A 72,089-nucleotide genomic window follows, 5' to 3' on the forward strand; every position below is an offset into this window, starting at 1 on the left:
AGGGCTTCATTCTTATTAGATAGATAGATTTCTCAAGTGTCCGGATACTTTTGACCGGTAGTGTGCGACAGTTTATAAGGCATATTCTATGTTTGAGACATTAAAACAGAATAATCGAAAAGATAAAAATTGATGTTAGATCCAGGTTTTGTTGCTGAGCTTTGGTCCAGCAGATTTCCAGTGGACGTATCAATCACAATTTGCGATAACCGAATTAATGGTATTCAACGTCAACGCGTTCGAGGATGAAGTTACAAACGAGACAACGTGCCGAGCAACAATTTTGCAACAGCGTCGTAGTTCTGTAATTCGGTGTGCAATATCTGCGCCGTTGTTGCTTAATTTCGAGACACGTGAACGTGCTATCACAGAGCGATGGCTCCGAATACCATTAGAAGTTTCATTCGTCCCTGGCTACTCTATTACGTCTATATCGTGGCCCGACGCATTGGGAATAGAGGTGCAATACACATTCCGGAATGTTACATCCTCTCCTCGAACACTGTCACGAATACCCGCTGTCTTATAAGGCCGCGCTCAATGTTATCTTGTCTTGTTTCGACTGCTTGCGGAAACTCGCGGTACTGAATCGAAGCGAAAAGTTTCCGACGTAGAAAGCTCCCTTAAGGGTGCAGCCAAAATTCAATGAACTTAATATGTATATTGCTTTGTTTAGGAATATTTACCACATTTGCGATCAGCAGTTGTTATACGTTTTTAATATCGAATACTGACGAAAATAATAAAATTCTGAAGCTAGACATCGGAAATTGGTATCGTTAGGGCCAAAATGGAAATTACAAAATATGTTTTGAAATATCAATGTCGTAAATATATAGTGTATACATTAAACAGGTTTTCATAATTTTGTCATAACCAGGAATAGAATTTAAAGTGACGTGAATTAACGTCAGCGGCCGCAAATGTGTTAAAAGGAACCAAGAAACAGGTAAACTGTAGAAACGGTTCTTTTCAATGGACGATGATTTAAGACAGAAATTTTTCCTTTTACCAAAATGGCAGTGGTTCAACTTAGAAGTCTCATTTTTCGACTCTCAAAATAATCGTCTTTCCTTGACAAAATAGCAAATTTCCGTCTAAACAAAAATTCTTTTGTCCACACAGCAGATGTTGAATCCTTAAAAAATTCGTGAGTTATAAATTCCTAACGCTCCACGATTATTAACGTAGAATTTCGTTAACACCTACGTAAGATAACGTAACGTAACGAACGACAAAAGCGTGTAAAGTCTGATACCACAAATACCAAGCGTAACTAATTCCATTCTCGAAGACTCGTCCTGTTTATCGTAGAACCACGATACCATTGGAATCTGGCGCAGCATGCGCTCGCCAGATCTGCACGCCTAATAAAACGCCGTGTACGATGACTGCACCGGTATATCGACAATCCATTTCTTAAATCTACGTGATTTGTTCCACGAAAGAATACAACCTAATAGCGAGAGCATTTATCGAAGAATGCGGCTCGTTCCAAGGATCTCGTCTCCGTTTCTATCCGCCCTATTCACATCCCCTGCTCTCGAGTCCTTTGTAGCCGTCCTTGTCACCCAACCCCTGCGTAATGCGGTCGTAGTACGTGCTGGTAAGTGTTCCTGGGAGAAAAATGTAACCCACATTCTGGCCGGAATGTTATTTCAAAGACGCTCGATAACGACTGCTGCGAACGAAGATGATTCTGAATTCGACCATTCCGAGTGGAATAACAAGAATGCGACGAGATAACTTCGATAGGAAAGAGCAAATATTGAAGTAGGCAACTCAAGAGTAACACCCATCCCGAGAAGAATATAATTATACCGAATACATTGATTACTTTGAATATTTATTATGGAAGAATACGCTGCCAGCCCTAATTAGTAGAACTTTAAATGAGTATCGAGAATCGGTCACGGAGCCTTGAGAGAAAATTTAATTAAGGGAGAGTATTCATGTAAAAATCAACTGCCAGGGGTTTTGTACATAAAGTTTCGAAAATGCGTACTTTCGTTTGTGAAAGTTAACGTTGTGCTGAAGTTAACGATGCAGAAATAATCTTTGACGAACTTCTTCGGGGATTATGTAAAAAAATGCTGAGACAAATTCGTAGCCCTGGGTATTTTACCTAGCTAGAGTATAACCGCTGCGACGCAACTCCTTTAAAAGTACCTCGATATTTTGTAAAGGTGGCACTTAACCCGAACGATAAAAACCTCTAATGTTGCTCCAATCGTAACAATTGCGCTCTCGAGTGGTACCGTTAACCTCGATTACTGGATACATATGTACGTGAATGTTTCTGAAATCACGGGCACCCCAAAACTATCGTTTCTGGTAACTAGAAAGGAACTATCAATCTTCCGACGTTATTTATTCCGATATACCAATTATTTTACACCGAAAGAAACTAAAATCCACCGCTGCGAGCAAATTTCTTACGGTTAAAAATAGTTGCCAGGCTCGCGAATCGTTTCATCGCCGCTTTCGACCAACGTCTACATACCTATCCGCGCGTACCATTTGGAATTAAATTTTCATAAGAAGATTGCAGTAAGATTGCGAAGCGCGGTACAAGGTGTAAATCTCGCGAGGTAAGGAAAAAGGAACGGCGAGAGGTGCCGTCTTCTACCTCTTGTTGCTCCATAAATATACACATTTCGTTAGACTGGAGTGTCCTTCTACGGGGCTCGTGGATGTCCCTTCGCCGTAATATCTTTTTTCTCCCTCCGTTCTGCGCTCTTCCGCTTCTACGTGTCCCCGCGCGCGGAAAGGGGGTGGCCGTAGAAGCCGTTGGAGTTTGTAATTAATTTTCACGGCCCGGCAACGTAATATCAACCCTTCTCGGTAGAGTGTTCTCTGTTAATCTCCCGACGAGAGAGAAATTTTGACCTTCATCGTTATCATGCCAGTCCGCGTTCCGCTGGTCTTTGTTCGCCGTTCTTCATTACCGGAAACTTACGTACTCGCCGCAAGACTTTTCCAGCTACTCGTGGGATTTACGAGGCGTCATCGAGACCCCTCTGATTCCCTGATTCACGGGAGATTAGTTCAAGTAGAACGGCTCCTTAAACGCCTATTCACGATGACTTTTAATAAGCGGGCCACGAGGCTCACTCGTGCGACAGGAACACTTTACTTGCTCCAACTGTTAACCTTCCGATGTAATAAATTAAGCGATACGTTTTGGGAAAGCTCTGTGCGGATTATGAAAAGTTACTTGCACTTCCATTTCGTTCGTTTCTGAATAAATCGCGAAGAATAGCAAAGCATGTGTGCCTCTGCGATCAAAAAAAAGTTCAATTAATTCCAGTGTTTACTCGAAGTGTACAAAAATAAAATACACGATCCCCTTATCGAATGCGTCATGCTCACGCGAGCAAAAATAAGAAAAGAACTGTGTACATAACTATGTTAACGTTATGAAGTTTTTTCGTCGTCGCGTGAACTCCGCATTGATAACAAACAGGAGTGAATAATTATAATAGCGCGTGCACGCCACATAGCGACAATCAACGAAAGAGTTTCCAGATTGGAAAGACGTATGATGATTCGAGCGATGCGAATAATTTATCGAACCATTTTGGTCGACGTTTCCGCCGATCGATTGTCTTCGATCGAAAATGGTTGTAAGTTTAAATTCAATGAAACGGAGATACAGAATAGATTCCTTTATCGGCGACGTCCCCTCGAAATAATGAATGGAATCGAGATTTAAAGAAGACGGGGTAGGAAACGGGGGTGTGGGTGGGGGGAGAGAGAAGGAAGGAGGACGAGCAGCAAATAGAAATCCTATGGTAATCTCAGCATGTTCTAGCACACTGACGTTATCTGGCCGAATCGCTATTTCGCGCCTCGCAGTCGGATAATTTATTATTGCAGCGCCGTTGCATGTGTTATCGATCGGTGGTGGTACTTTTAACGTTTGGTCGAAGGAGTGCGATTCTGGCAAGCTTGTTTCCTCGATTTCGAGACCGTCCCCATCCCTACGACGTACATCCTTTCAATGTCTCCTGTTTCCTTCAAAATCCTTTCTTCTCTTTTATAGAGCAAGGAAATTACAAGAGTATGGAGCAGATACCTTGTTCAATTATAATGAATCATTGCTTGGATCTCCATATTTTTTCGAATTAATCTATACATTTTATCATTATTTATTTCTTATTGTAAAAATATCTATTTCTTGTAGAAGGAATAAGGAATATTTCTCCAAACAATTGCTGCACTATCGATTATGGAATCCACATCTTCAGTTCGTTAAATTGTAAACGTTCCTTTATTATTTCTTTATTGCTGAACCTTTCCTGGGATACCTAAAGTAATCGACCCCCGTCCGAGTACCACCCTTATCTTCATATTTTTACGTTTTACGTCTCCTTCGCGAAGGAATTCAGTCGGCCAAATTAAGAAGAATATCCTGTTGCAAATTACACCGAGGCTATGTCCCCGCTATTAAATAAATTAATATCGCTAATCATTTGCCTTCTTCTCAAACAATTCTCTCGCGATGCCGCGACCGGCAGCGGGTTGAACCAGAAATGTTTTTCTTCGGTTTTGTTTGTTTCCGTTAACTGTTACAGGTTGTTCTGTATACGGACGAAACTCTTTCTGGTCTATTCACTGTTTAGAATTCGTTCTTTTTGTGCAACGGTACATCATCAATATTCTTCAGTCGATCTTTCATGTCGCTGAGCTTCAAAGAATTTGATACGAATAGGAGCTCTTTATGCGACGGGCTACATTGTTACGAACGACACAGACATATTACGTATCCATGGGGGTCCATTTTCATGACACACACCGGGGTTAATCTCGCGGCTAAACTTTACGCTCTAAATGTATCGTGGCCGAAAGAGGTCGGTACATTTTATTGTTCGAAGCTGTGAATCATTGGCTCACCGTCTAATAGATTTCCCGAGCCCAAGAGACGAATGAGTCGGTTGCTCGAATAATCAGATAATAATGTTCTTCGGGATGCTCCTTCTCGGAAGCAGTACGTCGTGTTGTCAGAACTGGCACGGAAATCTTGACACCTGGAAAAATTGAACAAGGGAAATAGAAGACACTAGAGAACGATGATTTTGAGATTGAAGACTGAAAGAAAGACTCGAAGCATTCATAAATGATAATTAATCGATTGTGAAATTATCATGTGATAATGGCAAGCAACATAATCTCTCATTCAACATTTAAAAGAAGCGGCAAATTCTTCTTGGACAACTCGCAAATTAATATTATTATTCTAAATCACGGGGACAGTTTCGCAGGTAATTACGAGCCCAATCATCGATTTAAACATAACGACTGTACAGCTGAAATAAATTCGATAAAGTTCCTTTACACCCGCTGGCAGAAATTGATGGTTTTCAGATATTTTATACAAAAGCGCGCTCACTTTCCACCATTGTGCCATTATGCTCATTGTTCGAAAGCCTTGAATTTTGACACTTCTGTCGTTATATCCGGCGCAGACGGGACTCGTGGAAGTACCGTGTCGAAGCTTAACAATAGTACTTATCCTTTCGCGCGATTGGAAGGGTTGCGTGTTCGATTTTGTTCTAATCGACAAGCCCCTCCGGGCGTCGTTCTCATCTTACGCTGCAGACGACAGTGATTTCTGTATTGTTAGCCAAGCACAATTCCGCGCTGAAAATAAACGAAACCGAAAACTAGAGTGTTGTTTGGTACGAATTCGTACTTAATGTCCGACGAACCCTCTTCGAGACAGTCCGTGGAAGGAGTTGACAACCCCTTCGTGGAACCCTACATCTTCTCCTCTGCGTACTTCTCCGTCACCTTTTGTAAAGGCATTGCGTTTGATAGAGATTTTTTCAACGGGAGTGCATCTCGTATTTCCGGGTTAATCTTGAAAATTGAGGAGGCTTGCCAGCAGGGTAGGTGAATGGAAAATGTTGGAGGGATTTCTTTGAAGAGGTGCAAATAATAAGAATTATCCAAATGTCATACTAAATGTAAATTCCATCTCTCTTTTAAATTTTATCTTAATGCTTCGAATTAAATTTTTTTAGTGATTTTTTCGAACGGTATTGTAAAACTACTTTCACTTTTTTTTTTAATTACTTTACTTAAGGTCACAACAACTACAGGGACCACGTCAATATCTACAATTCAATTACAATTTATTTATTATTTTAAATTTCGTTAATATATCTACTAGTTTGAGAAGTTCGTTTCTATTGTTGAGGATTGTCTGCATATTATTTAAAAGTTTGAACTCTACTCGATCGTGTCGCACTCCTTGACATTCTTCAATTAAGTGTTTAAATGTGGGATGTTCGTCATAAAAGGTACTTCCACCTTGAATTATAAATACCTGATCTAATAACAGAAATTAATTCATCGAAATATTCCGAGTCCGAGTCTGAGTCCGAGTTCCCAAAGCTCGAACGATTTTTTTTCCACGTTTACCATATTTGAATTTGCACCATGTTTCACCATTTTACCGGTTGCCAGTCAATCCGATACAATGGCGATTTAATCTGTAAACTTATTTAACCCCATTCTGCGGAATAACGATGCTCGTAACCGTTCGTTCACATTTACATTCTCATCCAGAATTCAGCGTTCAATAAATACGTTAATATTTGTTCGTTAATAAATTAACAATATTCGTTGTTTTTTTTTCTCCGTTTACGAAGTAGGTCGAATAGCTTTTTCCCAGATTTCACCTATTATAAATTCGACTTCAGTTTCGCACCGAGCACAAGTGCAGTCGATATTTTTATTCGGAGCGATTTCGAGCTCTCCGATCGAGAACAACGATGAGTTGCTAACAGGAGGCGTAAATCTCGGCTGGCGCGAAGCGAAACGAACTGGTGCTCGCGAGAATTTCGAGTGTTGCGAAATGAAGTGAAACGCTGTCGATAATTTTTCATGGACGCGATTTTCGCGCGGAACGAATATTCACGATTCTTTGAAAATCTATGGTTAAGGTTGCGTACATTTCACCTGTTAACTATAATTCTAACAGAACGTATTGAAAACAGATTTATTGATTATAAAGAAACACCAACTTATTTAAGAAATGGATCCTCTGAACCTGAATTATTGAGCATGTTAAATGACGAGTAAAATAGAATTAATAAACAAAGTTGCTACGAACAAAAATAATTTCCAAATCAAAAAAATTCGATCTGAACAATCATCTTTCATGAATTTTTTCTACTTCTCCCTGCATATTACACAGAAATCAATCAGCTCATTCTCAAAAAACACATCAAACATCACTTACAATATACACAAGTCTACATTACTATGATCGTTTCGTGGAACTTTTTTCTCCTCCAGAGTCAAAGCCTGAAAAAGAACGCTGTAGGAACGCGTGTAAAAAGGAACGAATCCGGGATACAACTAGATTCTTTAATCTCGTCGGTCGTTCGACGCGTATCTGTGACGGATGTTCGCACAGATACCTGTGCGCGTCTATCGAGTTTCGGTTTCGTGCTTTTTAACTTTATAGCCGCGGGACTGAAAGAGCTGTCGATGTTTTTTTCCCACCACTCTCAGGGCTGGGTTCTTTCTCTTTCTTTTTTTTCGAAATGCAAAAATAAGCGTACAAGGGGTGGGGAAAGGGACGGGCAGAGGAGTGAACGGTTCCGCGCGCAGAGAAGCCGAATTCATTAAAATGTTCGTGCGAAAGTACTCTGGGCGTTCGTGAGCTCCGATTGCGACGAAATAGAACAGCGAAATGATTTAACGCTTTCGCGTACATTGTGGAGTAACTATGTAGGAAATGAAGGGTAGAGGGAAGCAAAAGTGCTTCGCGATCGTAATGGAAAAGAACGAATCTCGTTCGTTGGGAAACCGCGGCACCTCGTTTCCTGAAAATTGTAGGACGACGGAAGTCTTGTGGATTGCACGAATTGGCCGTGTTAACTCGTTAGGGATTGTTGTTAATGAGATGGAGCTGGGAATTGAGCAGCTTTTATTTTTATTATTACACAGGGCATTTGAGAACTCCAAACACAAATTTGAGTCGTTAATAAATGTAGAGTTAATTACGGTGGGTGTAGAAAGTATTCGTACACCGATCAATTTCCAAAAGAACTGTGTAAAATTGTAATTTATTAACTTATTTTTTATAAACAATGACATTCTACATGTTCTAGGAAATGTCTAGAATAGATAGATTACAAAAAAAAATAGCTATTTATTAAGTTGCGAAATTAACAAGAAAAAAACAATTAATCGATAGAAATATTGAAGCAATAAGTATTCGCACAACTGTTTAAAAGTACTTTCCTGGAAATTTGATGTTTTCTAATTCGCACGGAGCAATAAACTAATATGTTTACGTTACAAACTCTGCTGTAAATGGTTCGTCATAAGAATCGTACAAATACTTATTGCTTCTATACTTTTACCCACTTTTCGCATTTTTTTGTTAATTTCACAAATTATATTAACTAGTAAATATTGTTTGGACTATATTTATCTTAGAGACTTCCGAGAATATGTAAAATATCATTGATTATAAAAAATGAAGTTAAGAAACTACAATTTCACACAAAATTTTTTTGGGAAATTAATCGGTGTACGAATACATTCTACACTCACTGTATATACCACTCTAGAATTGGTACGAGGTACGAGTTGATATGTGGTTCCATTTAGGTGTAATATATTTTGTATATTAAATAAGAATTTTATTTTTAATTATAAAATAGCTTATCGTTTGAATTAATGTTCGATTTACCGTGTCGAATGTTATCCATATGGAATATATGTAATATATGCAATAGGATAAACTAAACATTAATTCATACGGTTCGCTATTTTACGATTAAAGATAAAAGGAACGACGAAACCTCGCTTTGGCTTTTCAAGTTCAGTCGAAATAAAATACACAAACACGTACTCGTGTCGCGCAGATAAATAAACCATAAGGTTGACACGAGCGATTAGAGAATAACGACTCGATAGAAAGATTTTACTGGGAACACTGCTAATGCTGAGAAGCATACTTCACACATGAGTAACAATTCGAAGTACCTTGTGCCACTGGCCACTTCACTTTTTATCGTCTCGAAAATTCCTCCCGAAAAGAGATTTACCTCAAGTGTAAGCCCACCAAACGATTCGTTTCGAGATTACGGAATCATTAAAACTCCATTCATGAAGCACTGAATACCGGTAATGAATCATGAATACCAGTGGAACGAAACTGGGACAGAAATTGATCAGCAACCGTGATAATGGACCAACAAATATTTTAAACATTTTAAACCGACAAAACTCAGAATTTAGTAACATTGTATGATGATGGCGCGAATACAATCATGAGATTACTCGCTATTGTAATGGGAGGAGGGGGGGGGAGGATTATATACAAGCAGTACATTGATTAATCTTTATAAAAAGAATATTATTCGAAGAACGTACAAATAGTTTTTATTTAAGAACAACAGCTGAAAATTACGATAGATTTCAAGAGGGTGGAAATGAAACTAGTGGTGCCTTATGGTGGCAGGAAGCTCAAGTACCTACCCAGCAACTCATACATTACCGATTTATAATTAGAACTTGATTTCATTTCGACTTCCAAGTAACACTGGAACTGTTTGAATATTCTGCACACATTTAAAACCTGCTGAATTAAAATATTGAACTAAAATATTATTATTCGAGTAATATAATTGTGGGATATTCGAATATTATTATTCGAGTAATATAATTGTGGGGTACTCGAATATTACTATTCAATTACCCGAGTGTTCGAGTATTACATGATGATTATTATTACTCAAATATTACCATCGAATTACCATCCACTTACCGCGAGATCCAGTTTCCTTGTCGGTAAAGACGGACAGCTGACTGTGTGACCTGAAAAGATCAATGAAAATGATAAAATTTCGAATCGTTTCGAACATTATTTAATACTTAAAGGTCATTTAAGTCTAGAAAATCATAAATATCATCGTCATGACGAGATTGTTTCCCGAATTAAGAAAGCGTTACAAAGAATTTATTCTCGCAAGTTTCTTATCTCTTTCAGCATCATTTGAATGGCGAGAGAAATATTATAAATCTATAAAAACTGTTTTATACTATTCGTACGCGTAGAGTTTGCTTCTAAAGATAAACATCTGTCCTATTGGTTGAAGATTAATCTTCTCATGCACGAATAAGATGGATGCCTGTCTTTGGGGCACAGTATTCATGCAATAGTTATATAATCATTGTATTAGCTAAATACAATTTATTGGAATAAAAATTGTCCATACGTAGCATGATGACATCAGTACTAGCTGTGGAGATAAACTACCACAAACACATTTTCATATCTACTTTTATAGTTGACGTTACAATTTCTTATGCATAATAAAAAACGAAGCCTTAGATTCTGAAGTAGTAAAGAACTTTATCATTTTTCATAGCATGTTGAATTGACGTATCTCGCAAAGGAAGTACATACAACATAACTAATCTTTACAGGAGATAATCAATACTCCTAGCATAAAGTAAAAGTTTTGAAATATGTTGCGGAAAAGTGAATCGTTTCAGTTTCTCGAGTGCGTTGTGTAAACTATGATAGTGTTTCTTTTAAATCTCAAATACCGTCGGTTTACCTATTTTTATCAACCTGTGCGCTAATAAAAAAACAGCTGCTATAAATCGCCTGAATCTTCCCTGTAGACGTATAATCGAGTTTAGTGAACGTATTCCGTCGTATAGCCGTCAGATGGCCATTCACGTTCCCTGTGGTTCCCTCGTTCCCTGTTGCATACGTCAGTGAATGAGTGACCATACGCGTGGCGTTTGCTCAGCGTTATCAGTCTAAGATGAACCATATATTTGTAATCTGTCGCTCACTTCTTTAGATTACATTATGAACTGTGACTTAAGCCTGTAATTAAAGACCATCTGAATGAAATAAAGTGAAAGTCCAAGAGTCTAATGCCTGTAACATCTAAGAATGATGAACTTAAAACATGACATTGCCTGTTGCATTTCAGTTTTATTTATTTTAAGTCTTGCTAATGCTGACTACCAAACTTATCTGAACCTTCAGGTAAATAAAAACCTTATATTAATAGCTTTGAAATAAATAAATATAAGAGTGATTTATGTGTGCGCAACTTGGAGAAGAAATCTGTGGGAACATTGGAATAAATAATGTAATCATTATTACAGCATAGACCATTGCATTTGCCTGATAAGAAATTTGGATTCAATGAGTACTCTGAAGATGTTGAAAACGACGAGAAAGATAAAGCGGATTTACAAGTAGTGTCACAATGGGATTCGATGCCTGCATCGTACGACAATGAGCGTATATCAAAAACTGCAACAGATTTTGAGGTACATTCTTTGGATGTGCTTGATAAAAGTGAGTATAAGTTCTAGATTTTGTAAATAGTATGGATTACATACAGCTTATCCTGATTGATATACATGTGTTTGATGTACAGATATAGAATGGGATTCTCATTGGGCTAACAATTTGAAGTTCTGTCAGATATCTGCAGTGTCTATAGATCCAAATGGCGACATTGGAATATTTCACAGAGGATCACGAATCTGGGGCCTTAGTACATTTGATATGAATAACAGATTCAATCAAAGCAATGGCCCAATTAGAGAAAATACTATTATTCTTTTGAATAAGTCGGGTAAGAAACTATTTGAATGGGGTGCAAACATGTTCTACCTGCCACACGGTTTAACAATTGACTCGTATGGAAATTATTGGATTACCGATGTTGCCTTACATCAGGTATTTAAATTTGATGCTGAAGACATAGCAATAATGAGAAACAAGGCAAAATTGAAGAAAAGAGAGTATAATCAGGAATCAATCCATTTTGATAATCACAATATTAAGCGTTTGGTACAAAGTTATACTCCTAAACCAACACTTGTTCTTGGAAAAGCTTTTGAACCTGGCAATAGTGATAGGCGATTTTGCAAACCAACAGCAGTGGCTGTACAGAATAATGGTGACTTTTTTGTCAGCGATGGATATTGCAACTCTAGAATCATTAAGTTTAATGCGAAAGGAGAAAGGATTCTCCAATGGGGCCGACATTGGGGAGGAGAAGGTAAGCTTGTAATGATAAGTTGTTAATAACACAAATTACTTTACAATACTATGAATACATTTCTGATTGTAGCAAACATGTATGTACAAACTCCTCCGGTAAATGCATTCTTAGTACCACATGCTTTAGCTCTGGCTAGTGAATATAACTTAATTTTTGTCGCTGATAGAGAAAATGGTAGAGTTTTATCTTTCTCTGCAAAGGATGGAACATTTCAGAAAGAATATAAGCATCCTGCAATTGGCACAAAGATCTACAGTGTAGCATATGCTAAAGAAAAGCTATATTTAATTAATGGACCTGATGCAAATTATAATATCCATATACGAGGATTCATTCTTGATATAAATTCAGGAAATATATTATCTCAGTTTGGGCCTGAACATTATATGGACAGGCCACACGATATAGCCGTGACGAAAAATGGATCAGAAATATATGTAGTGGAATTAGATAATCACACTGTGTACAGATTTTTGCAAGGTAAAATTGTTCATTTTTTAATTAAATTATTGATTAAATATTCGTGTTTAAATATTTGTATTTTTGTTTTGCAGATACAAATGCTTCCATGCAAACTGGAAATGTAGCAATGAACACGAATGCTCATCGTGAACCTGCATCTTTAACGGACAGTAACTCTAACAATCCTTCCACTGGAGGTACTACAACAGCAACATTAGTCTTTTACCTTGTTACAGCAGCAGTCACTTTTATTGCCTTGTGTGTAACAATTGCTGCAATTGTAGCAAGATGTCAAAAAAGAGGTAGATTGTTTCAGTATGATGAATCTGCTGTCGAATTCGCAAAACTAGTCGAATAAGAGTATTCGTTTGACTAATTTTTGATTGTTGAATAATAGCTGTGCACGCATGTCGAATAGTTTAGTAAAAATCCAGCGTTTGGTAGTGACTTTGTCAAATGTAGTTACTAATCTTACGAATCTATCACATGCTATTTAACCGAGCGTGATTTCCTAAATGTCTACTAAAGGATGGAAGAACCAGTGAGATTTATAGAGTTCAAAATTTAGAAACCAGCTATTTTTTTTATATAATTTCTTTAAAAATTATTGATCTTTATGCTGCAAAAAATTTGACAAGCTTTTGTACTGGCTTTGCACGTGTTTGATGCACCTTAATGCTGTTCTATCATTTAATGAGTGAGATCTGAATGTACATATAAATAAAATATTTATATAACTGTGTTTATTTTTGAAGCAAGTAATTAATTTTAACGAAGTCTTTACGAAAAATATTTTTAGAATGGGGCCAGTACAAGAGGATTGTATATAAATATGTATCAGATGTGGTTAAACGGTTGAGTGCTATTTTAACCATTATTTTTATTCCAATCACTGAATACTGAAATTAATATTTAATCTTCCTATTTTACATAGAAGGATGGTTCAAGTTTTTATATTCTATCATGTGAGTTAATTAGATAACTTGCTCGTAAAATATGACTATAAACTTAAATACCACATTAATCAACATTCCATCTACTTCGCTTGATGTCCATTTAAATAGTAGAATATTTAATAATTTATGTACTTATTGTGTAAATATTATTTACAATTTTCTGTGATCGCACAAGTGTAAAATATATTTTATTTATATTCTTATTATTGATCTTGATACTGCATTCAGAACTTATGTGCTTCGTTATGAAACTCGAATTCTTCTTAAGAATTTTTACAGTATTTTTCGTGTGTACTTAGCTTGAAACATTGCATTTCTTTTGTTCTACCTCTTGTATGATAATGGTTCATTTATTTATTTTACATGTCCATACCTTGTAAACAAAAATATACGTGTTTTCATTTCAACTGTGTTTTTGGTTATTGCCCTGCATATTATCCTATTTATCTGTCAGCAAGTTAACGTAAGTATTGCATAGTATTGTAGTGCACGACGCTTACAGTTGTATAGCAGCTACATTTCATGCTACATATGCTGTTTTTGCAATGCATTCTTTTATACTAACGAATACACTATCTTGTATTTTGGTAAAGAATTAAATTTTAAATATTATAGACTAAAATCCATAAATTAGTAATGTATTTAGAGAGGTATATAATTTTAAGCATTCAGTTACATGTAGAATTCTAATTAGTGAGGTATTCGTCATTCGAATACTCTTCTGAGAAGTCATTTTGCCTATCACTGTTTGAAATTCGATATCTCTTGAAAAGATTGTCTAATGCCAAATTATTTTTACAAACAGGCTGTTTATTATTAATGCGAAAAAGAATGCGGTGGGAAGCAGAGAGGCGAGAGAACTTTAGACTGTCCAGTCTTTTAGAAGGCAGAAGAGGCAAAAGCTTCAAAATAATGGAGAAACGACCAAATCCGCGCGACTTTAGCAAATTGAATACGGAACCAGAAACCTCGGAAGACGAGCATCCAGAGAATAGTCTTTCGAGGATCGTTTAATAGGAATTCTCCATTCTCGATTATCAAGCGTACAAATTAAGAAGTCATACTTCAAATTCTTACAAAATATCCGTTTCCCCGTTCAATTTGACGCCTTTTGCTTGCGAATTTAAATCAGGGATGCCTTCATGCTTGACTTCACAACTGCTGTTTCAAATTGCGAGGTACGTCGACCAACTTTTCACGACTGTTGCCTTCTGACATCAGAATACTTAACCACCACTCGTTTAACTAAGTACGCGCAAATTTAATACGTTTACTGCGGTCGCCTTTTTCCTCGATTTTGCATATTCGACGATTCATATCTTTTTATATCTTAATTGATTGAATATTCGAAGTATCGCGAGCATACGTAACGAATAAAATTTCAACTTACATCAATGTTACGTTTTGATTAAATATGAATAACATCTATTTCTGTTAGTTATCAACTTAATTTTGTCCCGTGTCGCAGTGAACGTATTAATTAATTCAATTTTGCATAAGATACTACTAATGTATGTTTTAAATGATTCCTAAAACCGGAGAAGTATTAAAATGTTTTCCCTGTTGTTGAGAAACGAGATATACTCGATTACAATATACGACATATGTGTATATTTAAAGATAACAATTGTGATCGATACGCGTCTGCGATTATTCGATCAATCGAATATTGAATTTACAACATATGTGTGCGCTTTTCAATATTTTCAGAAAAAAGAAATGTTTCAATTCGTATGTCCCAAGATTAGAAACATTATTTTGAAAATCGATGTTAAGTTCCACAGTCAATTACAGAACTAGAAGTTAAACTGTTTTTTAGAAAATATTAATATCTTTTAACCCTTTATACAATTATTTCTTATTTTAGTAATTTAGTTTATAAAATTATTTATTCTCCATTGATGATCAATATAAACTACTAACCGATACATGAAACAAATAAAAAAAGACAGAAAATATCTTGTTATTTGAAAACGTTGAGTAAGATGATAATATCGATATACCTAGTATATGTTTAAAATTTAAAAGAGTTAACTCTAAGGATAGTTGTTTCAGAATATTATAACTTACCTGATAACAATGGCCTTGCAAATGATACTTGGAAAGTGACCAAACTTGTGCTATATATACTATCTGTCAATATCTGTTTACAAATTATATAATGTAATTATGTATTGTAAATCATTGACATATCCCTTTAATGATACAAGGAAAACAACTACAAAATCTATATTTCGTCTCGAATATAATCATACTCTTATCGTTATACACTCGATGCTCTTTACTTCAAGCTTTAAAGATAAACATTCCTACGCGTGTGTTCGATGGAAACAGTATTTTAATAGTACCTGATGTTGAATTTTTGTAAGTTCGAATGCATTTACGTATTCGTTGTACATATCCGTTTCTACTCACGTTCGCTCTTCCATAGATCCTTGCGTTTCGATTTCACATTCAAACGACGTTAGTCCATAAGTTACAGTACTTAATTCGTTTGCGTTCGAAATACTCTGCTGATATTTATTATGTGTATTGCCATAAACATGGTATATGTACCCGTGAACATGGAAATGTATATTTTCAAATAAAAATGCGTGTTTGTACTACCGTAACCATTCAAACGAAGCATTTCATGCATTCTCGCGTTTTGGTGAATCTATGAGGGCTTGTGACTTTTTGATAATGATTTATTTTACACACTTAGTTGTCCTCTATACACAACTATACAACGATAAAAATTAAAATTTTTCTATTTATCACTAATTAAGGTCATCGACGATAATGATCCGTGGTAAAGATGCGATAAAGTCAGTCCATTCTTTCGTGATACATTCTATCAAGTCTGCTTTTCGTTCGATCGCAATTAGAGTTATGCGAATGGGAGCTGATCAGAGATGGGCGAAATTCCTGTCTGAATACAAAATTTCAGGAAACGAATAAACGATAGCGTAACTTTTAATCCAATATTCGTTCCACAGAAATTGTTGTTCACGTTATACAACGAAATTATGTTTTATTTACGTTGAACGATCAAGAGCAAGCGTTCCAAATAAATGTCTACGCCGTATCTGTTATTCGAATAAAATCTTGCCCATCTCTGGGGCTGTCTCGTGATTCAATTCGATCGTTAGCAAGCGCGACACCTTCGCGAGAGAATCGATCCGTAAAATGATTTTTATACGATAAATAAATAATTATTATCTTTCGCGCATCTCGACGGGAAGCGATGACGCAATTTCGAGGGACGCCTGTGTCGTCGTGTTTACAGTAGCTTATTTAAATATGTATAAAAATGTGCAAGTCAGTAGCGTAGAAAATATGTATCGGGGGGTTGGTGAACGACAGAAAGGGGAGAAAGAACTGTTGAGCGTTGAGTTGTTGATCGAATGTAGGGTCGATCGACGCTCGTGGATAATATATTAAATTCGTTAGTATATTATTCTGCCACAATGTAATGTCACAGAATCGCATTGAAATTGTGTCACGCGTCGTTTAAAATCGCGAATGGTTGTATGAACTGGTTTATTCGATACTATAGACTGTGTAAGACGGTTGAAATTGTATATAATTGTGAACGGTTGATCAGTTGTAACGTGACTGACTTTTGGTGTTGGTTAGGGGTTAATGATGTTTCCTGCGATGGTTTTGGACGCACCAAGAACGAAGGGCAAACCAAGAGGGAACGTGGAGTCAGAGTCAGTTCGAGTACAAATCATGTTTCATCCCGAACACAAATCGCATCAGCGGGATGAAATATTCCGGGTAAACACATCGTCACCTCGCGGCTATATTATTATTTTTTTTTTGTACATTAAAAATCGTATACGTTTCGTAGTAATACACTGACAACTGCATATCGTTAATTTCATATTTTATCACTAACTTTTACCTAATGCTACCGTAAATTCGTAACTAGAATAATCGATCATCGTCGTGTACCATCGCGAACCGTTATCTGGTACCGCCACTTGAGTTTTCTTGCAATATCGTGCTCCGTCGCTGTTTAAGGGAGGAGAAAAGAACACGGGAACAGAGTGTGGGGCAAAAATATCACAATGTCCAAGTATACTCGCGTTCGACCGTAATTAGGGGGGGGGGAGGATGTTCGCTTACAATATTAAATTATTATTAATATTAGACGTATACTCTATTTACAAAACTTACGCCTCGGTGTACAACAACAGAACAATCTCTATATTTATAGTGTTCTAGAGGAGGTTATTTACGAATGTAATATACGGAGCTGCTAACTTGCCTTTTAATTACACAAAGTACTGTTCCTTTCATGCAAGACGCGACGGTACGTAGACTGGAGAACTGCGGTGAATACCCCTGGATGGAATTCAAATTTAACGAGAGCAGAATTTTTAAAAACGGTTAGTCTCACCTATCGTTACTTGTCGAATGAAAATTAATCGTAAAGTAAAATATTTCAGAAGAAACAAACGAACATTTAACAGTCGATTTTTTTCAAAATTTTGTCCTAGTACGCACCTTGGCTGTCTTCAGGGTTCGCTCGATTTCGTCGTCCTATCCAATCCGCGCCTGAAGTACGAAGCCAAACTAAGAAAGACTAGCTTCTGTTCGCTATATAACTTATACGACTTGTTGTCCACGCTTATTAAAGCCCAATGCAATCGTTGAACAGTGGTCAATTCGCTTGAACAAAAATCAACAAGATTCGAAACAAATATCGCGGGAAAGGTCGCGAAAACGCGCTTTCCTTTCGTTTTATACACATAAAAGAGCCACGAACGAAACTGAATCGAGGTTTCTTTTTCCAGAAGCGAGTGATTACGAATCGCGTACGCAACGTCACCGATTAGCCGAGCAACAGCGCGCGACCGCCTCGTCGTATGCAAAACTTAATAGTATCGATCCGTAATCTATAATATTTGTCACGCCAATTTTTTCCTATATTTACAATGCCATACATAATACTATATTAACTTGTCGTATACTTTTCGTTACACCGTGCCGCGACGTGTAGATTCGTCATCTAAACGCTAAGCGTGCGCTCGAATCGTTCGTTTAGACTTCGGTTAAATAAAGCTCGCAGCTGTCGTCTGTCGTTACAGAGGAAAATTATATATAATACAAAACGTTAACAGGTAATTATACATGCGTATTATGTACGATTAATACACCAGACTGTGGACGAAATAAGGGCGATGTTCCGCGCGAAAAGAACTCGTTCATGCTAGCATGCGTGCGCGAGAAAAGTGTCATAAGCCCATGCAACGAGCCATGGCACTTCTTTCTCGCGCGTACAATACAACGAAGGGTACGTTCTCAATTATTCATCGGTGGAATTCGGTTCATCAATCGCAATATAGCAATTAGAAATCGGAACGTGCGTTCAATTGCGTCTTTGGTGTCACGAACAAGTTTTTTTCGATCGGGTGTACAAGTAGGGGAATTAAATTAAATTAATCGTTTCGCATTATCGGTGAAGCAATCGTGCTGGTACAAATTTTGGAATCTTTGTTATTATATGGTAAAGTCAGTCCAAGCATCTTACAGTTTCACCCATTTTATTCTGGTCCTCTTTAGGGAATGAACAAAAGTATCTACACTTTTCTGTACATTCCTCTTTACTCGTTGTTAAGTGCTGTTTTACTGCTTGCAAGGAGGACCAGAATAAAGTAGTTGCAACGTTACAACTCCTGGGAACGACTTCACCTCGGAATAATTTATTTACACCAAGCAGTAATTAAAATTTTCGTTTTCAATCCTTAATTGAAATATTACGAATACGGGGACCATAGCAAATCGTCCGACGAATATCGGTGATAGAGTTGGTATATTTACTGTCGACGCGCGAGAAGAATGCCATAGATTCCGTCCCTTGGAAAGCGCTGAATAGGATTCGGCAACTCCAGAAGCAGAGTAGCATTCTTTTCGTGCGCTGATAATATGCGCATATCAAGCAACCATCGCGTCTTCTCAGCGTTGCACAGCTTTGATGTGACACGGATCCTCTCAAAGATGTCGTTACACGTTGTATGTTCTCGTAACGAAGCAACTGTTTCGTTCGTAATACGGAAGCTTCCTTACTTCAACGTGTTTTCAATCGAAAACTTTATAGTAGCGATCTTGTTACTTGGACTTCGCCATCGCACTTGTTGTCGAAGGAAGAAACGTACTTCCAGTCCACTAACCCCATCGATAAAACGTTATCTCTTTAATCGTAGCGGAGAACCACTTAAGACGAGTCACGAATCAGTCCAGCGCCAAGAGAACGTGCCTTCCCATTATGATTACAGAAATCGACAAAAATTCGTTGTTGCTGTGAGTCCTATGTTCTGATGTCATCTCGACAGAGACCACGGGTTCTCGCGTCTCCGTCGTTCGATTGCTTCGACCCCTTATCTTTTCCTCGAACATGGTACCCCGAAGCCTTCTTTCTTACTCTCGGACCACGCCTGACTTCAGCACCTCGATGGAAACACCTCGGCGGTAAGAAGACCGTATCACGACGCTGTCGATAGTTGAAATCGCTGAAAACGAATGCCTACACCTGGTGTCGCGAACGTGAAAGCTCCTCGAGCGACTACCCCTGGCAGAGGAGAAATCCTCGTCATACGAACAACGTCTTCCGTCCCGCCACGCGTTACTTCGACCCGCTACCCTGCACATTGACCGCTCGGAACGCGCTGTCCACAAAGAGGGCAACTCTGTTTGAACTGTTTCCTCGACAGAACTTATCGTAGAGTCGATACCTGGCGTAAATCCGAAGCACCTCAGTAAACGGAATTATACTGCATGTTGTCGGCGTATTGCGGCTGTCCAGCTGGCGGCGGCGGTTGTGGACTGTACTGCTGCGACGTGTCCGAGGCGCGACGCCTGAGCGCCGCGATGCTGTGGGCGCCTCTCCAATCCGACGTCTCGTTCGCGTTCACATCTGCTGCCACGCAGGAAACACCGCCGCCGCCGCCGCCGCCGCCCCCGCTGCCGGAAGTCGTCCCTGGCGAGCCCTGGCCGCAGTTCAAGGCCGAGCCCAGCCCGCCTCCCTGACCCACGCTGGATCCACCCGGAGAGGAGCCCCGGGACGCTGTCACATGCACACCCCCTGCAAGTCAGAAAATACGTGCCCTTCAAACCTTTTCATTGGCGAGGAAAACCTGTATGCTCAGAGGTTGTTTCTCAGATTGCTCAGATTTATTTCGGAATTCATTCAGAAGAATGAATAGAATATAGATACTCATGGGTAGAAATTAAATAAAGATGGGGAAGGCTTAAGGAAGAGTTTACGAGAGCTAGAAAGTTTATATGGTTTGTGTTCTTTTTAACTCGGGTATCTAGGGCAGTTTTGTTACTGTAACAAGAGAAGAAGTGTCGTTGATCCTGCGTCCTGAGGAAATTACAAGCAAAGGAAATCATAATTCCTTATAGTTGTAGATAATTAACACATTGTTAACCGACAATTTTACGCAGAATCGATTTCATATCACAGGCTATTAATTCGTAATTTTTTTACTACTGTATTACTGAGTGATATAAACTTAAATAGCTTTTGCAAAATTCTATATCGCCCTGGGTTTCATAAATTGAAATAGATAATGCAAGTGCAAACACGAGTTTACTCGTGACCGGTCAACAATCTGTTGATATACGTTTACCATATTGCGTTATAAAACCGAGCAAAACGCGAGGCATTACTTTCTCAAAAAGTTGGAATACGAGCAGAAGTGGCGTGAAAATGCCATCATGAAGGAACCGAAGGTGAAACTGAATCCACGGGGACTAAGGGTAAAGGCTGGACCAGCGTTCTCCCATAGGATCATTTCTAAGTTGTCGAGCTATACATACGCGCCACAGTCTTCCATACTAATGACTCTCTCCGTTATGTTCCTAAACATTGCATCTCCGACAGTCACCAGAATCCCCTGGGAGCCCAACCCTCTCGACCGACCACCTAAACATAGCTTAGCTCGTGAAAATTGAATGCAGTTCAAAAACCTCGACTACCTATATATCCTTTTCCTAAATATATTTTTTTATAAACGCATCTATCAAAGGATAGAGAAAAATCACAACTCCTGGCGGACGAAGGTACGGGTTTATTTGCGGACGATTTAATTCGCAGAGGTTACGGTCGATGCAACATTGTTCTTAGCGGCTCGTCGAATAGTCAGGCACGAGAACCCTTAGCCAGGTAGCGTAATTTACAGGTGCGATACCGCAGGTGCAGCGATGGAACGTTTCCCTTTCTTCGCTGGAGATATTAATACGGTAGGCTCACAAAGTGCGTGGGGTGTGCTACCGGGTGTCGTAAAGTCGTTTCCGCCTCTTCCTGCGCCACGTTGGTGGCCTCGTCGAGAGACAACGGGGAAAAGGGATCTTTTTATGGCGGTATCGCGGAGAGGAGCACGAGTTTGCGGAGGACTATGGTGCCGCCCCTTTTAGCGACCTCTAAGACAAGAATGGTATAACTAATGGCACCGGCGAGCGTCATTTTACGACGATTAAAATTTTTCTAGAAAGCTCTGTCACTGCTTCTACATTTCTTCAATTTTTTACACAGTCTCCATCAATGGTATATATTATATTAATTATCAAAAAGAGACTTGCAATTTGCTTTTACACGTCTTACTTTTACACCACGCTACACTTTCTAATTCTGCAAGCAATAATCAACTTTATTCCACACGCGATTCATCGTTATACAGTTGGGATATATTTATCTAATTATTGAAGATCATCTAAATTTATTCAATTCGAGGATGACCATTCAATTGCGGATCGAAAACGACAATAATAAGTGGCTCGTTAGGAGTACATATTGAAACATCCATGAATTTAATATTGCAAGCTTTATTCCCAATAATTTTAATCACAACGTGGCACGATATACGCGACGTTGCCCAGACTACAAGGTATTAATAATTCGCACGTTTCTATTGTTACCCCACATTTATTGCACGATAGCATTCTTTTCATTTAATTCTAGCGATTCTATATTCTCGATCATTTAAACATATTATTTCTCATTCTTTTAATTTTCTTCAGTGATTCCGATAGTTCTTTCCCCTTTCTTTTAATAATTCAAGTATTATTTCAGAAAATACTTCTATTTTCCGGAGATCCCGGTGGTTTTAATAAATTCTCACGGGAAACTTTTTGAATCCTTCATAACTTTGACGTCATTGGCTACTCGGTTTTTTGAACCGCGTGACGAGGAAAAATTCATGAACACATTACGTAAGTCGAGCGTGAGCCGACCTAATTAGTAAAAATAATAACGATTACGCGCGAATAAAGCAATCACTTCCCAAATTAAACCAATTCAGACCAGAGTATCATCCTATAAGACGCTTCCTGCTCATCCAAGGTCCTCGAGTTACCAATCCGTCTACCCTATCGTCTCGCGAGCCAAAGGATGATTTAATAAGTAAACCTAGTTCGCGAAACAAGCTTCTCCGCGTATCTCGAATCCCGATTTCAAAATCGTCCAGTAGATTCGCGTGCTCGACTCGAAAATCGGGCATTTTCGGACACTGTTAATTCACACCTCATAGAGGCCTCTTTGGTGGACGGGGATAAACAAAATGAAGCCTCGTAATCCGCTCGAAGACCGTCGGTGCCACGTTCGCGCTACCGTTCGATGCTAATCATCATCGAGAACCGATAAATAAGACGTTTCTCTAAAAGGTGTTTGCCCTAGGCATTACCAACGAGTAAAAGCGGATAACCGAGCGCGGTTAGGCATCGTGGTATCGGTGAGACCATCTTAAACCGAGTCCACACGAACCATCGCGGATGGGTAAATCGCGGCTGCGGAACGGCGACTTTTTTTTCCTCTCGGTTGACGCTACCTGCCCCGCGGCGATAATACGTGATAATTGACACCTTGTACGTGTTACGTGTGTACACAGGTACGTGTTCGCGTTTCAGCCACGCTCACGTCGGCGGGCACATTGTGAAACTGTGCTACAACTAAAGCCAGTTTCGCCACCACGGCTCGGATACCCCCTCGCCTTTCGCGCGAGTTGGACAACGTTCGATTCGATTCGAGGTCGAAGTCCGATGGAATCTTTTTTTGTAAGTTTAATTGATAGATGGAACGTTATGAATAATTAAACCTAACCCAGACCTTGGCTTTCGATCCGAGATCGAAGTATGGACCGTTCGGAGTCTAACCCAGACCTAAACCAGAGTTTAAAATAGAAATAAAATAAGTACAAATACCCAATTGAAATTACAATACATAATTAAATATAGAATTGACGATATCAATGCAACCTCTAAATTGACCTATACATTCCATATAACGAACATCGGCCAAAATTAATCACAATGCAGTTCTAGAACTCTGCTTCATCCGCGGAAAAGAAATAGATTTATGGCACAATTGTACTTTTCAGCCATACTTTATTCCATTCGAGTTGAAGCAAGTTTCGCGTACAAAGTCTTCGCAGTTTCCAATCGCCTGTCGAACCGATCGTCCCCGCACGTAAAAATCAATAGAAACAAAGTCTCCTCCGTGGCATCGCGTCGCGCACACTTGATATTTTTCCAGCAAAATAATCGCATCCCGTTTCGAACCTTTTTTTTTACCCCCCTCGCGGCGACCTGTCGACATCTATTTGCGATCCACCACGGTCCGTTACAGATATGGCTTTCCAATTATCCGTCGGACGCTCAAGAAACTCCATTATAAATAAGCACTTCCGACGAAATTCGCAGGCGAACGGAATTCGATTCGCTCGTCCCCCGAAAATTGATATCGCAAAAACTCATCTTAGGAGTTGTTGACCTCGGGAAACGATGGCGGCCGGTATATATGTATACTCCGAAATTTAATTCATTTAAACGTGTCAATATGAATTTCGCTAGCGCAGCATACGACACGATGTTTTTAAATATGAAGCGTCGAAACGGATATAGAGATGGTTTTAAGTGAGAAAGATGAATCAGAAAAATAGTCAGAAAAATTTCTTTAACCGACTTATCGACATTCTCGTTATCCTCTCCTTGAGATTGGCTCTTCCTTCGAGACCTTAAAAGCAGCGACGTGTCTCTAACGAAGTTCGACGAATTTTTAGACGAACGTCAAAACAGATTTCAATGGAAGGAATTGGACGTTTCCCTGTACTTGTATACGATCGTGAAACTTGAACTTTAAAATTAGCGAGTAGAAATATTAATATTCGCTTTACTATAACAATTACAGTAAAGGCAATTAACTCTTTTGGTTTCAAATGATCTCCCTAAGAGCGACCTCAGACATCGTCCCAGGGTTAATAAACCTAACTGTCCATGCGAATGTGTTTTCTCCATTTATCTTGTTTTAGTTTTTCAGCAGTGTTCCTTCAAAAGGTTTCGGTGGTGTAGCTCGACGACCAGAAATTTCGTGAGACAAAGAATTTCACACACGTCTCATCCTCGGGCACCTATGAAGGTACAAGGTCCCTGGATAAGGTGAAGCGTAACTCAACCAAGACAGGTTGCATCGGGATGTTATGGTAAACATACAGCGAAAGATCTCGCACCTAGGTGCGAGACCAGGCTCGAAGTTTGCCTGCGTAAACAGACGAGAGGACGGAGTTTATGTTTCTGTCTCAAATTCCTTACATGCAGGCGCATAACCCCTTCGAGCGATAATGCACCGTAACGTTTAACGACTTCGTCAAAGAGGTACCGGGTTCCTCGATACTGTTTGCACGTTCGTCTTTCCTTTTTTTTTTTAGAGGGGCCACGGTCGAAAAGTTTGGCAAGACGATTATCGAACCGCCCATAAGCGTCTGCGTTTGTACGCCAAGTTAATATTCGCCTCTTTCTAGATAGAAAATATTCCTCTCCTAAAGATCCGTTTTGCAGCCGATACGACGCCCGTCCAAATCGCGCTTTAAAGGCTAACACATAAAACTTTATTATCCTAGGAACGTGGCTCTTAACGACACCTCCGTGAAATCACTCTGTTACAAAGCAGTCGTACTTTCAAACTGCATAAACATCATCGATTTCTTCCTTTGCAGCTCGGGATCTCTGTGACATTTACTTCGGTACTTTGTAGGGGTTGAGAATCCCGAAGAAGTTCTCGTAAAAAATGTGTCACGCTCGATAGAAACAAACCAGAGGTGGACAAAACTTTAATTGAAAAATACAACTAATCTAAAGCAGATAAATTTGCTGTAAATATTTTTTAGCTCGATCTTTCGCCCATTTCTGGAGCAGAGTACGCCCGTTTGAACTCGTTTGCAGGTCGAGGTCCACGCGCAGGATTAACTTACCAAGGGAATTTAGTCCGTAACTGGCTTGATAGACGGTCTGCGACGGACTGCTGATCGGGAGGCCAGAATTACCAAGACCCAAGCTCGGGCCGAGGCACTTCGTGCTTTGCTGGCCAAGTTGCCCTAAACTTTGTCCGAAACCACCCATTTCCATGCCTCCCTGCCCCAATTGCCCGAAACCTGTAAAACAAGCGGTTTCAATTAAACAAGCGGCTCGGTTGCCTCATCCCAAAAGGACGACCAAGGATAACGATGAGACCGATCCAATGAGCTACTTATTAATACAGATTAGAGTGTCCGCGCAAATTCAAGTTGTACTCGGCAAACGAAGATATTATTAGGTTGTCCCAAAAGTTTCTTTCGTTTTATTAATAATTAATACATACACAATATTTGATGTTTTATATTACATTACAAAATTGTGTACAATTCATTTCGCTCCATTACTGTTACAGCATAAATGTCTAAGAAATTAGATTGTCTATTTATATAAACACTGCCATAAAAAATAATTGAATGCAACTCACGAAAGAAAGTTTTGGGACAACCTAATACCTTTCTTAGACATCGTATTAAACTATCAATCAGGGATCAAAATAGAATGTCATTGAAATTAAAATATATTACATCTAAGTCTCGACAATATTTCTTACGATTTCTATATAAAAATCAGCGTATCATTAAAGGTATGATTACACCCTTATCTCTGTGTACTTAATTTCTACAACACTTCAGATTTCTATAATTTCATCGATTTGCTTGTCAACCCCCAACCCCGACCAGGGGTTCGTCGATCAAGTGACCACGACAGGGGTAAAAAGAAAACGTATCGCGGAGCTGATAATACGCGTGGATAATTGAAGCTGTCCCTCGGTCAGTGGACGCACGAAATTAAATTAGAGGTATCCCGATATCGAAGCCTGGTCTACGTATTCAAGACATCCTGCTACCGTAATCGCTCTTGTAATAAGATTACGTGTGCTCGAAATGACGCGAGAAATTGAATATAATTAATGTAAAAATCGAGCAAATCCTCCGTTTCGTTCCTCCGATGTTTTACGAAGTTTAATTAATAGGATACACTTTCTATCGCGACCTTAACGTCTTCCAGGCCACAATGAAACCCGACAAAGCCTGGTCGCGGGTTTCCTGACGGCGGACAGGATTCCTTTTTTCAGGGAATTCGGCTCATTGACATATGCAAATGGTTTGGAATCGTTGACTGCCTGACCTGTTCCCATTCCCCATCGTTCAGCTGGTCCATGGAACATCCCAGCGCCGCAGAAGTCAGAGCTCATCGGGCCGAACGGAGGCAGACCGTGAGAAGGCAGCAACGTACCAGGTGTACGGAACACTGGCGTGGACTTCTTCCGTTTCTTCCACTTCGCTCGACGATTTTGAAACCACACCTGCAAAAGGTTCGATCGCTCAGTTTCGATTTCGTGGGACCGTGGGGCAGAATCTCGAGAAACTGGCAAACGTTCGCAAGAATTGTCAGATTCGCAGTGAAACGAATCTGTAACCATGATTTCTTTTTTTGGTCTAGATGAAAGCACACACGATTTCGATTAAATCTGAAAGATTAGATCAATCCTTTATTTATTTGTTAAATTATGATAAACGTTAGCAAGAAATGTCAGATTCGCAGCGAAACGACTCTATAACTACGAGTTATTTTTGTATTCTAAATGAAAGCACACACGATAGCGATTAAATCTGAAAGACGATGACCAACCCCTTATATTTGTTAAATAATGATAAAAGGTAACACTTGTTCTACGTATTCAATTTAATCATTCCGCTCCAACCACCGCACACTATCGAACAAATAAAATCCAGCAGACTGTCGGTGTTCTCATCGGAGGCGATTTTTTTCAGGATCGCGTGATAGCAAATTCGGAAGACGTTAAGATGTCCCTGGGCGTTACGACAATATCTTCGACCCCACGGCGAGTAGCTATTAGCCGACGTTATGAGCTGTTGATTCTGGCCACGTAGTGGCCCCCTAAGCTGCCCGGGTCCCGGGGACTTGATTTATTGATATCGCATGCAAAGCCCACCCCTGTGTTCTCCGATATATACCCTCGTCCTACATCCCCCCCACCATTACCCGCCGCCCTGCCGGCTACCAGGCTACAGTCCCTTTCCTGGCGCGGTAAAGCGCGCTATAGCCATCTCATATGTGCCCATAAATTAGTACTTTAGCATTAGAGCACGATGCGGCGCTTGCGCCTCCGACGAGCGCGTACCACGCGAGAGCAACACCGACCGCGAGCTGCCTTCCGGCCAAGAGGGAACGAGACCAACGTGCCAGCCGACGGGGGTGGAGACACCCTCTGCTAACATGCAGGGATTATACGAATCTAATTGGATATATGGGATTTACAGGCTCCGGTGTACTCCAGGTATTGCCGGAAAGCGATCGTCGAGTCGGATTTCTACGGCGAAGGCGGTTTATTATGAGCTACTAAGTTTCGAGAGAATGGAAAACTGGCTGCCGTTAGCCATGATGGAGTCGTCTGCCGTCGCTTCGGGGGTCGTTCGCCCGACGAGGAGGAGAATCGACTTCGAAATGAATCGTAAACCGCGTTATTCTATGATCCACAAGAGCCCAACACCGAATGGAACTTCAGAGATGTGCTAGAAGAAAAAATGGAGAGATCGAATCGATTTGATTTCGAGGTGATATAATCTTATTAAATTGGGGTGTCTAGGGTAAATTATATTTGTCACGTTTAATGAAGTACGATTGTGGCTCCTGAAGGAGTCCAATCTTAAAGTAATTTAGTAATTAAATCAAGTATGAATGAGTAATGTAGTCTTTAGTAAATCGTTCTGGAAAGTCACTTGTAGAAAAGCATGATAATTCGTAATTCAGTAGATGATTGTCGTTCTCATTTTTGGGGTGTCTAGTGTCGTTTGGAGAAGCTTAGGAACATCTGTTTCGTTTGAGCCTCTCAAGGATGGCCACTCATGGCGAGAGAATGGCATTAGAGTTGGTGCAGTGAGATCCAATTTATGTAATAGATCATTTTTAATACATTGAGCTAACCAATTATAACATTCGAAAAAGTAATTTCGTCTATGTACACGATAATACCGAATTTATTCTGTTCTTCCACGTTTTGACCATCGAGTCAACTCTCTTCTTCTTCTCTTCTATACAGGGTGTCCCAAAAGTCGGAGAGGAGCCGGAAATGGGGGGTAGCTGAGACGATTCTGAACAACAATTTCCTTTGCAAAAATGTCGGATGGGGCTTCGTTAAGGAGATATTAAGAGAAAACCTCGACCAATCAGAGCGCGCGTAGACCGTTGGAGTGGCCGCGGTAGCGAAGGCTACGCGCTAGGCGGCAGCGTCAATGTTCTTCGATGCACGTCGAGTCACTTGTTCGCGTACAAGCGCGGCCGCCAGCGCGTAGCCTTCGCTACCGCGGCCGCTCCAACGGTCTACGCGCGCTCTGATTGGTCGGGATTTTCGCTTAATATCTCCTTAACGAAGCCCCATCCGACATTTTTGCAAAGGAAATTGTTGTTCAGAATCGTCTCAGTTACCCCCCATTTCCGACTCCTTCCCGACTTTTGAGACACCCTGTATACTACCTATTACTTGTAATAATTAAACTATTTCTTCCTTGAATTTTACTCAACTCGCTGCACTTCTTATTCTGCGTTTCATTCAGATATTTCATCCATTAAAAGTGTTTCAACTGATGAAAACCAATGAGAACGAGGATGAGCGAAGGAATCGTCGATCCGTCGCGCGGCTCATGGTATCACAGTCGACGAAAGCTCGCGTTTTGCGTTCAGTTATTTCGTAACAGAAGTCATTAGCATTCACCTGCGTTAATTAACGGAAGTTCTGCCGTAGGTGTATGCGAGCTGCATCAGAGAGGGAGGGGCGTGCACGTGATAATGCGCGATATATGCCTCGACAGTCCCTTGGTGCTTTTTCCCTCTTCTGGCTTGCATCGTCGATGCTCACGCTGCGTGTAACAGCAAATTATCCACGGGCTTTTAGCCGTAGCTCTGCCGTAGTTGTACCGTGAAATCGACGCAACCACACCCACGAACGCCGCAAGAAACATTCGCAAAGACGAAAGGGATCGAACTGGGGGAGGACAGATTTTGCATATTCCACGTGTCGCGCTTGCTGACTCGGGGAGATGCGAACGTGGAATCGTTTCGTTGCGGAGATTTATTCGATTCCACTAGAAACCAAGACAGCATCGTTGATAAATAGCTGTAGTTTGAACGAATATTAATTGAAAAGGCTAGAAATCGGAATAATTGAAGCATCGCGAGAAAGAAAGATTCGTTAAGGCTTTGAAATGTAAAACTAAGTTTTAGTAGGTGCTTTGTTGATTTTAGATAGATTTGAGTTTCCGAGTTTAACGGTATTGATTTCTGAGATATTGCGTCATTTGTTGGAAAATGTTGCTTCAAGAAAATAATAAAGAATTTATAGAGAGATCGTTTCAAAGTCTCGTGATTGCCAATTTTTCCAATTTTGCCTCTATATTTATAGAATACAGCTTTCAAGACTTGAATCTTTAAGAGAATCTAGGGACATCGATTTTTGTTTATCTCTAGACAAATATTCGACAGACCTCTTGCGGCAGTGTTCTGGTCTAGACGGTTATTTTCGTGGCTTTTGCAAATTAAACAAAAATAACCAAACCTCTTCCTAACGATCTATTGAACCGGTTGATTCAAATACTTCCGAAAATATAGGACCGGCTACAGTTAAAACTGGAATAAATAAACGTCACAATAAACGTATCAAGATTGTCCTGAGTGATTCAAAAGCTTTACATCTTTATTACAACACGATACAAATTAATTCCTGTGGCCATTATTATTTAATAATTCGACGGTTAGCGCCAATTCGAATTTTCAAGCGTAAATCCACAAAGATGATCGCTATTCTGATGGAAATATCAGCGATCTTTGCTCGTGTTTTATTCAAGCCGATAAAATAGTATCGCGGTTTCGTTATTAACGATCGTCGAATCGTTCTACGTCCGTGTATAGCACCTACACAACGACGACCGTCGATGATCGTAGATACCTATGAAATTGTGTTAATTTAAAGTTAATTACAAATATGACGATACAGCTCGCGCTATGACGGAAATGGAACTATCGTCCCCTATGATGACATGCGGACAAAGATGATTCGTTCGAAATGTTCCAGCGCTAATTGCATGCCTGGCGTGCTCGACGAATTACCGGTCATTAAACGTATACCTTAAAAATCACTATTGTCATCAAAAGACGGCAAATTGATGGTCACGCTCGATATCGTTATAGACGTGATTATCGAATGGCTCTAACTTGACATGACAATGCAAGACAGAATAGTGCCACGCGTGAGAAATGCATTAACCCAGTATCAGTGTCCTAGTTAGAGGACGCTTAGAACATATTTTTAGTGGTATTACAATTTGAATTAAAATATATTATTGATATAAGGAAATATCAAGTTGATTTTTCTAGATTGGAGTATACCCAGATCTTAGCTAACAAAATTATTTTAGAAGCAGTCACAATGTTACCTTCGATCAACTCTTTGCACTTCAAACAGAATGATTCCTTACTTCATTCATTTTCTACATTTAAAATTGAACTGTTGTTTTGATGTTTTAACAAATCTAAGCACTATCCAATTATGCTACGAGGCTTGAAGTTAGCCATTTAGAATCATCCGGGGAGAAAGGGTTGAAGGAAACGTTTATCGAGACTATTACCGTCTCGACGATGAACTGTTAACAAACGGATTGAAGGGTATTCGAAAGGCAAAGGGTCTCAGAGCCAACCGGCTGGATCGAACGCCATAGAACACACCTTTCGATGACTAAGGTGGCTCTATGCCTTTCGTGGATATAATACCTCAGTTCGAGACGGGTCGGCCAGTCAATTAGGAACATTGCTTTTTAAAAATTGATCAATCACTGCACGCCTGCGGAGGCGCGTGCGCTGCTCGGGCAGCTGTTCCCAGGAAGCACCTGGAATCACGGCGAGGGTGGAAGCGAACACAAATGCTCTCGAATAATCAGCATCAGTCGCGATGATCACCGATCGGAATCTACGATCGAATATTCTATCTGAAAATACTGCTTCGTGTTCCTGCATACGCGAGAGAATTTCTGCCACTGACTAGAAAGACTCCTAATAAAATGTGAACATGATTTCAAGGGGTTGAATTCAGCACATAAGAGTGATAAAGAAAAGTAAGTCTCGGGTAATTAATTTCTCGGGTAATTAACTTCTTGAATTTCATTTAGTTCAATAGAATTCTTAAAAAATATTACCCAATGAATTTTGTACAGCCTTGCGGATCATCTGGAAGCTCGAATTTATTTTATGTATAAATCGATTTAAGCCTGCGTGGACTTGTATAAACTTATACAAACTGTACGAGCTAATATATATTCATGTGAACTTTTAAAACTTGTACACATCCCTTAAAATCGTCCCTACGCGTTATGAAAGTTTCAATTAATTTTTGCAACTTCTCTCAACGCACCGTGCAACGAAACATTTTCATATTTAAACAGTAAAATTTCCGCCAATTAAGAAACGACAGTAATACGATTTAAATTTTACCGCAAGGTGTGCTTAATGCAAACGATAATTAAAAACTAATTCTCGCAGGAGCGACGTCGGTTTGGCGCTCTATAAAATTTTATCGTGTGATCGATCGTGTACAACAAAGCAAATGGAAAATCATAGGTAAATAAAGAGACGTCGAAACGTCAGTAACGGACAACTCTGCGCGTGTACACGATTCTTGAATTAATAACTTGCGAGCGTATTACCGCTCGATAGCGGTAATAATGAAGCGTTAAATTCACGGTAAATCAATTCTTATGGCTTCTTCTCTCATCTCGTGGATTTGCGTTCGGCGATACAGGCGCGAAGATAATCGTTTATGCAAATTTAATGTCAACTGCGTAGGTGGAGACATACTGTCGGATAAACCCACTTCTTGCATCACCGACGAAAACATAAATCTCATTTGTAGGATATTCCTGCAATAAAGATCCGTGGAGTTGTTTATTATGTATCACATTTAATGCTAAGGTAAGAAGACGTATTGATACTTTTTAGTGTTTTGTTAAAGTACGGAGTCTAAAAGACACATTTTTATAGTCTCATATTGAATTCGAAAAACTGTCCCATAGCAAAAGTATCCCCGTGTCCCGAAACTGTACACAGAATTTTAAAGCCATTTTTGTTAAACGACATTTTTCAAACTCTTTGACGCAATATCTTGCGAGCAAATATTGACTTGGAATTTTGCACACGTAAGTAACGGTCTAAACTCCATTCGATATTTGTGAAGATTTCTTTCGCAGATGGAAAGGTCTTGGCTCCAAAATTGGATGATATTTGAGACTTTAACGCGTTCAAATAATGGTTACTCGTGCATAAAGGAGACATAAAGTAACGATACATGTGAGCAGCCGGGCAAGAGTTCGTTTTTGTTCGATCGATAAATGTAATCTCGACTTTCACTTCATTAATATAAACGTCTAGTATGCTTTGAAGAAGAGGTGAAGAATATATGCTCTAAAAGGAAACCCCTGACTTTACATCTCATTGATTACTCGGACATGAGAATTGTTAAGATAATCAAAAGTGTACAAGAATTTTAAGACACATCTGTTACACATTTCCTAGATTTCACTCGTATTCTTTTACTACTGTAAAAACCATCAGTTTGAACTTTTAACCCTTTGTACTCTCCGCCATTTTGTTGCAAAATGTGTGAACAGGAATCGCGTTACATTAAATAGTCTAACTTTAGAAACGTGTCTTTTTTGGTATTATTAGACTTTATTATAAATTTTTATAGCTTTCACGAAGCGTTGACACCACTGCAAACTTAAAGGATCTTTCAAAAGAGACTTCAGAATTTTGTTTTTTAATCTATTCAATATATTCTATGATGTATTATATAGTATATTGTAATATATATTGAATAAGTTCAATTGATATATTTTGAATGAAGTACACATGATTCTAATTAAACATAATTAAATATTTCTCTCTAAATCTCTGCGTATACAGCATATTTTGGTTTGCCTTCTCGTGCTATTTCAATAAGCAAACTTCAAGGAAACATGCATTTTTTTCAAATTTTTCCTAGCATCAATTTATTCTATCACTAACAAAATTTGCTAGACTTATGATGTCCCATCATACGGGACATCCGAGACCAAAGGGTTAGAAATTCCCAATTTTCAGACCCAAAAATTAGACAGTGTAAACATCATTGCTTAGATTTGTCAAGAAGTGTCTACCCCTACATCTCATTCCGCGATATTCCGAATACGAGACCATCCAGTTTGTCAGGAATGACGAGGGCGTGCGATAAGGGATAGAAATCCGAGAACTGCGTCTAACTTTCCATTTCTCCGCTCCAATCGCGAATAGCTTGGTTTAACTCGAGGAAAGAGTTTCCGAGCTTCGGGAGAGCCTCGAAGGTGGCAGGAGGGAAGGTTTGGGCAGTCGAGACTGGGGTGGCCTAAAGGTTAGGGCGAGGTTTAGGAGGTGAAAGAGGCGGGCGAGACCTCGTAAAGGGGGTTTCAACGGGCGCTGATATAAATTGAGCTTGCCATCAAGGCAAGCGGCGGGATCTGCCCGAGACCCCAAGATATATAGAAGTAGCTTTCAGCACGCCATTGAAGGATAGTTCGACTCGCCTCGCCGAAAAATGCTCAGGAATCGCCGCAAAGCGGGATAACGTTTTTCTTTCGTAGACTTTCCACGAGCCAGGGGAGTGGCAGAAACGTTTCCACGGATGAAAACTTAATTCGTCCTCGTTCTTCTATCCCTCAAGGATGGATTCTCGCCTCGAGCCGCGCGTCTGCGAAAGTAGAATGGGACGGCCATGAGTCAGACGAGTCTCCAGGAGTGGAATTTTAAATAAGAGAGCCGCCCGTGTTCTGGAAAATGCATTACTTTTTCAACGTCTCGAGCTGGTGACTGATTCTTTTCAGAAACAGATGTTTTATTAGTTGAACCTCGTGAAAAAAACAAATTAGATGTTAATTAGATAAAAGTATGAAGATTACAGAGTGACTTGCGCCTCGTGTACTTCGGAATACTTCGAAATTGGCGATGTTCGGTGTATGGCGGAAAGGGAGAAAAATCCGATTCGATGGCGTTAGCGGCTAATATTTAATGAAAATAAATACTACATAAGTTCGGCGCGATGCGACCTTGATTGATGACGGTGGTTGGGCTCCTGTCCGAGGGTGGCAAGACGCATTACCCGGACCGCCTACTGTTTCACGCTGGGTTGCGTCGTCGGAAGGGACGCTTTCGTTGGGCCATTAGTGGGTCGTCGTGATCTAACGTCACGCGGAATTAAAATTCGAGAATCACCCTCGAAACTCCGTTTTCGAAATTAACTTTTCACTCGACATCCCCGGATGCATTTACAAAATTTGCATAAATCTTGTTCAGCCGTACCTCATAAATCACAGTTACTATTTTCATATTTCGATCAAAATTCACAGCGTGTAAAAGATACTTTTCCCTTCTTAGCAGTTGTGAGCTCGGTTTGATTAGTTTATCATAGAGCATCCCTTAAATTTGTTCAACTTTCTCCTGCTATTTCCAACATATTTTTTCAATTTCTTAAGTTTATTCTGTATTTTTATGCAAACATCACTTTCATATGAAATACTGTGAGTTTTGTATATTCTATAATTGGTTTTGCATTGAAAAACAATCTTGGAAGAAATAGTACGTGTTAAAATTGCTTCGTAAAATGTCACGTTGCAATGAATGACGTAACAGTCTTCCGAACAGCTCTCAAAGTGTTTAAAGCTTCCACCAACGAAGTTGCGAAAAAAAAAGTTCTTCTCTGTAGCGCGAAGAACTTCATAAATGTCGCGAAACAGCCGATAAAATGCAGGTATGCAACTCCCGCGTGCACCGCGAGCTGTGAACTTGATCCATTTATACTTTATTATGGTTTCACGGACGCAATATCGTTGGCTCGGGATGCCTGTCGTCAAATTAGCCGGAATCGGTCGTGGAGCCGGATTTATCTTCTCGAGTAAGTGCGATCGCAAAAATCTCTATGGCGCCGTGCGCTCACCGTGGAACGATCAATCGTATGCTTCACTTTCTTGAAAGCCAGATACTCGTACTAAAACATGTCGACGTAATTTCATCATCTACTTCTTCTAGAGGTCTTTTCTTTATATTTTAAATTCCCAAACAAGTATCTGTAGCTATAAAGTGTCTACATCGAAATGTAATTATTACTTTTAAATTATACTTATGTAATGCTCAATTCATGTGCCAAGATAATATTCTCGGAAAATCTTTGACGATTTATTTCACGGTTCAATGAAAATTTCACTCCATTAAAAAAAAATCATTCTTTAACACGTTGGCTGCCAAGCTAAAACTCGTAAAAATTTTTATAAAGTTAAAATTTTGTCGCGAAACTATTGAAGATTAGATAATTTAACATCTACCAAATTCGCGAATCCCATACAGATTTCTATTCGTTATTGTCTCACCTTTGAAATTAATTCTTTTAGCTCCTTAATGGAAAGTCCTGTCACTAATTATTTTCTTTCTAAAAATAAGTCAGTCCACATATATTTGACAATAACGAAAACAGTTTCTCTTCTGCAAAAAACAAACAAAAATGTACGTCCCAAGTTCACCAGAATTTTGTGATTTCGAGATGCTAATGGACCCGAACGCAACTGCAGAAACCACCTAGCGTGAAAATCGAGCCTCAAAGTCGAACGAGGAACGACGGCGATCGGTTTCACCCCAACGGTCGTGTATTTTCGCGGGTGTGAAATTATTCAGGGCTGGTAGACGTCATAACAAAATGGGCGTTAGATGATGCTCCCTAGGGTGATAGCGGCGACATAGTTTATCCATTGAGAACCCCACATTCTCTCCTCCATACCTAGTCGGGTGTACACGGGGATGCTTTTCTCTCGTCGTGTGTTCGAGACGGGCGTTGGTGTGCGTGCGCGGTAGCCAGCGTGATATTTTTCGTCCACGACACGTAAGAGCTAATATCGCGGTCTATGCATATTTATACGGCATTAAAAATCACCCCTCCCTTAAAATGCATAGGCTGCTGCATAGCAGACGCGCTGAATCTTCGTCGAGCTGCGTAGGCTGAAGCGTTTGTCACGTTGGGGGTTGGCTAGCAGACGGCCGCCTCGTTCCCTCGCAACTTTTACCGTTTCATTGAGACATTTCCTCGAATTCCCACTTCTCTGGGAAAATTTGTGACGGGACATTACTATTTTAATATAATTAACCACGAAATTCACGCTTCTAGCCAATTAGGATTTATTATCTAGCTGGATGGGGGCTCTCCTTTCAGAGTTGAAGTGGAAATTTATTCCTTGTGAGGGTAGAATGAACCAGTGTAAGAAATATAATTTACCCTACTCGGGTAGAAATAAACATTTACTTTGTATGATACATACTTGACTTATCTTCAATTATAAATTAAGTATTATTATTGCAATCACACTCTAAAGTTGATTTTTAACACCACATGTAACAATTCTATTTTATAGGCACATCTCTTATCTTGTTAACAATATTCAATAACCCCCCAGATGAAGCCAGTGAAATATTCTCCATCCATGAAAATAGCACTTGCATAATGAGACAGTTCTACAGTCCTAATGAGACAAGTCTATAGTTCTCGACTAGTAAATGTATTCGTGAATTTCTAGGATTCCTTCCCAATCGCGTATAAATAGGAATAATCGTATGTATTATAGCTATATCCGGCATAAAACTTTTATAGCACGATATGCATAAATGATACACACTCCCAACCTAGAAAAATGCTGAGATCTGAAATCGATACATCATCGTCGTGCTTGCATTTGTTTTCCTATTTATCCCACAATTTATTAACGCACGAAAAGCCTCTGGGTTCCACTGATGGTCTAATATTAGAATAATGGCCGTTGCGTTCGTGTATTCTTATTCTCGTAGCGAAACGAAACGTGGATTTATTTTTTGTACGTGTCACCTCGCGTCGCCAGGTGTGTTCGATATTCGTTCGATGGCGTTCATACGTTACCTGGGCAGGAACGATGTGGAAGTGATTTAATACGAGACAGAACAGTGATCGAGAGTGATTCGCGTTTGGCGACGAAACTTGACGCGCGCATGTTTGATGCGCCATCGTAAAACACTCGATTGCCGCGTACACGTGTCTGGTTATACGCTCTGGACGCATCCAGGTAAATGATCAGTGATAGTTTACGGGCGGAAATTTTGCAAATGGAAATTGCATATCGATCATACCCCGCGGCCATCGATACTTGATTCAACGCCCGGAGACCATAATTCCATATTAGCCTACTGCGTTTCCACTTTTTATCACTGTTCTCCCTCTTTTTTTTTTCATTGTTTACTGCACGGCGTTAAGTGAGATCAATCGAACGAGTTTTTTTTTCGTCGGTCCAGTTACCATGGAAAAAGCGGGTAATTAAAAATTCTATTCGTGTAAGAGTAATTGGTCGTGCAGAGCAATACGTTCAGATTAAACTTTGTTTTTTAGTATTTAATCTCGATACCACGGACCAGTGGCTCTTGCCATCCTGCGAGAGAACATTCCTAGACGATGAAAGAACAATGCGGATGTAGACCACGATGTCATGTCTGTGATATTATGACGTGGTTTTGGGTAATTGGGGATTGAATGGTAAACGCCCGTGAAATGGACTGATTTAATACATAGATGTACATACACAAAGTTAAATGAAATTTCTGTAATGGACTAATTTATTTTTGGAGGGTGGGAGTTTTATAATAAATTCTTTGCATTGAATTCCGATATCTTAATACAGAAAATTGTGTTTGCTACGATGGGATTAAGTTCTTTGCTTATCAATTCTTTAACTCTATTATTCTCTCTATTAAAATTCTAGTATCTGTTGCAAAAATTAAGATCACTTAATTTGAATTCTATCCAGAAATTCCTCGAGGTCATCAGTACAGAGACAAGTTTACAAATGGTTGGAAAGGTTTGGTTCGAATTGGGCTCTCCAACTTCCCGAGCGAAACAGTGAAACCATTTCCCATTTCTCAGGACAACGCAATAACGAACTACGTTTACCCCCGGTCCAGTCACTTGTTTGTCCCAGAGGATGGTCGAATGACACCGCCATTCGTCCAGCTCCCGTGGGATACTTTGAAAGCAATACCCAACATTCGCCACCGTGGACCGTCTCCCAGGGCGGCATATGTGACTTTTAGCAGTCGAAATGCGCCGTTGCTGGCGCAGACACAGATTTCGGCTTCGATCGAACCCCTCCCCATCCCCCTGTGCAAATGAATCGGGACAATGAGCTTCTGGATAAACTTCCTCGCGTCTCCGATATCCGAGGTTACTTCTTCGTATAATGAAACGAGCCGATGAACTTTGGCAAATAAGCCCCATTCGATTAGCACAATCTTCAATGTATAAAATGGATAAAATTATGTGGCGATGGTTTAGTCTTCCTGATTTTAATGTGAAAGTAAAGTATAGTGTAGTATTTTGATGATCAAGTGTTTTCGACCTTAATGTAGTGCTGAAGTAATGTTCATTAATGGGAATGAAATATGATATAATTTAAAAATAATGGGACGTTTTCAATCTTATTCTTAATAACATTTGAAGTTTATAAAATCAGAGCACAGTATACATTTAGATTATACGTGTTGGAATGCTTCACCTTTTCAAAATACTTCTAATGATCGATGTTCTAATAATGATAGACAAATATCTTTCATTAGAATTCGTACAAAATTTAGCGAAACATATAAATCTACATACATAGTGTAATTTAATAGTATGTACACCATTAAATACCATAGGGTGACTCGTTAAAAAATAAATTGCACATCAAACTATCCTTCAGTAGATGCAATTAACCTTTTTCCTGAAACCTGAAGAAACTCCATTTATCTAAAGCGATCTACTTTATCGCCAATGATCACGCATTACGACCAACGATAACCTTTCCAAACCTCGAGTAAACATTTTACCAGCGTGCACGCACCCGTTCTCAAAGTTTCTCCGTAAAACCCGGAAGCACTCTCCGCGTATTTGCAGATGGAAGAGTTTGAAGCGTCGTGGCAATCTCTCAGCAAAGTGTATCCGAGGCCACAATCTTATCACTTCTCCAATTGAATCGTAAAACTAGTAAAACCGTGGGTTCGTAAACCGTCGCTTCTCTTTTCATTCGAGGCGGTGAATCCATTAGCAGTATTAATTCACGCTTCGGAAAGATCACGACAGGATAACGGGGAACGAAAGAGCCGCGAAACGGGCGCGGAATGGAATAGGGCAGTTCGAAGACAACGTTTTCGCTCGACGGCGAAAGCCCCTCCCAGACCTCACGGTGGATATTTCTCTCTCTCTTTTTTTTTTTCATCCCTCGTTGAGCTTTTGGCGCAGGTCTGGGCCATCGACGGAAGGTCGTACTCCATAAAATTTCCGAGCAGTAGTAATCGAAAGGACCCTTCAGCCTAGAAACGACCGGTTACCTGAGGCAGTTAAGTTAAATGCCTGTTAGCAGACGTTAACTGCCCCTGGCCGCTATGGGTTCTATTCCGTGGACGATTGCAATTTTAATCGCGCTCTTCATTATAATTAAATTTAAATCGGCTGTGTGCTGGTCTAATAAAGCTCGTTTCCAACGGCCGCGCCGGTGGCTGCGACCGGCTACCGCTGGAAAACAAAAAATGTCTCCGGGGCGGATTAAAATACGCGTAATTAAAACCGTAAAGCGCCAATACGTGTCCCCCGAAAATAGACTGTCGGCTTTGCGATAAATGTCCGGCTGAAAAAAGCTTTTGTCTGCCAACGCCTCGCGCGGTGACCCCCGCGGATGATTGAGCTTTATTCGAAGCATCGAGAGCGGTTAATTAATATTCTAGAAATGATTGACGGTAAGGAACTACGTGCCGTTCGTTTCTAAAATCGTACATCGAGCGAATAAAAGCGAGCGCGCGCGCGTAAAAAGCCATTGACCTCCGCTCACCATTGGGGGTGGAGAAAAAAAAAGAGACCACTGGACGCGCATCGCGCGCCGATAGCATTTTTTCCCGACGCTTCCACCAACACGTGAAATTATTTATGACCGTCGAATCGCCGTTTTACCGGTCGAATAATTTTCGAATATCGTTGGATTTTGCACGGGGATGCCACATTTTCATCCCGCCTCCCGCTGACCCCCTCCGGCGTGGCGCAGACGATTTTATTATTTCGAGTAATGTTCGTCGGTTGGAGGGTATATCCAGTCGTTACTGGAAATTTTTGGCTACGCTTTATTGCAGTATTTTGCGAATCGTAAAATAGTTTGATGTCGTCGTAACAACGTACCTACGATAAATCCCATCGTGGCGCCAACAGGTAAATCTATTTCGTCTGATATCTTGGAAACTGTTAGGCTCGAGGGAAGAATGTTTCTCGTAAAAGCGGTGGTACTAATGAAATTGTTGAATCTTTGACTCGGTGAATAGATAAATTGACCTATAATCATGTCTCAGTAACTAGAAAAGTTCCTGTACCGTCACTTTATCTCAGGTACATAATAATCAATATCAGAAAGGTGAGCATTCTGTTATTCGAAAATTTCGTCAATCCAAACACCATGTCTCTCTATTACTTCCGCTAATGGAGGTTCCGCTATAGTTCCAGCCCTCCTTTATCCCCCATCCCTCCAGTCTTTTCTTCATCGTGTTACTCTTCCTTGTACCTAGGAGTACTTTACTCTCTACTCCAAGTCCAGAATAAAATATAAATAAAGTGTATTTACTAGTAATTAAACCAAGTGGAAGAACGGAGTGATGGCCATACAAACTTTTCAAACGATAAAGTTGGCGCCATTTGATTATTTTATTTCGACTAATTAAAGAGACTTGAGGGGGAGGTTGTTAAATCGAAGGCACGCAGTTCGTTACGTTTCGGATAATCGCAATTGAGGTAAAAAAAAAAGTTGCAACGACTCAGACGACGACCTTGGTCGAGCGTGGCCACTCGAAACGAGTGCCAACCAATTGAAAACGTTATTACGTTAGAGCGTAATTAAATGCCTCGCATAATTTCGGAATCGGGCAACGCGATGCTCAACGTTCGTAGTAATTTGTTGATTGTAAAGCAGTCCCGGCGATGCGTTATCGCGCAAGCAATGTAATAGTTGTTAATTAACAGCAATTAGAGAGGGAACGGCAATTACACCTCTTTTCGAGTAATAATAAATTGCAAGAGATCGATAAATCGTAATATTTCATTATGCCTGGCCCCGAGTATTTTCCTGGTAATTAGAAACTCCCCCCACCTCATCTCGTACGTCCCTCTTCCTCTAACTAACGCTATCATCCCATTAAAACAGCCGTTTGTTAATTTTTACGCTCCATACTTTCTCTCTCTCTCTCTCTCTCTCTCTCTCTCTCTCTCTCTCTCTCTCTCTCTCTCTCTCTCTCTCTCTCTCTTCCCTATCTTTCTATATGCCCAGCTGGCTGATCCATTTGGAAAAGCCCGCAGCGCTTCCGTTTCCGACTATTTCGCTCGATTAAAACGTTCCTGATTGTTCGCGTGTTAGAAAAATTTCCGCGGACTTTATAATCGCGGAAACTCGTTCTTTCGACGATCCTTGGTATCGCCAATTACCCCGTATAGGGAACATAATTTAATCGCGCAAGCCAGTTACTCGATTTTCGCTCGAATCGTTTGATTATTTTCCTAACTGGCTACAGTCCGCGTTCGCGGAACCGTGGCTCTCTTCGTTAAGCGAAATATGTATTTTCTGCGCATCGTTTCGCATCGCCTCGTTATCGTTGCGAGCGCAAGCGTTCAATGTTTCGATCTCATACTCTATGGAATCAAATTTCACCTCTGGGCGTTGATTAGACCCTTTTTTACGCGATATGTTAAAGTAAACGATTTTCGGATGGGGTAGTGGATCTAGAAGAGCTCGAAAAGCGAGAGTAACAAATGAAATCATTAATAGATTCGAAAATTTAAGAGATCGGAGAATCCCAGTCCCTAGAAATAATAAAAATGGAGTAGGAACATTTTTGTAAATGTACAATTTTTTTCACGCAACAAAGGTACGATTTGGTGTATGATTAATAAATTTCTTTTGTCAATTGTGTAACCTCAAACTCGGACAATTTTTATTAGCAGCTAGAGTTTACCTTTGAATCATCTTCAGAACAGAAAATATTACAATAGAACGTAATATATCACTAAATACTGGCAAATGAAGAGTAAATGGCACCAAAATCTAGCCATAGAGCAATAGTCAAGCCGTGATAGAAAACGCACGTTTCAAAGAACCAATGCATACCGATCACCTGCACCCTGGGCAACCTTTGAGCACAGGGTGCATTCGCGACGCGGTCGAGCCACGTGTGCATCGGTTGAAACATGCGTGGGTGGTTCCAATCCTCCTGAAAATATTCGGCAACGGTAGTCCACCATGGCGAGTCAAGAAATCTTTGATAGCGACGCTCGATAGTACAGCGACGCTGGGCGCCGGCGCCTTTCCCTAGCAGCCCCATTGGTGCCTGAGTCCCTCTCCACGCGAGAGCCCGCCGCCAGGTTTCCTTGGAAACGCTTCGTTCGCTCTGATGTCTACCCTCGCCCACGGAAAACCTCTTTCAATTAGGCAGCCAGCCACCCCGAGCACCGACCGAACAGGAATCTGTCTTTCTCCTTTCTCAGAGTTGCCTACTCGAAACGCAAGCTTTACCTGCGTCGAAGGGACTGGCTTTGCTCGACTCCCTTCTCGCCTCGACGATCTCTTTCCACCCCACGCCCCCGATAAACGGTTCCCTTTGTTTCTTAATAATTGCGTCTGTGGAAGCAGCAGAACTGGAGTACTGGAAATTTTGTTTTACCATCGTCATAGATTCGAAGGTGGGCGATGTTACACGAAGTCTTTATTGTATGGAAAAAATATGATAGATTCGGGGGAATTTCATTAGAAATCGATTAGATAGTTTGTCAGAATTACGTAGAATTTCGGTAGAAAATGATTAAACTGGCAGAGAAGTTTATTACGATTAAATAGAATTTTTCCCATGATTAACCCCTTAAGCTACAACCACGTGGGAGACTCGTGGTCGGATATTCGGGCCAAAACTGATTACCACGAGCCTGGCCCGTGATGCATTGCTCGGACCAAATGTAAACATCACATTTTGGTCCCAGGCTGTTGGAGCTTAAATCGTTGCTTAAGGGGTTAAAATATTGGCAAGCTTCGGCAGTGTTCCTTACCACATTCGCGATCCGCAGGTATTTTACTTTATTAATATCGAGTACTGGCGAAAATAATAAAATTCTGAAGCTAGACATCGCAAATTTGTATCGTCAGAGCGAAGATAAAAGTTACAGAATATGTTGTGAAATATCAATGTTGTAAATATGTAGTTTATTAAATATAAAGGTTTTTATAATTTTGTCATAACCTAGAATAGAATTTGATGTGACGTGAATTCACGCCCGCGAATGTGTTTGAAATACTCAACAATTATCGAATAAGAACTGTGTTGTACACGCAATAAATATATTTCCTTTCAAATTGTCAATTTCCTTTCAGCAGCTTTAAACCTGTGGCTCGATCTAGCCCCAAGAGAACAGTTTTAAATAACGTAAACTTAAACAGCGTCCTGCCACTTCCACGATTGCGATTTCTTATAACGACGAGAAATATTTACACGTAGGAAACGCCCACGGCGCTGGAATTTTTCCCAGGCGCGTCGTTCTATAAAAGTCGCGTTTTATAAAAGCTTACAGGTGTTCTCCGATTCAGAGACGATCAAAAACATCGGCGAGGCACCGTCGAGGAAATAATTCATGCGACGGAATAGACCCAAACGAGAGACATGAAACTTTAATTGTCCGAGAAGCGTGAAAACTTAATCATGGAAGCAAAAATTCCCGGGACGGATTTGGATGCTATTTGTCTGGGGATTTAATAAAGAGAATTGCGACGGGGCTACTTTTGCGAAGCGGATGTTCAATGAGTCCATGGAATATATAGAGTGCTTTATAATGCCTCGTACGATCATGAACGAAACGGTTTTACGTGAAAAATAAATGGAAAATGTGGAATAATTTTATTTTTTTAAAATATAGAAAGTACGAAATATTCTTTAATAATATTTCTCAAATAAATAACTGACAAGTATAGCCGCAACGTAAAAATTCAAATACGTTTTGAAGTATGTAATAATGTTCTTTCGACCGAATTACGAGGTGATGAATATCGATGATCGACGTACGTGGAAAAAGTCGGTGAATTCTCGCATAATTAGCACATGGAACAAGAAGTAGATAAATTTTCCGTACCCAGCTCGACGCATATGGCGTTTGCACGTGTCGACACGGGAAAGAAGACGAGCCAAACTGTTTGATATGCAACGCGACGCCTGGCTTGACTGACGCTTTCAAGTTGCGAATAAAATTTTCATGAATTTCTATTAGCTTCGTTTTTCTAGACGTGCCCCGGAGACTTAAAAAAGCTCCGCTGACGGCTGAGGGGAACACGTGAACTACCCCGTCGGCTAAGACCGAGTATCGGCTTTATCAATTTCCACTTTAAAGCGCGGTCAACTTTTCTTCTTAAACTTCAAACGCCACTCACTCAGGAATTCTACGCATCCTGGTGTGGTTCGCCATCCTTTTTCATAGTTATGCGATTTGAAAATCGACAAATTTGTGTTGTCAGATTTTTAATTAAACTTTAATATGTGCATTGTATGTCCTTATATTATTTGTCTAATAGACATTCAATTTTAGTCATTTTTCAAGATCAATGCTCTCAAAAGTCTAATAATAGTCGTGTACTTTTGAAAATTTTTTTATAAAAAGTGACTTACTGACTGATTTTTTAATTTATTTCGACCCTTCAATTAACGAGCATGACCTTCACTTTTCTATTCTCTCTGCCCCTATTGCTTTCATCTCTAAAAGGTCTAATGTGTTGCTCGTGAAAAAAGCAAAGGAACTAATATAAATAACCGCTGATGGTACTTAATTTTATCAATCGACTTTGTTAATAAATTTGTACATCAGAACCACTATTATTTCCCTTTTAACTCGACTCCGAAACCTTCTGACATGGAACAGCAGTTTTTACTATGTGTAGGGGAATATTAAATGCAGCTGAAATAAATTATTCAATTGGCTAAATTGGTATTTACATTGGACGAAAGGTCGAGGAACTTTGCGAAATATATTCGTGCTGTGTTGTCTGGCTATTCTTGATTACCGGCATCAAATTTTTATGCGGGGATTAATTTTAATGCATTGCGGTGGAGAAAGTACAACAGTTCGGAAACTTAATTCCTCGCGTGATTTTCGTTACTCGACCCTAACATTGTTAATAAAAATATTAACAATATACAAAGCGTAAACGTGACTTTATATATTATCCATTCCATTCATCTAATCCTTCGAGTTTGCGTTAATATTTAGTTAACGCAATTAAGATCGTCGTTGGGATCTTAGAAGTTAAATTCTACAAATTCTTGCGACTATTGCCGCAAATTGAGCAAGATTCCACGGTCATCTGACGGGCGATCTTTGAATATGGGATGCAGAGGTGGGGAAAGATTCCAGAAAGTTTTGCGGTTACCCCATACCAAGCCTCGAGTCCACCAAAATTCGAGACCTCCGTAGGGTGACGGCTTAACGCTACTCCAAGTTTCGCTTTAATCCGAAAAGCCACGGTAGGCCGACGAAATTGATTTCGAGACACTCGCGGTGGCATCTAGTTACGTCTATTAAACGTGTCTCTTCTTGTCCAAAAAGTGACGCGAGTTCAAACAAGTGTGGATCAATTTTTACACAGGTACAAAATTCTAGATACAAAAGGAAATCGAATTGTCTTCCCCCGTTACAGAGTGCACAATTAGAAATTCAGATAATCAAACGAATAAACATCAGAATTACATGTTTATATGCTACTTTCGCTCATTTTCATTTGCGTGCTTCCACGCACGTCCAATATCGATATCAATTACATGTATTTAACATTCAATGAACACTTCCAGGTCCAAATTTCAAATCCTAAATTCTGTTTCGACAGTTCCGTAGCTGCAAAGATTTTTTCATCGGAGAATGAGAATTATGTTTTCGACACTTACCTGGACTCGACTCTCTGTTAGCCCGATTTTCACGGCTATCTCCTCCCTGAGGAAGATGTCAGGATAGTGAGTTCTATTGAAACACCTCTCGAGCTCGTTCAGCTGACCTGGCGTGAACCTTGTCCGATGTCGCTTCTGCTTCGCAGGCTTGTCGTCGCCTGGCCCGAGAGCCACCGCGTTTCCTACAACGTGATTGGTGAATATTTGAAAAAGGAAGACACATTGTAGCTTATAAGTGCTCTCCGACCAATATAAAATACATGTATGACCCAATCAATATTTCTACACGAAGAAATTTATAATACATCTAATATTGAAATGCATGAATCAAGATGAACCTAATATAAATACACCTGTTCTTAACACATTCGCGACCGGCAGTTGTTTTACGTTTCTAATACCGAGCACTGACGAACATAATAAAATTGTAAGGCTAGACATCGCAAAGGGTCTAGCAGAATAAGGGTAGCCAATCGGTCGCCAATTTTCATTGCTATTATGTGTCGTGCAATGCTTTTGACCTAAAACATCATCTCACAAAATTTCAGGTCGTTATTCCCCCCCCCCCCCCCATTTAAGAGTAATATGACTTAATTTTATTATTATTTTTCTCGGTTACTATTTCAGATATTTAAATTCTGCAAAAACGAAAATATTCGTACTTATAAATTGCATCTTATATATTTTTTCAGGGTATTTTGTTTAATTATTAAGGGTAGAAAATGAATAATTTATTTTTTGCCGGTGGTAATTGCAAAAACTCCTGTGAGTAACACCTACCTAAAAAATCAAGAATGATGATCGGTTATTTAACTGACACATGTAAAAGTTTTAGAACGGTCGAAGTCCTGGAGCATGGTTAAATAATTAAACAAAAACAAAAATCCTATGCCTTACGCCCCGTGAAGCGGGCTAAAGGAGAATGAGATAATGGTCAGACACGCTACGCGTATAGTTATCTCTACGTTCCTCAAAACGTATGAATTTCATGTAAGAATGTCCGTTACAAATCGCACACAGATGACTTTTCGTAGACTGTTAATTATGTTCTCGAGCAATGCGTCAAACGTTATGAAGTTACACGCGTCGAAACGATAATAGCTTATAAAAAAATCAATCCATCGAGGTTCAATATGTTGACCTTCACGTGACATATAGTTAGTTCATATTGCCTGTTTTGTTCCGTTTTAATTATTTATTAGCATTCAAACACAGCGCGTGTTTGTAAACAATGTCTAGATACCGTTTAAGAAATGATAAACAGAATACTTTTAAGGAAAATTTTATGATATCAGTTACAAAATTGTTGAAACTGGTTGCCTCCCTGTCGTATGCATAGTTTTAACGATACACGTAACGTGTCTAACCATTGTCTCATTCTACTTCAGCCCATTGCACGGAGCGTAACGTATGGGATTTTTATTTCTTTTTATTTATTTAACGATGTTCCAGGACTCCGACTGTTCTGAAACTTTTACATGTTTTCAAATATCAATGTTGTAAATATGTGATGTATGAAATAAAAAGATTTTCATAATTTTGTCATAACCTGGCATAGAATTTGGTCACTCCAGCATCAAATACCAAAATTATCGAAATAATTATTACATTTCTGGTGTTCCCTTTCAAGCCTAACAGTGTGCAGTGACAATTTCGAATATACGAATAGATGATTATTGCAACCATGAAAAAGAGTGACGTATGAATAGGGTTCTTACCCGCGCCAGGCATGGTCATGATTATATCCTGATGAATCGTGAGGCCAACGCCAACGCCGGCGGACAACCCGGACCCCAAATCCACTCCCAGCACGCCGTCCAACTTCTCGTGCCTCTTCAGGTCTTGCGCAAGAAGATCCTTCGCTCCTGCGAACCCCAAACAACCGGAAAAACAGCTGCCATTACAGTTTCCTCTTTTTTTTTTATATATATATATAAACTCTATCTCTGGTTCTAAATATGGAATCAGACGTGAAACTAGTAAATTTAACTCTATCTCTGGTTCTAAATATGGAATCAGACGTGAAACTAATAAATGAAAATAGAACTGTCTAGAGATACATCCATACAACCATCGCTCGATCAAACCCATAGAATTGGTACGTCCAATTATTGAATGTACAGGTAACCAAATATATCGAATTTTACTGGATTTCTGTCTTCGCAACGAGACAAATCCAGAGTACATTCATCCAATATTCACGGACTAAATAAATCCACAAAACCTTGATCGCGTTTACCTTTACGTAGAAGCCTCGATATCATCATAAGCTACTTTGCTTCCTCGCAGTTACTTATTTTTTGTATTTTATTCTTCTCATTCTTATCTAAATTACGACTGAAAACGTACACACATAAATTCATGCAGTCAACGATTACGAAACAACCCTCTTGCAAGACCTACGACACGTTCCCTCTGAAACATCCTCAAACAAGAACTGAACACGGAAACGATAGAAAATTTAATAAATTCAAGACACTGTCTCAAAACACAGTCGAGTACGATGTATCAACGAACCAACAATTGAATCCCAGTCTACAGTAATTCCGCTTTCGAGCGCTGAAATTAGACGCTTGCGAGGATCTTTCGCTCCCGCAAACGCGAAACGCGTCGGAGGAAAAAAAAGACGTGCCATTACAGTTTCCACTTCCTTCTCTCTTCGCTTCGAAATTCTGTCTCCGTCTGCCTCATCTCCCTCGCTCCCTTTCGCTGTTCTATGTAGTTTAAATTTGTATAGGAGCAGAAGCTGGCCAAGCGTCGACGAGGGGGGCGCGGACCACTTAGCACGAAGGTGCGAGAATCGTCACTGGCCTCCGGCTTCTAGGTGAGCAAACACACTCACCCACGGGGCCCGTGTCTTCAACACGTACGTACACGCGTTACCCGTCACGGTGGTCGTAGGAAATTTCACGAACGTGTGGGAGGACGGATGAAACACGCCTGCGAGAGGGCCCCTGGTACCCGTGACTGTGATCGTGGCGGCCATCGCGCCTCCAAGCTGCTTACGCAACCGGGTTAACTAGTTCCAAGCCTGCCAACGGTCTAGGACAGGGGTGGAGAACCTTTTTTGTCACCGTATGCTAAAACATTAACCCTTTGTACTCGGATGTTTCTTCCGAGGGGATATCGTAAATCCATTTATAGGAAATTTAAATATACAAGAAACTATAAAATGCACACAGTATGCAATAAAATTAAAAAATATTGAAAGTAAAGTTTGTATTATAATATTTGCAGAGTAAAATGAATTCTTATGTAAGTTCAATTTTTGTAGGTACGTTTGCAAAGATCTTATTTTGTATAAAGATCCGTAGTCTAGAAATGGCTCTGTGTGCAAAGGGTTAATAAAGAAATGCGACAAGAATCAACATATCCAGATAAATTCGGACACATTTTGACTTTGCAGTGTCGTAAATGTAACAGCTGGGACTGTGAATATTCCGAGTTCCTTGTGTAATGTTTTAATGAATTGTTTTATACTGATGCAGTACGTCGAGGAAGAACATCTAGAAATGAAGTAACGCTGAGTCAACGTTTGCTTTGAATTTATAATATTCCCAACAGTATGTCCTTTTATTTTCTTTTAGGGGAGCAATGCACACCTACACAGTCAAACAAAAATTTTCTTTCTAACTTCAAACGGTCAATAAATTATTATTTATTATTTCCTGAACTTGGAATTAACCATGCGAATTTGAACACCTCCAAAGGAGCTGTAAATTAAATTCAAATTGTCGGCTAAACTCATAGTAATAACTCATCTTCATTAAGCGTGTATACACAAGAAATCAAGATATACACTGGTTACGAAGACAAGCTACAACTCTAATCTGTTTTCAACTAGACCTCGTATAAATTGCATTGAAAGCGGAAAAAGTAAATGAGCACCATCTATTACAAATGAGCAAAAAATAGATAAAAGGGGTAGAAAAATATGAAATTCAGAAGCGTTCGAGGAAAAACAACGAGTTATGGCAGTGCTCAACGATCAGCGATTGAAGTCTCCAGACGCAAATGTCCTGATCTCTCTACGTTCCTCAAAACGTATGAATTTCATGTAAGAATGTCCGTTACAAATCGCACACAGATGACTTTTCGTAGACTGTTAATTATGTTCTCGAGCAATGCGTCAAACGTTATGAAGTTACACGCGTCGAAACGATAATATACTAACAGAGGGGAGGAATTTTATTGGTTTCATAAATACAACCACCAAACCCGCCAGTTTTGCATGGATATTTTATAATCCTTGCCATTAATAGTGATAAATTTCCGACGTTTCCAAAATGTTTAATGCAACCACCTGCATAATAACACACGAACAGCGCAGTGTTCCAACGCCGGCGTCGCACAATCGCGGAAATAGTTACACGATTTCCCCGTCAAATATTTCCTGGGAGTACGTTGGATGATTTTTGTTAAGTTACATAAGTGTCCGCGGCAAATCCGCTCGTTTTTAATTGGTTCGCGTTTCCGTATGAATTGTACCCGTTAATGCAACTTGTATATTTCATGAATATCGATTTGGAAATTCGCGTGGCGTGTTTGTGAAAATTATTAGTTATCATTGGACCCAGTGTTCTAGTCTGGTGTTTTGAAGAAATTTTATTTGACATTTTATAATATAGTGGATGATTAAATTGTGGTCGTCCCGAAATTATCGTAGTTTGAAGGCGAGAGGAATTGAAAATACACTTAAAATGCACAATTCCTTGATATTGTGTAACGAGGATTTTCAAACTTTTACTAATTATTTAACGGGTTTCTAAATGTATGTATGAATTTCAAACACCCTTTTTGTCCTACAAGACTTATCCATTCGTTAAAAAAGCGTTCGTTCAAGAACTGTCCGTTTGACTGAAATGGAACAGTGTACCGTCATGCATAAATCACACGCGACATACATCTAAAGAACATCTTCCAATAATTCATTCACTTAATCACTCGAGAACTTGGCATAAGATTGACACGTTAATCTCTCATTAAAGAATACGAGGCGTTATCAATAATCGTAAAACCAATGGTGTCCTATCAGTCACACAATGTCGATTGCCAGGGCATATATCTCATGAATACAAATATCTTTCGCATAATATCGTAACATTTTTCACAACACAAAATCACGTCTGCAGTGAAATGTCTAGAAGTGATTATTTTCAATTTATCAAACATTTCATTGAATCCATGTTATTTCACTCCATTCGATCGACATCTCGTCTGCCATTAATCGTTTCGGTTTCAAATTCGACTCGACTATTGCAATATAAATAACAGTTCATGGCGTCGATCGTCCCATTTCTTCTAATTCTATTCGAACTGAAAATATTTTTACTTTAACGAAGAGTTCTTCCAAAAATGGAGAAAAATCGGAGTGGAAAGGTACGATAGAAAATTCAACGAAGCTTGGAAATCTAACCGAACGGAAAACACGCCGGAATCGACAGGTAAATAATAGATTACGCAGACGGGAAGTTAAATTAATTAATAAAACAAAAGGATCGCGGAGAGATCGTCTCGATAAATCGAGTCTAGATTCCTTTAAAGAAACGGCATACTGGGCTCTCGATCACCGTGCAGCGAGCAAGTTTACTCAATGGAGGCTCCGTATGAATGAACTTTATGACTGGTCTTTATTTCCGTTTTACTTTTATAGCTCTTGATGATTTTACCTCGATTTTACTGGGAAGCCCAGCGTTTATGACCATCCTCGCTCCCGACCGAAATTCGGCAAGTTCCTTTGATCTCTTCGTCGCTGGTTTTCCTTCTAAAATACCGTAGCCCTTTTCCTTCACTTGTTACCAGAAATTGCTAACTTATAACTACGTTCGGCTCAATATTATCATCGTAATCTCAGTAAGAGAACAGGAAAGATTAGTTTAAACATAGAATGACCTGTGCAAAACAGATTTTTTAATGGAATCTCGATGATATTTACGTCTCGAAGAGAAACAAAGTAATTGTTTAAGTAAATAAATCCCTACAGACTTCTGCTGAACCATACCGACCACAACTGACCACATCTGACCAACGCTGACCATTTGGTCTAGAAGTGAGGGGTCTTAAAAAATTAATTACATATTTTCATCCTCCCTAGGAGTATTTATCGAAACCATTCAGCTGTATCCCTCTTTTGTCCAACAAAGCGACACATTCGCGACGCGAACGCATCGCTGCCAGATTTTCCCATCAATTTTATAATAACTATTGACCCCGCGACTGCGAGATTCCGATGGAAAAAAGGATTGCTCGAAATTGAATTGTCACGATGCGAGGCGTGTAATTTAATTCGTCACCGGTAAAATCAATTTGTCGTCGGAAAATGCGAATTTTATTTGAAGAACGCGACCAACAGCCAACTGCACTCGCCCTTTGAGGTTCACTACGCTCGAACCACACGACCGAATATCCCTTCCCGTTGATGTTCTCGAATTTCAAAACAAAAAGGAGAATAATACGCGCGCAGCGTGCACGCGAAATTTAATTCGCTTAATTGCCAGGGCGTTCGGTGAAAATTTATAAACAATGCACAAACACGGCGACCTCCGCGAGGATTAGAGTCTACGCTTTCTTCCGTGTTTGTTCCGCGGTACTTTGCCCCTTATTAGCGCGAAGAATGATTGTTTAATCCTATAGCTGATCGGATTATCCGGTCTTTTAATCGAATTAAAATAATAAGGACTAAGTCTGCATGGAGCACGTAACCTCGCTGTGATTATTTTCTTCGTCCTTTTAATTCACTGGAGACCGTAAGAACACCTTGGAAAGGTTTCATTTAAGGCTGGAGCTACTGGACGAATTTTTCTGTACCCTAATACTCGACTAATTGGGAAATTCCAATATTATTGGAACACTGATAATGTATCTATGTATTTGTAGTATCGAACACTGTGATCGAGATCTATACAGAGTAACAGAGTATCGACTGCACTGTTATGTATTAGCTGATAAAATGTGTATTTAAAGCAATTTCATTAGACTTTCCAGAGCATATCCATTAACAACGAAATTTCGATACGTCGAGTCGTTTCTACCTTATTTTTGACTCAGTGACATGTGGTGCCGCAGTTAAGTCATTTATTGCTTAATGTTTTCGTCCATATATTCGTGTTTTTTTCAGGAACGATTTTGTAACTGGTTTCACACGTTTACTATTTATATTGAATAGACTTCGTACTCTTAAATGTGTCTTTTATATTCATTTAAGATATCACGACACTCGAATACTCAAACGCTAAATGTTCATTCATCGAATGCCCGTCAAATATTCGAATATTAAATTATTCGAATGATCACCAGCCTTAGTTTAACGTCCCGCCGACGCAAATGATTTTAATAACGACACTCACGGCACGTATTGACGTTTAAATAGTTCATGACTGACAGGGCTGGCCGCTCGAAAACGTCTGATTAATAAATTCATAAATCACATTATGATTCGGAAACGCCTGTGATAGACGCGTTCATTCGGACGTCACGAGTCCGATCGGCTCATTGTTCCACGATATTGTTGGTGAATCGACGGTGCACCAAATGCAATTACTCCAGGTAATGGAATTACTCCGATCACCGTCGCATTTCTTCGACGAGAACCTCGCGCTTGCAACGATTACTTTATTCCCCGATTCGTTGACTGGAGGAAATGAAACGAACTGAGCACCTTGACAAATTTATGAATGCTTGGAATTAGAGATTCTTAAAACGCATGAAAATTGGTGGTGAATCGTGCTTGAACTCTTTGCAGCAGAGTGATTGACTCGATTATCAAAGAAATGATCAATCAAGTGATTTACTCCATTTCCGTAGAAACTACGTTTGTTAACTACATTCTTCTTTTAATTTTAAGGCGATACAAGTGTCTTTTATACTTGGTAACGTAATGAATGTGTCATTAGTTATTAATCTTTTTTGCAAAGATATTAAATGTAGTAAATCATAAGAATAAGAAAATGACTGAATATCATCATAATCTCTAAAGATCTATAATAAAAAAAAACGATGTATGAATGTTTAAGCTTAAACAACTAAATATGTAAACTGATGTCTAATTTCCATACTCCTTAAACTATTATCTCATACTTAACACAAAACTGTTTAGAAAGGATTTATTATTGAGCTTTACACTGAAAAGTCCAATGATAAGTCCTTCTGATCTCCCTACAATAACCAGAGATAAGAAACGAAAGGTTTTCGATATTTTTTAATGTACACAAATGAACGCGTTACGCTTCGATCATTATTTATTTACCATTGTTGTGCATGAATGGTCTCAGAGCTACTAAAATTCGTGTGCCGCAAATAGTTAATCGACACGGTGCGTCGCGCCGTGCTCAGTTTCCACCACTGGCAACATCCCAACTCTAAATCGTTCCTTAACTTCCCGCCTAATGTAATCAGTGTTGAGGTAATTAAGGTCATCAAACTCGAGAAGCGGTTTCCTTGAGCGAGAGAGAAGCGAACGGTCGCGCCGCCACGTGTTATCGGTACAAAGTTTTTCCTTTTAGAGAAACTTTTCCTTTTCCGATTCTCGAGCATCCTAAACACGTTTCGAAGCAAGAATTTGCAGAATCGACGTGTCTCGATAAACGATTGCCACAGGGGTAAGTAAATGTTTCACGTACACAGGAACAAGTTGGAACAAACGAGTTGTGAACAGAGACTGTCAGAAAATCCTATACGTGCATTTGTGATTTCTGCTAAAAGTCTGTACTTTGTCGAAAACTTGTATATTTTATGAACGAAATAAGTAATAAATGGCCCGGTAACTTGCAACGAAATTAAATATTTAACACTTTGACCGAATAAGAAGCAAATACATTGGTTTAGGACTCGATGTGTCTATATTTTAAGAGGACGTTCTATCACTCATTAATTTGAGCTAAATGAATTTGAAGAATAATGTACTTCCAGCAGTTTTCGTATAAATGTTTTTAATATCGGTGCTGTTAAATTAGGAAAATTGTGATTGTTTCTTAATTCAGAACGCACAAGATGAATATGTCATAGAAAGCGTTCCGACGGATGGAGCGGGCACGAAATTTTGCAACAAAAGTGAATAATGAAATCGATATTTTACTGCTTGCATGTTTATGCATAGTTAACAATTTAACGCGTAGCATAACCAGAAAAAAAATGCTTCGCGAATATAATTGCTTAACCATGAATTATAGCCACAAATTAGAATGTCGCTAACACCGGCGACAGAATCATGTACGTTTTAACAAATTTTGATGTCGGTATTACATAAATTGTCCTTTCATAATTAACAACATTTTAAACGCAGATGGCCATATTATTCGTGCAATTTCGGCAGCTTCAGTTAATGTCGCTCTTTAAATGTCCATGAAAGAGGATTTTTGTGAATAAAAAAAAAATAATACAATCGTGGCTAACGAATACATAATAACAAGAATTCCTCAATTTCGAAATAAATCGTAAGTTCACAGTTAAAGTGAGCTTCGATCATCTGTAAAACTAAAATTTAATTTTTCATTTAAAAATCGTTGTAATCGTTTACACCCGGAGTTTACATAAACACGAATTTTGATGGTTATCGACAAAACTTCAAAACGCGTCGACTGAAAAATTGAAAAAGTAATAAGTGTTCACTCGACATTCCGAAAAAATGTTGTATACTGTATTACGGATTCAATATGGCCAATTAAGCAGCTTTCAAAGCTTTTCAATATGATCCATCACATAATATAGAAACCATTTTGATTGGATGCGCAATTAAGACACAGCGTTCGAAATGAAATCCATCGTTCACCGTCGCCACAGGATGGTATTTGTTCGAATCACTAAAAATTTTCATTTTGCGAATGGAATTATTCAATTTCCTCCGACACTCTTCTTGGGCGCGATTCGATGACTTGCAGTAATAAGATTCGAGCATTTTTTTCAAGAAACGAACGGCTAGATCGTCGACTGTTATTTATATGTTTGAGTGGAATATTGCAGGAAAAAAATGACAGAGAGACCTGTACAAATCCAGCATCAATCTCTAGTCCAACCCCACCTCCATCAGTCAACAATGAAAAACGTCTATCGCCCTTTACTATCCACGTCCAAATCTAATCAAAACCTCGACTCACGTCCTCGACTAGTAAACAATTGAAGTGACAATTATTGCTTGAACAGTGTTTACAGTTCTTGTGTTACTTTATAGAAAGTACAAGAGGGAGAGAAAGATGCCATGATCCCTTGATCAATGAAAAAGGGGCACTTGAATATATCCCACAATTTGTTATTTAAGCTCATATCTAATAAACAACTGAACATTTCGAGGTGAATATCGGACAATTGCAACCATGACAAACTATTCAATGCTTGACTTGTACTTTTCAAAGAGACCTCGAATATTTATTCAAAATTTACACTAAATCTCTCTGACCCAACAATTCAGATCAACGCACATCATTATCTTCCACCTCATTGGCTTACATTCGATTAAACACTCAACAGTCTTCAAAAAATAGTGAACAATGAACGAAAGGAACCAGAGACCAGCGAAATCAGTCGTCGGCAACCATTTTTGACCCAGGTTCAGATTTGACATCAGTTTACTCTATTACCACTGCGATGCGACGATTTCAGAGAGTCGCAAAGATGTACGAACTACATTTTGCTAGTTGAGCCATTTTCAATTGCTACCAGTGGTCGATCACCCAAATTTATTAATTAAAAATGAAACCAAGACCAGATGATCCTTTTAATCGACGAAAGGACTATCAGGCTATTTTTCAGGCTATTTTCATAGAAATATCACCGTAAATAATGGCGATCTTTACATTCACCCCAAAAACTGTCCACTACCGACGCACTGTAGACTACCGCTGCAACTGAATTGCATTATAGTCATCACTCTCATTTATTTTATGATCCTTCTACCAGGGTCTTTCATCGAAGCTCATCTTCTCAGTAGTTGCTCAGCTAAACTATTAGTAATTCCTATTTTTATCCTTCAATTTTCCATTTCGAGAGGTATAGCAGTTATGCGTCGCAAGATGAGCCTCGATTCTCCGAATCATTGCTTCCAAAAACATCTAAATTGAAAGTGCCAGCTAAGATAGTACCAGAGGGGTAATTCTTCGCTCTCTTAAAAAGTAATACGACTACAAAGACAACAATCAACAACCAGGAGATGACACAACTGCATTGCATTATAGCCATCACTTTCATTTATTTCATATTCCTCCCCTGATCTTTCATCAAAGCTCATCTTGTCAGTAGTTCCACAGCTAAACTACTAATACTTCCTAAATTTATCCTTCAATTTTCCACTTGGAGAGGTATACCAGTTACGCGTCGCAAGATGAGCTTCGATTTTTCCAATCATTGGTCCCAAAAAACATCTCAATTAATACTGCCAGCTAAGATACTAGCCAAGATAGTACCAGAGGGATGATTCTTCGCTCTCTCAAAAAGCAATACAAGTACAGAGACAACAATCAACAGCCAGGAGATGACAGTGTCCCCCACCGCGACTGTCCCTCCGCCAAGAAGAATGGCCAGCTGATCAATGCGTGAATTTCAATAACGAACCCAGGTCATGGGTTGCCGACGACAGATTCGACGAAACAACAGTTGTGGCACGATTTGGCCGATACTTACCGGAGATACCGTGTATGTTGTTGAGCATGCCGTTTCCCGGGGAGCGTAACCCCGACACAGAGGACGCGGTACCGGAAACCCGCGTGTCACCACGAATGTCACCCTCGAGGGAAGCGGCTCCCGGACCGTGCACCACCTGGGGATACTGCGATTTAGCGTGGTTTCAAGCGCGAACAGTATTATACTCGAGACGCAACCGAGGAACGGCCTGTGCCTCAGCAAGGCAAACAGCGGACTGCCTGGGCTGCCATATCCGAACTCCCCCACCTTCCTGTCGGAGCAGGTGCTGTTGTCTCTTTCCCACTCGGATCAGAACCACCCCCCAACGCATCTCTTCGTCTCCATCGTGGTTCGCGCCAGCCAGTTCTCGCTCCTGCCCCCAGTCTGTGGGCGTGATATTAAATCGGCTGCTTTGGACTCGGCGGCGGGGCCAGGAACGTAGCTAGCTGCAGGGAAGCCTGAAAACAACACGCGGAGAGCGCCGTTTCGGTCCCCAGGACGCCTCAAACACCCTGGATAGATCCGAGCGATCGAGATTTCGGAGGTGAGACCTTGAGCAGACTGTTCGCTAGCTCGTTGGAGAAAGAAAATTGTTAGATTCTTTATGTGGGATATTAATATAGTTTATAATATACTTTCTAACTCTCGATATCTGCTTACGATATTTATTTTGTGACAATACGAGTTGGAGATCAGAACACGAGTGAGAGACGCAGGACCTCGAAGTCGTCGAGTTTACGATACACGTAGTAACAGTTACAAGTAACAATAGATATCGCGATTAGTGCTACTGGTTCCTAGAGAAATATTTTTACGGTGTAAATGTTATCGTAACCTTTGGATAGGCTAGATGAAGGAATATTGGAATTTTCTCTCTCTTTATGATAGCGTTCAGATATTGAATGACTATTCTTGTTCTCAATTTTGTCGCAGAGCAAGTTGTACGCGAGGAAACAGCTGAACTCGTTGGTGTGGATTATTGGCCAGTGGGCAATGCCAGAATTGCGAATTCCAGGATTTATCGAATCTCACGATCATGGTTCTGAGTGAGGGGGAGATGTCAGGTATTGATGTGAACCGACAGGATCCATCTACTTTGGAAACTTCGCGTTGCTGGGTCATTCCACGCAAAATCAGACACTGTTTGGAGTAACAAAGAGATTTTGACGAAATTTGTATATGTTGTAGTCTTTCATGATGTTTGAACGTATCTGAAAGGATTTTGAAAAATATTTTGAAGTTCTCGGTTTGCTAGGAAGGCTTCTCGTTCTCGTAAGCGTTAAACATTTTTGGGTTATTTTCTATGACCTCGTCAGTTCGTGCGAATGGAACAAGTGCCTCGACACCCTGACGATGATCCCTCTCGTGTTGATGTGGAAGACCCCTTACCCTCAACGTTGTGTCTGCTACATAGTGTTCCCGTGATAATATTGAAACTTTCAAGTGAATACCTAGGTTGAGTCGTTTGGAGCAAATAGACTCAAAGACGGGGATGATCGTCTTCTTATCGATAGCAAGTGTTCAGTGTGCGTCTCTCAAGTGGACTCCTAGGAACAGGTTTGAAAACCAACGTGTACGTTTACCCTCCAATCTCTTGTCAGCAAAATCCTCGATACCTAGCAGAAGTTATCGAGGCGGATCAAAGATCAAAAACTAAGATAGTCAACAAATATCCACCCCAATTTAGCTGTTCTAAAGAGTCCTATCGAACGACTCAAGCACGCTAATCGTCTCATGCGTTTACGGAGCCCCCCAAGGACCGAGTCCGTAAAACCTCCCAAGACGTGTTCGCGAAACCGATCGATAAAATCGGCGGACTTCCGGTTTCGCGGAGCACCGTTCGGGCCCGATAAGGACAGACACCGGCGCAGCGGAGGGGCGACGGTAGGCTCGCGCGAAGAAGCATTCACGGAAGAAGAGCGCGTGCTGGCGGAGTCTCCGACGACGGGGGTGGTTGGAGAGAGAGAAACGGCTGGAGAGGGAAAAAGCGGGCTGAAAGAAATCGAGAAGCGGTAGTGGAAGCCCCTGGAGTTCCACGTTCGTGGACTACGGCGGTTGGCGGGGCTGTCCATATCCCGAGGTAAACTCTATCCAGGTTACCGTAGTCTGGCTGTCTCTGTTTTGTGGTAGGCGGTAACCGCCGCGGACGCAGCTCCAATGAGCGAGTAGCCCGCCCTCTGGATGCCCCACTAGCTTACCCCCTGCTGGAGATTTATTGAAATTTTATTTTTATGGCCGGTGAGCACGGGCGTCCGGTGGATTCGTGGGAGGGGGATGGCAGGGTGGCGCCGTGGCCGGACGGGGGCGAAGAAGAGAAGAGGATTCCTTCTCGTTTCCTCCAACCTTTTTTACCACGTTTCCACCGTCCTCGTTTCATCCCCTTGTTCGATCTTTCCGTCCCTTTTCGTCCTCGGGTATAACGCCACCGCCGTAGCCCAGGCCCGCTTTATTCGCTGCGTCCTTTTAATTCAATAGCTACCCTTTTTATAAGGTGGCGGGCGTCGAGCCGAAGACGGAAGTTGGACGACGTCACCCACCGACGATATGCCCGCGGATCCCGCTCTCCGACGGTATTGACGTTGCTTGATGTTCCTCCTCTGCTAGGCGACGACGCACGGGCAGACGACGACACCGGGGCTACATAATGCGCCCGTTCAGCCGGGGATATTTATCGCGACGATTGGGAATTATTGTCTCGCGGGGAACTGGGTGAAACGACCGACGCCCCCGGGGATTTTCCGGAATTTCGGGAATCGTTGACGAGGATCTATCTCCGCGAATGAAAGTCGAGACGGTTTTTTGCTTTCTTCGCGACTCGAGTCTGAGGAATTCAATTGTTCAGGGTTGGAATCATGGTCAGACCGGTAAGTACCCTCTATGTTTCTTGAAAAAATGTATCGAAATTAAATGATAGGCTCGACGAGTTCAAATTAATTTTTCTTTATAAATATACACATATATATGAATAAACTTTGCACGTGCATATATTTATAACGAAACGTTTATTTGGAAACACCAAACCTGTCGTGTAATTTAGATAAATGCCTTCAATAGACATAGAGGATACGAATACTTATGAGACGGACTGTATGTTTATTAGTGGTTGTTACGTGGATATTTTCATGGTAAATTTTGTGTGTGTTTTTAAAAATAAGTGAGGCTATCAGAGGTCGTCACGGTAAAGATACAGAAATTGTAAAAAAAAATATCTAATTTCCTGGTCATAAATCAATTCTTGCAAACCACGAGTCCCACGTTAAACTATATATTAATCAATATTAAAGTAAAATAACAAACATGTAATAGGTATAGCATATTATCAATGAAATCTAAAATTGGTAAAAAGGAACGCTGTGCTTCAAATTGGAGTAAATTTACAAATGGATCCCTTGTAAAATAATCTCTAACGAAATAAAAAATTCCTAAACAAAATAATGAAAACAGCGTGGAATAATTTCTAATAAAGAACGGGATCTAAAATTGCTAGTCGGAAACTTACAACTTCCCATTAACTTGTTCACCTAAATATCAAAAGCGTTAAATATGAAATTAAACTGAAACCTATATCAGAAGCTTTTTACCTGAAAGCTAGACGCTGGAAACATTCAATTCGGAACGTACGTTCGCCGCTTGTCCACTTCAACGGTATCCACTTCCGAAAAAAACGTCGAAATGCTTTATATAACGGACGTCGAAGCGAGAATTCATACTTGTTCGGTAACGCGCGTCGGTTTGGAACAGTTATTTTAGCGTGGAAGTAAGTTCGTAATAAACGTGAAATGCTACGAGCCAACAAATAACCGAAATTCGTTTATATCGAAGCTGCTAAATTTACGATACGCGTCGGTTGCGCGTGTGGAGCGTGGTTAATCGTTGTATGCATCGCGAACGATTGCTTTGACTCGCGTAATGGGCGTGCTGTTTGTTGTTAATTTTCGGAGAATGAAATTTCGAAACGGTTGTAACTCCCACGGAGGAGCACGCATCGATACCAAGAAGCCATGTTACCAGGAGGGAGCTGATGTCAAAGAAATTTAATAAACACGACGGAAACGCTTCGTTGGTCGACTGTTCAGCATTCTTGCATTAATTTGAAAATAATTCACAATGCGGGGTTAATATCGGAGACGTCGTGCTTTGAGAGCACGTCCGATATCTTACGTTCACGTCAGGCGGTATGAAAAGGAAAAGCTGATATTAACTTTCCCATTCGGTTCTAGAGAAGCACTGAAAGATGAATTTTAATTTTTCGCTCCACCGATGGCGGGAAATATTATCATAGGTGGCTCTATGACACGGTAGTTTGATTCATTTATTTATAGAGGATGCATTCTCCATGACTCGTTCTTTTTTATACTTTCTAGTTTATCTTCTAGCTATAGCACTATAAAATTATCTCTTTCATATTTGCTACATTGAACAGAGGTATAAATACAAACTCTAATTAAATACTCGAAGAGACACTGTACACATAACTGATTTTAATCACTCGCCAATCTTGAGTGCTCATCGAACACGATTTCCTCCAAGCCGGAGCAACCCTTCGTGGAAACGAGTGTCCGCCGAACGAGATAATTAGTGGCATCGAGAACCATTAGACGACCGATTCTTTTCTCCCGTTCCTCGTTTGCATGCTTCTTGTCGCCCCGAAACGGCTGCAGACGGCACGCATCGAAAACATTCGGGTCGTAATATGCAAATACGTCACTAATCGTATTAAGGTCGCCTAATTAACGTCGCTGGTCAGCAGTATTCGATCACACGGAGAAATTTTCATCTCGTGTCGCGGGAATATTCGCGACCGAACGCGACCGTCCATGGAGAATGGTGTAACCAGCGGTTTCGCTTGGTTCCGATGTTTCCAAAAATACACCGGAATTCCCCGGTTTAATGAAACAGACATAAACGGGGAATGCGATGTGCGATCCGCGCGTGCACCGCAGGATTCCTTGATAGCGGTACAAGTTTCAAATATTTGCCCCAGGGCAGGATTTTTTTAATCCCCGATGCGCTCAAAACAGTTTTCAGGGCGGGAAAAATCGATCATCTATCGAATCAATTTGTTCCATTTGCAGATGGAAAGAGTTCTAAGTAATTAAAGGCAAAGTGGTCGGAGTAACAGGTGCGAAAATGATTCTGTTTGATTTAAATTAATTTTATCGTTAAATCGTTCTCTCACGTTAAAGTTTTACTGTAACACGTTACAGTAATGGTTTCTGTAGTGATGCACGTAGAAATTGTCCTTAAACATATTAGAATATTTCTCGTTCACTTCTCACGTGGTGTTTGATTTTCATTCGAGAATACATTGCTTATTACAGGAAACTGGTAGCTATGGTATTAACATTGTATCTAGAAACAATTCTCAGTCATGTACGTATCAAAACAAGCATACTTTGATTATGACTAGACTACGGATTTTTATGCATCTATAGAAAACCTGAACGTGCAAGAAACTATGGAATGGACACAATAGCCAATAATATAAAAAATATTGAAAGTAAAGTTCATATTATGCTGAGTAAAATAGATTCCTATTTAGGTTCAGTTTTTGTAGGTACATTTACAAAGATTTTACCCAAATGTTTTGACTATCAAGTTTCAGTCCTCGAAGCCATGGAAGCCTCAGAAAAACCAAAATACAAGTATAACTAAACTTGCATAACCAAAATAAAATTGCAACGTGTCGATATGTTAAATTTAAATCTTCCTACGAAAGTATATTTTGTGAAACTTTTGTGGCGAGACGTATTTATTGAAAAGTTCGTCGAGACTCGATCGAAGACGTCCAATGGTGCGCGGATGGTTTAAAAACGTGTTTCTTTACTCGAGGGGACGAACGGTAACTGCGTTGAGACACTCGGGCGGCCGGAAATGTATTTGCAGGCGAAGGCATATGTGCCTGTACGCAATCGATTTTAAATAGGCGAGACTAGCGGCGGCAAATTGACAATGTGTCGGATGCAGACAACCGATGCCTCTGGCTAAAACTACCCTTCCGCGTTGCGAGACCCGTGGCCCGTTTCAGACACGACATTGCACGCCTGCCCTGGAAGGCCTTCCTGCAACCGATACTCCGCGCGGTTCATCCGTCGGCGGAATTTCTCGATCCCAATCCTCTATTTTATATATACTTCATTCATTTGCAAGGGAAATTCTTGCCATTTATTATGAATTTTCCCCACTGTTTTTTATTCCTCAAGCTTTTACTGATAACTTTTGTTTATTCTTCGTATATTTATTTCATTAATTTAGATCGTAGCTTATGCAGTCTGTTACACAGGGTGTCCCGTAACTGGTGGAACAAGTGAGTAAGAGGTGATTCTACGTAAAAAATTGAATCGAAAATATACAGTAAAAATTTTTCGTACGACGCTTTATTTTCGAAAAGAATAAGTTTGAAAATTTGTCTAGTACGCTTGCAATTGGACCAGCTTCAGCTCGACGGATTTTATTGTAGATCATACGCATAAGCGGAAAGCAAAATTGATGTAAGAGATATTATGTTGACGATGTTCGTCAACATTGCAAGAAGCACGGAAGTACTCTCCTACTCGGAACAGTAAGATACATACTAAAATCTAACCGTTTACCATGATTGCTTCTTGAAAAGTTGCTTTCATAAAAATTGACAAAAAAGAGATGAAATTTGACATACGACAAATGCAAAGTTTACAATAAAAGCGAATCAACTGTTATTCGAATAAATCCGGTTCCTCGAAAATTCGTCCGTTGTTCTTTGTTCGAAATAAAAATTCGCCCAACTTTGAGGCACGCCGGCGAGATGTCGAAACGCTTTTGCGCGAAATCGTGTTAAAAAGAGTCCATGTAAAACGGGGAAAACGGATTCGTTTCGTCGCGTCAAACGAAATGTCCGCGATCCTCGGGCGTCTCTATAGTTAATTTTTGTCGTAGGACTCGCATAGTTTCGCCCTCCGAATATTCGACGAATCAGAGGGCAGGCACTCAAGCTTCACCCTCCTGGGCCTCCATGCCGGCAGAAGTAATACCACTTTCGCGACGCACCGTGTGCCCCGCCTGGTCGAATTGGAACAACGTGCACGGGCAACAGGCGACACACAGGTAGACAGGAATTTCTGATATTACATACCAGAAGTCGGAATGCCCCCCATAACAATCCCGAGGGAGTGTACGAGGTTCTCCACATACGCCAGACATATTCCACGTCTAGCACGCCTACCTGGCCCTCTCGTCAGTGTCTCCTGTTTGCTACAAATAGGGAACCGTTCCGTCTATAGCTTCCTCTTTCCCTCTTCCTCGGCCTTGTGCCGTTTTCAACCCTCCACACCCCCCGCATCTCGTCGATTTCGATCCTTCGCGAACATCGGGGGCTTCTTTAACGAAGGAGTACTCCAATAAAATGCTTCCTTTCGGCCGGGGGCTGGAAACTTTCTATCGAACTCCAAACGCCGCCTGAGGGATTCCGAGTGAATGTTATTTGGATTTGTTCAACGATCGTCGGAGATTTCTTGCGAATCCTTGACAGATATTAGGGGAAGGTTGCATTGTTTCCATCGCGTTGGGAAATGGTCGAAATTAATACGCTATCGTCATTCGTCGCATGGGTTTTAACTATATTATCCGAACTATGTCAAGTATATTATCTAATGAAAATATTAATGTCGGGAGACAATGAGAGACAAGATTTCTACGACTTACCTTTGGGACAGATTAAAATAATCGCCAAGTTACGATACAGTTATTTTCTTAGTGATGAATTTTATTGTTAGCTCTTTGTCAGTTCGAATATTTCAAATAACAGCACGCTTTCACCGTTCTGTCGCTATATTGACTGAGTTATTACGCAGCAATTTCATCCAATACCTATGGCACGCTCTGTCGCGTCACTGTGGCTTGTACCGTCGTGCTGCCTGTATGCATACTCGTGTCGCACAGTTCACGATGGGATATCAATATTTTCTTTAGTATTTCTAAAATCTGCATGGTTTGTCGTGTGGTTTAACTGAAACGTGATACATCTTCGTGTTACTAGAGTCGAGCCCATTTTTTCCTCACAAAAAAAATGCTTTTATTAAAATAGATCCCCTTGCATTCTAAAAATCAATCAATTTTTTAATACAAATTACTATCAAAAACACATTCCCACTCGTTTCAAATTCACCAACAACACCTGAGCACATGCTGAAACTTCGAGCAGCTCCGAGTCGCGAGCAACAAGACACAGAAAATCGTATCCTGTTTCCGTTAAAAGAACCTGCCAATGAGCATCGTGGAGAGATCGCGTGAATCGACACTATCGCGATTTGTCAATGGAGTGTTTTGAACGCACGACATCTCCTCACTTATCACGAAAATGGGCTGCATGTTAAGATAGGTCGTTCCACAAGGATTTAGTGCCTTCGTTAAGCTGTAAGCTTCATTCAATTTTCTCCAATTTGTGGCAATTTGTGCTTACAGCACCCACATACTCTCGTGCCCCCACCCTTTAGCACCAAGCCACGGACGAGAGGTGCGAACGCGCGCGCACTCGCGTCAGAACACACACATGGACGTACACATAGCCACACGATCGCACGGACACGGTCCTCCAACGAGATTCATTCTCGCGTTTCTAGCTGCAACTCTTGAAAACTCTTTATCGTTTCCGAAATACCTGGCCAACTATACCGCGATCACAGTTGATCGCTGAAAGCTTCCTCCCGATAGATTTTCACGAAACCAATGGCCGCGCGCAACCCCCTGTGCAAACGATGAGATTACTTTACACGCGCGTCGCAACGCTAGAAACACTTTTTCGAAATTTTGTTGCTTGCCAGCTGCTTGATACGGTGGATTAGGGTTGTCCAGAAAGTTCGTGCAATTTTTAAGAAAAATTCAAAGGCACGTTTGAATTTTGATATACATTTATTGAATTACATAGGTACCATTTTGTTTCCAACCATTATTTGTTTTCAACCATTCCGATATATTCAGACCTGTGCCACCTACCAAAAATCGCCACGGACTTTCCAGACGAATCAATATTTAAGTGGAGATTATACAAATGTGAAGCACCAGTAATCACCAGGATCGTCGATTGAGCCGTTCACTGCACGAATCGAGTAGCTCTACTTTTTGAAAAATTTTAAATTTAAGTGTCGAAGCACTTGGTATAGTCATAACTATTTATATTTATAATAACTTTCCTGAAAAAGAAAGAACTTTTTCCAATATTTATTTGAATTTATAATATAAAGGGAATTTTAAGAAACAATGTACATTATTTCATCGCATTTCTCAACTTTTTGTTTTATGGGGTTAATCGATTTGTGCAATGAACGGCTCAATTATTTTTCAAATCTTACCATCGATGTCTCATTATTTACACACGATAGAAAAGATAAGAGCTCTTTAGCTACTTCTTTGTGAGACATAGTTTATTGACAAGATGAGTAAGTTTCTATCTCTATTAATTGTTGATCACCCAAAATCACCTGAACATGATGCACCTTCCGCGAGTGATTTAAAAGAAAAGCACGATTGATAAAGTTTGAATAAGCGTCAGTCGAGTAAAGATCGACTTTGTTTCTAATCGAAGTTTGTTTCTATCGAAGTATACGCACCGAAAGACATTTCTCATATTTCGTTAACTCTATTTATGAATCTATTAAATATTATTAGATCCACCTAACATTCCTCTTCGCACATTTTGAGAATTTTGTACCATCGCGCTCGTGCGAACGCGGAGAAGCACGCAATTACGGAACGAACCAGGTGGAAGTGCAAATTTTGATTTTCCAGTCGGCCCTCGGGCTTCGTTCCCGTCAGCTCGGTAACGAAATCAACGCGCGTTGCGAAATGCGGAGGCCCTGGGCGTGGATTGTCGAATGAACTTTTTAATAAATCGCCTATACCTAGGCTCCCTACCCTCCCCCCCTTACAGGTGCCTCTGCGTTAGCGGGTGGAAAAGGTGATTCCGAATAGCTCCGCACGCGTGCTTAAACCTTTGTCGGAGAAGTACGGCCACTCTCTGAAGTACCATTCCGAAATTATTACATTCTAGTGGGGTGGATATTAGCTGCGCGCGTATGCTTTCATTAGACGTTACCTTCGAGCGTTTCAATTTAACGCGGCAACCGCCCCCTCAGCCTCGTTCACAGGTCTATAATATCCGACCAAGCACTTGCCGACTCTCTGGCGTGCTTCATTTGGACGTCGATCGAGTTCCAGCCATATCTCACATTCCAGTTACGGCTACCAACGAGTTTCCGAACGGCGATGCCACGGTTTCTGCAAATATTTTGCCACTCGACGCACGGCCAGCTTTTGCTTAATTGCTCGCAGCCTGGACTCTGCCCGTGCGTTTGTGCTACCTGCGCGCTTTCCTGTGATCGGGGTACCGTTTGTGTCGTCCGCGACGATCCTCCGTCGGCGGACTTTCGGTTGCAGAGTCCTCGCGTCGGACCTCACTGGTTCGTGGTCTCGTGTTTGACGGGTAGGCCAGAGTCTTGCTATTGTCTTGGATCGTTGGTCTCTGAGAGTTTCTGAGTCGATCACTGAAGCTAGCCAATATGGAGAAATAACTTTAGGATGAAACTAATGTCAGAATATGACAAAGTGAATGAATAATCATATGTAAATAGTTAAATTCATAAAAGTTCCAATGTTTCGAAGAAGCCAAAACTCAACGATTCGTTATGGAAGTTGAGAAACCTAAGAAGTAGTCCTAAATTAGTAAAGGGAAGACCAAGAATTTCGTTTTTTTTTTTATCGAAAGATGAATACTCTTCGATACACAGAAATAAACATCATTTTAACGTCAGACACTTCGGAATAACTTCTCCTGTTTATTCAAAATTAAAAATCGATATTTTTTATCCCAAATTTCTGCACAATTCACGACTAACACGTGAAACATTTATCCGAAAAAAGAATCCACGCCCCCAATCGAGATGCGGATCGTTCAATAGAGGGAAAATTGGCAAATTGACGGAACGAACACTATATTCGACCTCGACGTTCTGCGAAAATATCCAATATTATAGATTTTCATTAAGAAGATTTTTATCGGATTGGGATTCTCGCGTTGAGTGTACCGTAAACATTAATACACAAATTAAACGAATTAAGTTTTTGTTTAAGCTACACATTCCGTGAAATATTTAGAGTGAATATCGTTGAGCAAATTGAACGAATTGAAATTTTATTTAACCTCTGGAATTTTGCGGATTTTTCGACTACTATGGATCGTAATCGAAAATTTATTTTTATTTTACCGTTCATGATTTTTGTTTTAACCTACAATTACGAGGACTTTGATGAAACTTGACTGAATTAATATTTCCTCTTTATATAAGTTATTTATTTCAACTTCAAATTCTCTCGATAAATTAATATCGAAACATATTCTTAAATTTATTCGTAACTGGCTCGTTTCGAAAGTTTTGCTTGCGTAGCAATCGTACGATAAGAATACGATTGAAATCACGTCGGTCTGGTTATTTCGATCTCGTAATTGTACTTGGTTCGCCTTCAGCTGCAAGCATTTTTGCGAGTGAGAACTTCCGTTTAATCCACCCCTGAGAACCGCTCGACGGAAACTTGTGGTCGGGTCTCTTCTTGTGTATGTTCAAAGTTTAATTAGTTTTTAGAATGTATTGAGCAGAGGCAGGTTAAGGTTAGTGCAAGTTGTAGTGACGGGACAATTTTACCAAGAAGTTTTTCAATTTTCTCGGCTCACGGACTTCCCTGGAAGAGGATCGGGGACGCCCCGACACTTCTCTCGTTATCCCCGATTTGTTTATTGTTGTCTCAAAGAATCCCGGGGAGGAAAGGTCTATAGAAACTTTCTGCAAATTGCCGTACTCCTCGAACGCCTTCGATTATCTTTGCTATTAATCTGATTAAATTCATTTTCTCGTGCTTACTGATTCTCTTCGTAGTATATTTCGTCATGTTCGACAATTTTGTTGGCACCTGAATGAAATAATAAACTTAATAACAGAGAGAGTCATAGAGTATCGCTGACGCAGGTTTGAATAAAAATGTTGAAACTCTGATTACGGCGAACCGTCTTCAGATTTGTCCCCTGATACTCGCTTTTTCTTTATCTCCATTTCACCTTCCGTTTCCCTCGTCCCTGACCCCTCGTTCTCCCTAACAGAACCGAGACTTCGTTAATGGAAATTGATTACCGCAAGAAGGCGATATCTGAATCACGTTGCTCTCTCCTCCAGACCCGCCGAAACTTTATTTCCTCCTATCCGTTCGCCAGTTCTTCGCGTTTCCTCGACCGACGACTTTCTTTCGCCATACTCGTCCAACTCTATTCTAAACAAATTTCTCTAATTTGCCTTCAGGTCCCCGTCGCAAAAAACTCTGATGAGAACAAATCAGTGCATGAAATTAACTCGGTATCAGTGCCTTCCAAACTAATATTTGAACGTCCATTTTACTCCGAAAATCAAATTTCCTTATCGAGTACCTATTATCGTGCTCTTCGCACAAAAATCGCCTATTCATCATGGCAGCAAAACTGAAACCTCCCTAACTGGTTAATCCCTGCACCAGTGGTAAACAATTCACGAAATTCCAAACGATGTAATCGCTCATCTAGTTATGGCGTGCGGAATCGTTCCGAAATGAAATATTAATGCTAATTCAACGATGCAAATTATCTTGTTTTATTTAGTGTTTCACTAATACGCAACAAAATCTCGTTGAAGTAGTATCGATAATGATAACTTAAACTAAAAATAAATTACCAACGTATACACTTTGTAGAACTATGTAATCCATTCCAAAGAATTTCAAAATTTCAAAGTAAATAAAATTCAACATCGAAATGGTTACTCTCGTGATCATATAATTTCGTGGCATTTTACGAAGGTTCTTTAATCAGGGAAGAGTATCAATTATCTCGTTGACGTTTCGTCGGAATTCTGTCGAGACGAGGAAAACTCGCCTCGAGGGACTTGAATCCGCCCGAGCTGCGTCCGAATAACGCGTTTACGAGTTCAAGGGTTGCTCTCCGTAGTGGATTAAGGCGAGACACATCAGTATGGGCGATAGACTCGATTTTAAACTCGTCACAAGTGGATTTAGCACCTTTCCTGATCTACGCAGCTGCCGAGGCCGGTGCCTGGCGATGCCGCGCAAGCTGTTATCCCGCAAGTCGGTATTCCTGATCCCTTTCCGCGGTGAGCTCTGGACTTACTGCTAAAACGTGGAAAGATTTACTTCGAAACTTAAGTCCCGGCTAAAGATTTATTACCGGCCCCTCGTATCGTCAAATTCTTGACTACTGCCGCGCACCGATGCAATGCTCTGCATTTTGATGTCTTCTTGCATCCAGCGAGATCTACGACGCGTTCGATCAAATCAGAATAAACGGTGGTTATTCGAATCAAAATTTCGAATAAATTTCGTCGAATAATGTCTACTTTAACTATATTTCAGAAGTTAATACTCAAAGTTTAAAATATACTTTAGATACTTTAAATAAAATGACGATGTTCGAGAAAAGCTCCAGTAATAATATTTTTTACATACCATTATGCTTAACGATAGCTACACTAATGCAGATTATAAAGCTCTCTTGTTGTTCTATTTCACATGATTTGGCGGTTGGGTGCCA

At 40.1% G+C, this 72,089-nt stretch overlaps 3 protein-coding genes across 7 annotated transcripts; 1 reads left to right on the plus strand and 2 right to left on the minus strand.

Annotated features, from left to right (window-relative positions):
• Positions 1-9,432: 9,432 nt before the first annotated feature.
• On the minus strand, positions 9,433-10,768 carry LOC128890590 (uncharacterized). 3 transcript variants are annotated; one of them, XM_054149243.1, is made up of 3 exons: positions 10,590-10,768; positions 9,794-9,843; positions 9,433-9,587 (listed from the first exon to the last, which is right to left on the minus strand). In XM_054149243.1, exons 1-3 carry the CDS (start codon positions 10,766-10,768, stop codon positions 9,547-9,549), a joined length of 270 nt encoding a protein of 89 aa, XP_054005218.1. In that variant the 3' UTR covers positions 9,433-9,546. The 3 variants fall into 3 exon arrangements, with proteins under 3 accessions (XP_054005218.1, XP_054005217.1, XP_054005216.1); XM_054149242.1 differs by having other exon boundaries at positions 9,433-9,604; XM_054149241.1 differs by having other exon boundaries at positions 9,433-9,607.
• Positions 10,734-16,095, plus strand: LOC128890578 (peptidyl-alpha-hydroxyglycine alpha-amidating lyase 1-like). Of its 2 annotated transcripts, none has more exons than XM_054149217.1 (6): positions 10,734-11,032; positions 11,155-11,350; positions 11,433-12,062; positions 12,135-12,545; positions 12,620-12,724; positions 14,289-16,095. In XM_054149217.1, exons 1-6 carry the CDS (start codon positions 10,937-10,939, stop codon positions 14,495-14,497), a joined length of 1,647 nt encoding a protein of 548 aa, XP_054005192.1. In that variant the 5' UTR covers positions 10,734-10,936; the 3' UTR covers positions 14,498-16,095. The 2 variants fall into 2 exon arrangements, with proteins under 2 accessions (XP_054005192.1, XP_054005191.1); XM_054149216.1 differs by having other exon boundaries at positions 10,735-11,032; positions 12,620-12,829.
• Positions 16,096-16,205: 110 nt separating this feature from the next.
• LOC128890585 (homeobox protein orthopedia) lies at positions 16,206-58,705 on the minus strand. Of its 2 annotated transcripts, XM_054149235.1 has the most exons (7): positions 58,493-58,705; positions 48,601-48,747; positions 46,883-47,064; positions 26,951-27,128; positions 25,720-25,899; positions 20,206-20,555; positions 16,206-20,139 (listed from the first exon to the last, which is right to left on the minus strand). In XM_054149235.1, the coding sequence occupies exons 1-6, from the start codon at positions 58,518-58,520 to the stop codon at positions 20,227-20,229; spliced, it is 1,044 nt and encodes a 347-aa protein (XP_054005210.1). In that variant the 5' UTR covers positions 58,521-58,705; the 3' UTR covers positions 16,206-20,139; positions 20,206-20,226. The 2 variants fall into 2 exon arrangements, with proteins under 2 accessions (XP_054005210.1, XP_054005209.1); XM_054149234.1 differs by having other exon boundaries at positions 16,206-20,555.
• Positions 58,706-72,089: the final 13,384 nt, after the last annotated feature.

Source organism: Hylaeus anthracinus, unplaced genomic scaffold (genome assembly GCF_026225885.1).
Source record: "Hylaeus anthracinus isolate JK02 unplaced genomic scaffold, UHH_iyHylAnth1.0_haploid 12001, whole genome shotgun sequence".
In the NCBI taxonomy this organism is placed as follows: domain Eukaryota; kingdom Metazoa; phylum Arthropoda; class Insecta; order Hymenoptera; family Colletidae; genus Hylaeus; species Hylaeus anthracinus.

Bases quoted from the DNA above. Each gene is read 5' to 3' on its own strand.
- LOC128890590 (XM_054149241.1), bottom strand. From the start codon at position 10,768: ATGGTCACTCATTCACTGACGTATGCAACAGGGAACGAGGGAACCACA. The intron at 9,844-10,589 runs GTAAACCGACGG...TGATCTTTTCAG, and splicing joins GCACAGGTTGATAAAAATAG to GTCACACAGTCAGCTGTCCG. The intron at 9,608-9,793 runs GTAAGTGGATGG...ATTTTAATTCAG, and splicing joins CAAGGAAACTGGATCTCGCG to CAGGTTTTAAATGTGTGCAG.
- LOC128890578 (XM_054149216.1), top strand. From the start codon at position 10,937: ATGATGAACTTAAAACATGACATTGCCTGTTGCATTTCAGTTTTATTT. The intron at 12,546-12,619 runs GTAAAATTGTTC...TTTGTTTTGCAG, and splicing joins TGTGTACAGATTTTTGCAAG to ATACAAATGCTTCCATGCAA. The intron at 12,830-14,288 runs GTAGATTGTTTC...TTTTACAAACAG, and splicing joins AGCAAGATGTCAAAAAAGAG to GCTGTTTATTATTAATGCGA.
- LOC128890585 (XM_054149235.1), bottom strand. From the start codon at position 58,520: ATGCTCAACAACATACACGGTATCTCCG. The intron at 48,748-58,492 runs GTAAGTATCGGC...TGGGGTTCGCAG, and splicing joins CAACATACACGGTATCTCCG to GAGCGAAGGATCTTCTTGCG. The intron at 27,129-46,882 runs GTAAGTGTCGAA...AACCTTTTGCAG, and splicing joins TAACAGAGAGTCGAGTCCAG to GTGTGGTTTCAAAATCGTCG.